The sequence below is a fragment of the Triticum urartu genome, chromosome 5, assembly GCF_003073215.2.
Source record: "Triticum urartu cultivar G1812 chromosome 5, Tu2.1, whole genome shotgun sequence".
In the NCBI taxonomy this organism is placed as follows: domain Eukaryota; kingdom Viridiplantae; phylum Streptophyta; class Magnoliopsida; order Poales; family Poaceae; genus Triticum; species Triticum urartu.
This window is the reverse complement of record NC_053026.1, coordinates 609272992-609345080: the sequence shown is the minus strand read 5'-3', so window position 1 is coordinate 609345080 and position 72089 is coordinate 609272992. Positions and strand designations below refer to the sequence as shown.

The window sequence follows — 72089 nt, the reverse complement described above, 5'->3', positions numbered from 1 at the left end:
CAAAGGTATGACATGCTACTATTTTAAGTGCTCCACACATAAAGAGAATAAACAAAGGCATACTTTGATAGGGAACATAATTGGGTGGCTGATTTCCGCATCAGTGTTCATAAAATTCGAATCAATCCGAACAAACACATTGTCTACTTACAAAGCATGTAAAATAAAATCTATGTACGTGTCGGACAATGAGGAATGTTCGGTCAACGCAATAGACATAGTCGGCACGTCCATAGAAGTTTGAGGGGTATAGATGCTCTAAGAGCAACTCTAGCAGACCCCGCATCCTCCCGACCCGCAAAACGTTTTTGCAGTTCGCAGAAAAACGTCATTGCGGGTCGGCACAGACGGCCGCAGTTGCAGACCCCGCATAATGGATCCGTAAAAAAGAATATTCCTAGAATATGCATTTTTAGGGGTTGGGGTTGCGGCGTCTGACCTGGCGTATCTCCTCCTGGCCCGCAAAACTTAAATTTGCAACTCAATTTGATCTAGCATATTGCATTGCTTTGACAACATTGGATACAAAAGGCATCACCAAATCTTTGCTAGAATATCAAGACCAAAGAAAACAAGAACTACAAGAATGCATTTTAGAAGATTTCTAATTTCCATAACTGCTCCCACTAGTTGGACTAATATCTTCTCCATGCATTCGTTGTTGATCTGTGGATTCTTGATTTTGCATTGTTCTTTCTTCATCTTTGGTTCGGAAGAAGTAGATGTTGCTTCCCCTCTAGTTGCACATGCAGCTGCATCATTGCCTTCGATTGTACCAAGGAGTGCACTAACATCTATTAAATTTCTTTCTATCAACAAATCAATGTATTGCCCTTCCCAAAACCAACATGAGCATCCTTCGTCCTACACAAAAGAATGAGCAACCTCGAAGTGAGCCATCGCAATTTAGCAAAAGAATGAACTGTGAAACGACCTACCGCAAGTGCACGTACCCCGTCGTTTTCGTATTTGAAGAACACCCATCCGGGGTGCTTTGGCGTGCTCGAAGTGAGCCGCAACACTTTCCGCGTGCAGTCGTCGCACTCTATGAGCGGCATCGGCAAGCCACAAAGACGTTGCGCGAGTGCCGAGCCTGGTGGACGGCCGAACGAGTCCATGCCCGCAAACCTTCGGCGATGGTGGGCGGACGAACTCGCACCTGCTTGCGGCGATGCGCCCTTGCCTGGGCTGCGGGAGAGGCTCCCCGACCACTCCATTGCTTGGCGCAGCAACCGGCGGCCGGAAAAAGCCAAATCCGGCGGCCCGTGATGAAGTGCCGCAGATCTGCAAATCCGGCGGCCCGCCGACGCAGGGGGGGAGGGGGAGGCCTCGTGCGTGTGGCGGCCTTCCGGCGTGCTCCTGCCGGTTGCGGTCGCCGGAATCTTGGGCGGCGGCCGGCGACTTGCGCGAGAGGGGAGAGGAGAGGTGGTTGGTGAGAGAAAGCGCGGGATGAAATGTTCCCCCACCAACCGCTTCCACTTATATGCAGGGCACCGCAACCACGAGGGGGAAACCCGCGTTTTTCTGGGTTGGGTTCGGGATTTTGCCGCGCCCCCTAAAAAATTTTGCGGGCCCGGGCGGGATGCGGGGTCTGATCGGGTAGGTTTTTTCGCCCCTGCCCACATTTTGGCGGTTATTTTACGGGTCGGGGCGGGATGCGCGGTCTACTAGAATTGCTTTAAGAGCATCATGTACAATAGTTGCATATAAATATGTACTACTTTATTAATACATGACTCATATTTCACTCCTACAAAGTGTTTAGTAGCGCGTGCTACAACTGACTGCTAATCAGTAGCCCGTTTCTCTTTTGTCTTCTCTATCTCATCAAAAAAATAATATTTAGGGCATGTTCGGCTGTCCACCAGCTCCGTGGAATTACAGAATCTGCGGAGCGCCTATCTTCCAACTCCACTATTTTAGCCTACAGCTCCGGCAGCTCAGCCTGTTTCTTTTTAACATCAATACAGACACAAGCGCTCATATACACATGCATACACTTATCCCTATGAATGCACACACGCACACCCTATCCCCATGTGCACCTCCGAAAGACTGAGCCGATATATCATATTAAAATTTACAAAGTCATCGTAGGCACCTCATCGTCAACGGGAATGTCTCCTCTCATTGAATGCGCACCGCCGAAAATCTTAAAATAAATCCAAGAATAAATGCGAGCACTAGAATTTAAACCCTATAGGGTAAGGATACCACAGTCTCTCTAACCATCCAAATACGGTGTTCTTGTTCTTCGTGACTATGGGCCGCGCCTGACACACAACCGCGCACATGCGGCCGCGTATCGAGATAGTGTACACGTACTCGCCCGGTCACCCACGTGTCGATGTGTGCGCGCGCATCGCATGGTCACTCACGGCACACGGGATGATACCGTACCCTCGGATCGCGCCACGAATATCCTCGCGGACATGCCTGATATTTTTACCTGCCGGTGGCAGTGGCGGACTAGCAGGTCAAGTAGCCGGTTTATTTTATTCCGGAAAAGTAAGAAAAGGCCGAGAGATAAGCCACGAACGAAACGTATCAGTCGCCGGAATACGTCCACGTCCCTTTCGCCTTTCAGCACCCCCGCGTCGCCGCGGTCCCATTCTGCGCCCACCGTCCGGTGATCTCCCGTGCGGCCCGGCCGAGTAGCCCCGCCCTGTCTGCGGCGATGCTGCCGGTTTAAATCATCCACGAAGCTCAGCTACGAGGCTATGCGTGTGGAGACGGCACAGGGGATCCTGGTGAGTCACGCTACAGCGATTCCACGTGGGCCATGTGGTGGTGGGTTTGTCGATCTTATCTCGTGACTCGGTTCACCATGGGAATGGACGCGACAGCTCCAAGTCTCCAACTCGTCCGTTATCTCTTTGGGGGACAATTTTGCTGATACCACCTCGTGTTATCCAAGCTCGTCTTTTTGGAAAACTGGACGATGTCCCGCGAGTTGCGGCAGGATTTTGTACGAATAAAAATTGCACCAAACTAATCATAGTAGCTATTGTCTTTACAGTTTCTCCTATAGTATGATGATTTGTTTATCAGTATTTTATAAATAAATACATATATCTATCTATAAGTTCAAAGTTGGAAGAAAACAAAATAAAATATGCATGACTCACTTTTCTTTCATATAGAGCACTCAGCATGAAGCTATGAGCTGCATGCATACATCATTTTTTTTTCTTGATTGAAACACTCATAAGCAGCAGTTACTGCATGCATGCATGCATCAGTTACTATGGGGGTGTTTGGTTCAGAAGTCCTAGAACTTTTTCTAGTTCTAGGGACTAATCAAAAAAGACTCTCTAGTAGAGTTTTTTTCTAGTCCCTGTAGAAAAAGTCCCTCCCGTTTGGTTCCTAGAGACTTTTTAGGGACTTTTTCTAATCTCTGGGACTAAAAAGTCCCTGAACCAAACACCTCCTATATATGGTGGGTACAACAACTCACCGTGTGGCTAAATTGTTTTGATCTAGTATATCTAAAGGCTAAATTATGGTGGGTACAACAATTCATGCACTCGGACAGATATTGCTGTTTGATCTAGTATATCTAAAGGCTAAATTTTTTTGGGTGATGTGGTTCAAGAATAATCGAGAGAATTTCATGTAATGAAGGCTAGCTATTTAGATATAGTAGATAATGTCAACAAACTCGCCTATGAAAAATACACCTATATCCTATAAAAATCTTATTGGAGATTTTTTTCCTTCACCATTGGAAAATAATGTTAACAAAGATAAACATCGTCTTTCTATTTACTAATATTATTTAGGTGTTGTACACATCGTCCAACACCAAAGCGAAACCACATCTTCATCGCAGAAAAGAACCATATGTTATGGGCTTTTAAAAGGCGAATTAGCGTCCGAGTGCCGTTTGTGGGTTTTTGGCATTTTATGATTGAGTATTTCTACCGTGCAATATGTCTGCATGGTTTCCCATTTCATGCCAGCTAAGACTATCTACATTTTGAATCACACTGCATTCAAACTAAAAAACAACAAATCGAACCAATCAATAATTAATCATCGCCCTCGGATGAACATGAAAATGGTGAGCAATAATGAAATCTATCCACACAACGCTCTTTTTTGTGTGCGACTACCAGTTGATGCTTGATTTTGCGGTGGAACATGACATGCATAGCCATGGGCGTCGAGGTCACCAAGATGGAGTTTGTTCACACGACCATGGACCGGATGAAGGGAGAACACCGTCATGTACTGCATCGTCATCAACATCGCCAACAACATCTATAATGCGGATGTTGAGGATCTAGACCACACACTTCATTTGGCTACAATGAAGCGGTTGTCGGCATATGCACTCAGACTACACAAGAGAAACAATTGAAAGAAACAAACTATACGTGGTACTCCCTCCGCCTAGAAGTACTTGTCGGGGAAATAGAGTTATCTAGACGTATTTTAATTCAAGATACATTCATTTTTACCCTTTTCTTCAACAAGTATTTCAGAACGGAGGTACTATTTCACAAGAAAATGGTTCACACCGTGTGCAAATTAACACACATTGTGACAAAACGATCTCGCACGCATAATCTATTAAGCTCGTGGCCCATTTTTGCTACATTTTCACAATCTATTAAGTTCGTGGCCGATTTTTGCCACATTTTCCCAAATTTGTGAGTATTCACATCCCTGGCAAGTTCATGGGTCAGCGGTGGGCTTTACATGGAGTCTTGGCTCCATGCTCTCTAAAAGAAAAAGGGAAATCTCTACTAAACGGCAAATGTTCTGTACTTATCTGCATTTTTTAGAAAAAGCACGGACTGCCCTGCAAAAGGAGAACACTTGTGATAAACCTGCAATCCTATCACCAGCACGACGCTCCCATCAACTCCAAAAGAAAAGAAAAAAAAAGAAAAAAACACGACGCTCCCATCAAAGTTTATCCAATCCTCTGCCCGTTGCCGGCGTCTCAGTGGGCATGCGCACGCAGGTTTGCTTCTCACTGTCCGGGCCCCGTCTCCTATAAGATGACCCGAGGCTTCTGTTTGCCGCGTACAGATACAAGATAGAGGCCATAGCCAGAGAGACCCAGCAAACAGAGCAAGTCTTCCACGCCCGCCAGTTCTTGCAAGAGAGGAAAGAAATCGAAGAGGCAGAGAAGCAGAGAGAGACAGAGATGGGAAGAAGGAGAAGCCCGGCGCTGCCGCTGCTGGTGATCTTTGGCGTCCTCGCCGTCGTCCTCGCAGCTCTTCCTCCGCTCGCCGAATCCAGCAGCAGCCACCACCACCACCACGGCCATGGCCATCACTCCCGCGTCCAAAGCAGAGGTACGAGCAAGATCTTTTTGTTCCTTCCTAGCAGGAGTGCACGGAATAGTCTGGGAAATGAGCTTGTGACTGATTGGGGATGAAATTATCTCTTGATTGCAGGGCACGGAGGAGAGGAAGAGCAGTCGGCGGCTGCGGCGGCGGCGGCGAAGGCGAGGGGGAGCGCGTGGCCGTGCTGCGACAGCTGCGGCGGGTGCACCAAGTCGGACACGCCGCAGTGCCGGTGCATGGACGCGGCGCCCGTCGGGTGCCACCCGGCGTGCCGGGACTGCGTCAGGTCCCCCCTCGCCGTGCACCCGGCCGTGTACCAGTGCATGGACCGCGTCCCCAACTTCTGCCAGCGGCGCTGCAGCGCCATCGCCGCCCACTGACCGTGACCGGCCGGGGCAACCGACCAGCTGACCAACCGCCCACCCCACCTACCGCCACCGGCGACGGACGAATCTTGATGGCATCACGGCCAGAGATGCCAGCCAGCCAGCCACCTTTTTTTGTTGTTAATTAGGCGCGGCTTGTCCTGTTGACTTGACTCTGTAACACGTATGGCTTCTTGTGTAAAGTGGAGTATAAACACGTATGGCTTCTTGTGTAAAGTGGAGTATAAACAAGCTGGGCTTGGGTTTGTTTGAGCGACTCCGAGTCTCGTCCTCCGCACCTTGTTTATCTCTCGAGACAGAGTTGTTGGTAATTATAAGTTCATTATTGGAGGGGTGACTGAATAACAAATACTCATACGCTCCTGCTGGTCTTGCATCTGACGCAGCACACCACCGGTCACCGGACCGGAGGATGAACCTGGACGCGCATATCCTAGGTGCAAGGCAATCCTAGGTGCCGGCAATCCAGCGAGCACCGGATCGACGGACTGCAAGGCAATCCTAGGTGCCGGCGAGCACCAGATTCTTTAGCGCACCGGCAAGACATCAGCAACGACGGTAAGCCCTTACTCTCTCTCTCTCTCTCTCTCTCTACTACATTTGATTCGCGGTAGATTGGATTTCCGAACATGATTCGAGCGTTGTGGAGGGGACTAAATACAAAGAGGGTTGGGGGATAAGATTTGCACACCCGATTCGTCATAGCGACGATAGATTCTTGGGTTCATAAAACCTTTTTTAGTACAAGGGGTTAGGGAAACATGTTCGTATGAATGGGGTAAATTTGCCTATCCTAGTCGCGGCGACCTTGGAGGCGCTTCGAGCGACGGGGGGCCGTAGCCTTCTTCTTGTCTTCCACCACCGCCTACACCGCATCATATGTAATCTCTGTTGGAAATATGCCCTAGAGGCAATAATAAATTAGTTATTATTATATCATATTTCATTGTTCATGATAATCGTTTATTATCCATGCTAGAATTGTATTGATAGGAAACTCAGATACATGTGTGGATAAATAGACAACACCATGTCCCTAGTAAGCCTCTAGTTGACTAGCTCGTTGATCAATAGATGGTTACGGTTTCCTGACCATGGACATTGGATGTCGTTGATAACGGGATCATATCATTAGGAGAATGATGTGATGGACAAGACCCAATCCTAAGCCTAGCACAAGATCGTGTAGTTCGTATGCTAAAGCTTTTCTAATGTCAAGTATCATTTCCTTAGACCATGAGATTGTACAACTCCCGGATACCGTAGGAGTGCTTTGGGTGTGCCAAACGTCACAACGTAACTGGGTGGCTATAAAGATACACTATGGGTATCTTCGAAAGTGTCTGTTAGGTTGGCACGAATCGAGACTGGGATTTGTCACTCCGTGTAAACGGAGAGGTATCTCTGGGCCCACTCGGTAGGATATCATCATAATGTGCACAATGTGATCAAGGAGTTGATCGCGGGATGATGTGTTACGGAACGAGTAAAGAGACTTGCCGGTAACGAGATTGAACAAGGTATCGGGATACCGACGATCGAATCTCGGGCAAGTACCGTACCGATAGACAAAGGGAATTGTATACGGGATTGATTGAATCCTTGACATCATGGTTCATCCGATGAGATCATCGTGGAGCATGTGGGAACCAACATGGGTATCCAGATCCCGCTGTTGGTTATTGACCGGAGAGTTGTCTCGGCCATGTCTGCATGACTCCCGAACCCGTAGGGTCTACACACTTAAGGTTCGATGACGCTAGGGTTATAGGGAAAGTATGTACGCGGTTACCGAATGTTGTTCGGAGTCCCGAATGAGATCCCGGACGTCACGAGGAGTTCCGGAATGGTCCGGAGGTAAAGATTTATATATAGGAAGTATGGTTTTGTGTAACGCCCTCGATGCGGCTATATCTCCCACGTGTCGAAGCACGACTTAGAGGCATAACCGCATTGAAAGCAATGTCGCCAGTGATGTAATCTTCACACAACCCATGTAATACATAAGGGACCGAGATACATAGTTGGCTTACAATCGCCACTTCACACAATTACATGAATAAAGCATTACAACATCCAAGTACAATCAGGGCCCGACTACGGAGCCAAAATAAAAGAAGAACCCCAAATGCGACAAAGGTCCCCAATCGACCCCAACTGGGCTCCGCTACTGATCAACTAGAACGAAACAACACAAAGGACAAGATCTTCATCGAGCTCCTCCTGAGCATGGTTGCGTCATCTGCACGGACTCATCGGCACCTGCAAGCTGGTTTTGGAAGTAACTGTGAGCCACAGGGACTCAGCAATCTCGCACCCTCGCGATCAAGACTATTTAAGCTTATGGGAAAGGTAAAGGTATGAGGTGGAGCTGCAGCAAGCGACTAGCATATATGATGGCTAAACATACGCAAATGAGAGCGAGAAGAGAAGGCAAAGCACGATCGATAAACTATGATCAAGAAGTGATCCTAGAACAACCTACGTCAATCATAAGTCCAACAACCGTGTTCACTTTCCGGACTCCGCCGAAAAGAGACCATCACGGTAACACATGCTGTTGGTTCATTTTAATTAAGGTCAACTTCAGGTTTTCTACAACCGGACATTAACAAATTTCCATCTGCCCATAACCGCGGGCACGGCTTTCGAAAGTTCAAAACCCTGCAGGGGTGTCCCAACTTAGCCCATAACAAGCTCTCACGGTCAACGAAGGAATAGACCTCCTCCCGAGACATTCCGATCAGACTCGGTATCCCGGTACAACAAGACACTTCGACAAGTTAAAACAAATCCAGCAACACCACCCAGATGTGCCGACAAATTCTGATAGGAGCTGCACATATCTCGTTCTCAGGGCACACCAGATGAGCAAGACGTCGGGTAGGCCAGCCCAGAGTTGCCCCTGATAGCCCCGGACATCGCTCGGTTGGACCAACACTCAGAGGAGCACTGGCCCGGGGGGGGGGGTAAAATAATGATGACCCTTGGGCGCGCAACCCCCAAGGGAAAAGAAAAGGCTAGGTGGCGAAAGGTAAGACCAATGTTGGGCATTGCTGGAAAAGCTTTAATCAAGGCGAACTATCAAGGGATTCACATTATTACCCAACCGCGTAAGGAACGCAAAATCCGGAAACATAACATCGATATGACGGAAACTAGGGCGGCAAGAGTGGAACAAAACACCAGGCATAAGGCCGAGCCTTCCACCCTTTACCAAGTATATAGATGCATTAATTAAATAAGATATATTGTGATATCCCAACAAGTAAACATGTTCCAACAAGGAACGAAACTTCAATCTTCACCTGCAACTAACAATGCTATAAGAGGGGCCGAGCAAAGCGGTAACATAGTCAATCAATGGTTTGCTAGGACAAGGTGGGTTAGAGGCTTGGTTCAACAATATAGGAGGCATGATAAGCAAGTGGTAGGCATCGCAGCATAAGCATAGCAAAAGAGCGAGCATCTAGCAAGCAAAGATAGAAGTGATTTCGAGGGTATGATCATCTTGCCTGAAATCCCGCAAGGAAGAAGAACGATTCCATGAAGAAGACAAATGGGCGTAGTCGAACGGTTCCTCACAAACGCGACGTTATCGGAACCAACCCGAAGAAGCAAACACCGAAAAGAAGCACACAACATAGTAAACAAACCACACATGGACATGGCATGATGCACAACCAAGTATGATGTATGTCCGATTTAATGATACATGTCATGGCATGGCAAGATGCACAAACAATCCTACAAATTAAGTGGAGCTCATTATGCAACGAAGTTGCATATTGAAGAAAACACCACATGACTTATTTAGTTCTCTCTCGTTTACGTACCCAACAAGATTAAATGTTTATTAACATGGCAAGAGGGTGAAGCACAATAAAACTACCTATCTAGGCAAGTTTAAATGAGGCCGGAACATCGAACAACAAATCCGGAAACTCCTCATGAGCATATTATAGATTTGGTACTGTTCTGCCCTAAACCATATTTTATAGTTGTTAAACATGCAAAGTGATGCCACCATGTTAAACTAGGCATTTTTCTATCCCATTTACATATAAAGTTTGTTTAAATCCGAGCTATGGTTATTTAGTTATGAATTAAAGCATTTTAACATGACATAGGAGCAAATTTAATCAAACAGCATTTTTAACATTTTAAACATGGATGAAAATGACATATTATGAAACTAGACAAAATTCTAAGCAAGTCTCATATTAAGTTTGTTTTAATCCGATGCACGGTTTGTGAGATAAAATATGCATGAACAACAGGGGGGTTTCTATAAAACTATAATTCGCTGGAATAAAAGGAAAATCGCCGCACTGGAAAAAAATACCAATGGGTCGAAACTGAAGCAAGTTGGTCAGCGGTAGGAAAAAAAAGGAGGGGCGCTGGGGCTCACCCATGGGCCAAGGCCCAACTGGAGGAGGAGGCCGGGCAGGTGCTGCGTCCAAAGGCGGCCCAGGCGCGACCCACGTGCGGTGCTCGTCCTCCTCTGCTCGAAGCAGAGGCAGGAGTATGGCTCGGCGGCTGCTGCCGGCTATGTGGAACGACGGCGCGGCAGGGAAGAGCTCTGGCGAGGTCAGGAATGGATGGATCCGGCGAAGGGGATCCCAGATCCGGTGACGGAGGTGGCCGGCGGCACTCGGGGACGCGGAAAACGGCGAAGTGGAGCTCGTCCATGGCGGCCTCCCTTGGGATGGCAGGTGCAAGATGAGAGAGACAGAGAGATTAGAGAGGAGAGGACCCTGAGATGTAGGAAGGAGAGTGGGGCGAAGCGACCTGGGGTTGGCGGCGGCGGATCCGGAGGACTGGTCGCCGGAGGCAGCGGCGGTGAGCGCGACCGGCTTCCGGGTCGAGCGGGAGCTCGGGGACGAGCGTCCTCAGGCATGAGGCGGCGGAGTTTCGGGACCCGATGGGCTTCCTAGGGCCCGATCTGGGTCCTGGAGGGTCCGCGCGGCTGGGAGCGGCTAGGGCGACGTGGCGAAGCCACATGGCAGCGCGAGACTGGCTGGCGGGCGCGCGGAGGCGGCGTGGAAGGCGGGGATTGGCAGGACGGTGGTTTCCGATGACGGCGCGGCCTGTGGCTCGCTGCCAAGTGGTGGAGGAGGGTTGGGGCTCGCCGGAAAACGAGGAGAAGAAGGTGGGAGGCGGTTGGGAGATGATTGGGGGCACGGAATTCGAGGAGGAGGTGGGGATTGCGGCTGGCTAGAGGTAGGGGGTAGGTTTAGGCTAGGTTTGTCCAAAAATGGGCTAGGGAAGGTGTATATATAGAGAGAAGGGGCTAGGGTTAGGGGGGTTTCGGAGCCCTCCGATCGTAATCGAACGATTTCGGTCGGAAGAGGGGTTTAGTGGGCTGGACTCGGGCTGTGTAGGAGGGTTGGACTGAGAGGAGAGAAAAGAACTGCAGCCCGACACGGGTTTCCGAAGACCGAAAACGTCCGACAAAAATACCGGCAACGGTGCCGCTATATATATAACGGTTGGGCTATCAAACGAGCTCCGAATGCGATGAAACTTGACAGGCGGTCTATCTACACTATAATAAGACCACACGTCAACTCTCATCCCATTCCGAGAACATTTTCCGGCCACTTATAAAATACTATTTCGGACATGCCGCGGGCGCGTGCAAGTGTGTCTGGGCTCAGAACGGACAACAGAGAGAACTGTGGGAACCCGGACGGATGCAAGTTTTGAAAACATGATGATGCAATGCACATGATGACATGACAAGATGCAACACGCAAGCGAATGACATGGCAACAATAGCGAATAACTGGACGACACCTGGCACATCGGTCTTGGGGCGTTACAACACTCCACCACTACGAGAGGATCTCGTCCCGAGATCTAGGATGGCACCTGAGGGAAGACGGAAGATAAAGAGAAGAGGTAAAACTAAGTTGCTTCTTTGTCCAATGAGTGAAACCAAAGAACCTTGCAAAGGTTAAGCCATTTTGAGAAAAGAATACAACGGAGATGACGAAGCTAAAAACACTCCGTTAGAAAAGAGGGACAAGGAAGAACAACTTCGAGCAGCACTTCGGTTGAGAAGTTATGCAAGACTTGATACGGTGAAAAGAACTTGAGCAGAGGACACGACACTCTGGTTAAACAAGATAGAGAAGGAATAAGACTGATATAATTTGGACAGGACTTCGACTGTAAATGGAAGAAATTGAACATAATCTTGACAAACCGAGATGAGGAGTGAAAGGAGCAACATTACTAGACCTTCGGGAGAAAGAATAGAATAAAGATAATTGAGACAAAAGAATGTAGAAGAAAATGCCAACTTCTGCTACAAAAGAGCTTGAAAAGGTATCCTTAGGAGAAGGGTCGAACGGAGTTGTTGGAGAAACCAACAACGAAAAGAATAAGCTTGATATGGTCTTATGGAATACATCTCAAATTATGAGGTGATAACCTGCCACTCACAGGAAAAAGAATTGGATTGGTATGAGCAAGGAGACAAGAAACTTATTTCACCGGATGGATGAAATAAGAACTTGGGTCATTTATGAGCACCATAGGTAGCAACAATCCTTAGGGAACGCTCTAGGTGAAATATAACCCAAGATAATTCCAACGAATAGGTTGATGGATTTAAAATACCTCATTCTTAACAATATGTGAATCATGAAACATGAGCTCAAATTATCAAAAATGACAAAATAGCACCTCCAATAATATGGTAGAAAGAATTGCACTCCGGATTGCACGAAAAAGAATACTTGTGCTCCTTAGAAAAGAATGTTGATGAACACTTCGAGAAGGAAATTAAATCATTGATGAAACCATCATGTAGAACCTTCATGAAGAACTCCGGTAACAAAAGGATAACGAGAAGAAAGAGAAGTTGAAAACACAAGGTGAATCCTTGCAATGATTAGATGGATCTTCGTGATGAAATAAATTGAGAGAGCTTGGAACTTCGGAAAAGAAAAGATGAAACAATTGAAACCAAGATTTTGATGAGGCTCCGGAATAAGGAATTAATCACTTGGATGAAACAAGAATAAGAATTACATTATGCTTATCCTTCACCAATTAAATTGATGACAAACAACGGATTTGACATATTACTTATTCTCGTAGAAAAGATTAAGAGAGATATAACATAAACTTGGGAAGGTCTTCGACGAACCATCGGTAGGATTTGGAAAACAACGAATGAGTTGATATGATAACCATGGAATAGAATCTTGAGCAAACCACCGTAAGAGTTGAAAATGAACGAAGAGAAGATAAAGAAACACCGGGAAGAATTAGCAAATGAATGAAGATGCTTGAGAGAATTTAGAGACAAGAGAACGAAGGGATCACGAACTGATTAGAGATTACTTGAACGAAGCACTGGTAAGATAGGAGAATGATAACTGACAGCTGAGAATGAATAAACCTGAATTGATGGACTCCGGATAACAAACTGAGAAGACTCTTGAATTGCTCCGGATAGGTGAAAAGATTTTTCACGATCAAAACAATTACGAGAGGATGGCAACAAGCTAGAATCACGATGTTGAAGAGAATGGAGCAAGATTAAAGAGAAACTCTTCTTCAGTCTTCAAAATCCGAGAATGACGACGAGAAACACCACCATGAATTATTTAGACACTCTGGAATGAAGAATGGAAAGGTTGAGCCAACGATGAAAAGAATTTAACCGATCTTGGAGAAAGACATTTGATTGATGACAATTCATTCTTACGTCAAACTTCGAAAAGAAATTTGAGAATAGCACCGGGAAAATAAGAAGAGTCAGGTAAGATCCTGGGAAAAGACCTGTGGGTTAGGGCCCACTCAAAAGAACACCGTTGAAAAGATTTCAAAGAGAGGTTGCACCGGTTGAACTAAAAGACTTGAAAGAGAGAACGTCCTCGAAGATATTGAATAACTGCAGAGTGGAAACACGAATCTTCGAGATATCTTGAGCACTCCGGAACAATTGAATAGCGAGAAGAGGAATGAATATGAGGTGCACCGGCATGAGAAAACATTTGAAATACGGAAAAGAATATGAACAACACCGAAAGCTTGAATTGGATCCACCGGAGAAGAAAAGGCAAATATTAGTATCTTCATGAGAATCACTGGATAAGAACATTGAAGGAGAAGAATGGAGAGACTTCACATCAATAAGATGGATACACGATAAAGAAATCCGAGTCCAAGAAAAAACGGGGGGGGGGGGGGGGGAAAACACTGTTGAGAATGAAACGAACACCGTTGAGAAGAAATGATAATTGATCTTGCTGATGTTGAAATGACCGGATCCACTTGAAGAGAAAACACGCCGGTGAAAAGGATTGACAAGACAATCTTGATGATCAAGAAGGATTGGTATCCACATCGGAGTATGAGAACACCATTTGGGGAAGGTATGGAATCAACACTTGACATTGAAGCAACTCGAATACCACAACTCAAAACAAGACAAAGGATTGGCTTGCAGAATAAGCCGGAACAAACATATGATAGAGATTTCGTCCGAAGTTTTCGTGGTGGGGCCTACACGGGCTCGATCGTACAGCACCATCATGTACAAGGCAATGCACATGACATACGAAGCGTCCCCGAGTCGGCATAGCCAAGGACTCTTTAATACACAACGATACCACTGTAAAACCGACCGTGAATAGGAGAACCACTAGACGTCGAACCCCAATTTCATATCATACATCTGTCGGAAAGATATCCTAAGAGCTACTTGAATTCCACTTATAAACTCCCGAAATTTTCCGGTTATGCAATCAGGTGTTGGGGATACAGGGGAAGCATAATATCTCACCCAAAACTAACAAATCCTACATCTAGCTGTATCCATCCTTCAACACATAACCAAGAAACCTTCGGAAATCCTCTACCTCAACCTTCGAAAAGCATCCGTTATACAAGTTATGGCAATACTCCCGAACTCCCGCCCCAGTACTGGGTGGCGTCGAGGTTATCTCACCAACGAACTCCATAAAAGAGATTTTCGATGTCGGCGTACTAAACTCAGGTATTCCAGAACTGCAACGATAAAATTATGACGACAACACCTTAGAGCTCAACTCCCCGAGACACTTCCACAAAACCCCTGACAGGAGGCACCAAGACAATGTTCTCATCATAAAACCATCGGAACAATTCCAAGATACCCGCGTGATCCTAAAAAAAAATTAGTGAAATTTGAGAAGAGAATAGTCAAAACTCTACGTCAGGATGCCTTACCAGAGCGATGAGGAGACTGGGAAGTAAAAAGAATTCCTAAACTCTCCGATATATAATTCCTAAATGACTCAAAACATTTTTCCAGACACAACTCGGCCGCTAATAACGATCAAGCAATGGGGCTCCTAAGGTCGGGGAAGGATCTGATTACCAACTTGTAACGCCCTCGATGCGGCTATATCTCCCACGTGTCGAAGCATGACTTAGAGGCATAACCGCATTGAAAGCAATGTCGCTAGTGAGGTAATCTTCACACAACCCATGTAATACATAAGGGACCGAGATACATAGTTGGCTTACAATCGCCACTTCACACAATTACATGAATAAAGCATTACAACATCCAAGTACAATCAAGGCCCAACTACGGAGCCAAAATAAAAGAAGAACCCCAAATGCGACAAAGGTCCCCGATCGACCCCAACTAGGCTCCACTACTAATCAACTAGAACGAAACAACACAAAGGACAAGATCTTCATCGAGCTCCTCCTGAGCTTGGTTGCGTCATCTGCACGGACTCATCGGCACCTGCAAGCTGGTTTTGGAAGTAACTGTGAGCCACAGGGACTCAGCAATCTCGCACCCTCACGATCAAGACTATTTAAGCTTATGGGAAAGGTAAAGGTATGAGGTGGAGCTGCAGCAAGCGACTAGCATATATGGTGGCTAAACATACGCAAATGAGAGCGAGAAGAGAAGGCAAAGCACGATCGATAAACTATGATCAAGAAGTGATCCTAGAACAACCTACATCAATCATAACTCCAACAACCGTGTTCACTTCCCGGACTCCGCCGGAAAGAGACCATCACGGTAACACACGCTGTTGGTTCATTTTAATTAAGGTCAACTTCAGGTTTTCTACAACCGGACATTAACAAATTCCCATCTGCCCATAACCACGGGCACGGCTTTCGAAAGTTCAAAACCCTGCAGGGGTGTCCCAACTTAGCCCATAACAAGCTCTCACGGTCAACGAAGGAATAGACCTCCTCCCGAGACATTCCGATCAGACTTGGTATCCCGGTACAACAAGACACTTCGACAAGTTAAAACAAATCCAGCAACACCACCCAGATGTGCCGACAAATTCCGATAGGAGCTGCACATATCTCGTTCTCAGGGCACACCGGATGAGCAAGACGTCGGGTAGGCCAGCCCAGAGTTGCCCCTGATAGCCCCGGACATCGCTCGGTTGGACCAACACTCAGAGGAGCACTGGCCCGGGGGGGTAAAATAATGATGACCCTTGGGCACGCGACCCCCAAGGGAAAAGAAAAGGCTAGGTGGCGAAAGGTAAGACCAATGTTGGGCATTGCTGGAAAAGCTTTAATCAAGGTGAACTATCAAGGGGTTCCCATTATTACCCAACCGCGTAAGGAACGCAAAATCCGGGAACATAACACCGATATGACGGAAACTAGGGCAGCAAGAGTGGAACAAAACACCAGGCATAAGGCCGAGCCTTCCACCCTTTACCAAGTATATAGATGCATTAATTAAATAAGATATATTGTGATATCCCAACAAGTAAACATGTTCCAACAAGGAACGAAACTTCAATCTTCACCTGCAACTAACAACGCTATAAGAGGGGCCGAGCAAAGCGGTAACATAGCCAATCAACGGTTTGCTAGGACAAGGTGGGTTAGAGGCTTGGTTCAACAATATAGGAGGCATGATAAGCAAGTGGTAGGCATCGTAGCATAGGCATAGCAAAAGAGCGAGCATCTAGCAAGCAAAGATAGAAGTGATTTCGAGGGTATGATCATCTTGCCTGAAATCCCGCAAGGAAGAATAACGAGTCCATGAAGAAGACAAATGGGCGTAGTCGAACGGTTCCTCACAAACGCGACGTTATCGGAACCAACCCGAAGAAGCAAACACCGGAAAGAAGCACACAACATAGTAAACAAACCACACATGGACATGGCATGATGCACAGCCAAGTATGGTGTATGTCCGATTTAATGATACATGGCATGGCATGGCAAAATGCACAAACAATCCTACAAATTAAGTGGAGCTCATTATGCAACGAAGTTGCATATTGAAGAAAACACCACATGACTTATTTAGTTCTCTCTCGTTTGCGTACCCAACAAGATTAAATGTTTATTAACATGGCAAGAGGGTGAAGCACAATAAAACTACCTATCTAGGCAAGTTTAAATGAGGTCGGAACATCGAACAGCAAATCTGGAAACTCCTCATGAGCATATTATAGATTTGGTACTGTTCTGCCCTAAACCATATTTTATAGTTGTTAAACATGCAAAGTGATGCCACCATGTTAAACTAGGCATTTTTCTACCCCATTTACATATAAAGTTTGTTTAAATCCGAGCTACGGTTATTTAGTTATGAATTAAAGCATTTTAACATGACATAGGAGCAAATTTAATCAAACAGCATTTTTAACATTTTAAACATGGATGAAAATGACATATTATGAAACTAGACAAAATTCTAAGCAAGTCTCATATTAAGTTTGTTTTAATCCGATGCACGGTTTGTGAGATAAAATATGCATGAACAACAGGGGGGTTTCTATAAAACTATAATTCGCTGGAATAAAAGGAAAATCGCCGCACTGGAAAAAAATACCAATGGGTCGAAACTGAAGCAAGTTGGTCAGCGGTAGGAAAAAAAGGAGGGGCGCTGGGGCTCACCCATGGGCCAAGGCCCAACTGGAGGAGGAGGCCGGGCAGGTGCTGCGTCCAGAGGCGGCCCAGGCGCGACCCACGTGCGGCGCTCGTCCTCCTCTGCTCGAAGCAGAGGCAGGAGTATGGCTCGGCGGCTGCTGCCGGCTATGTGGAACGACGGCGCGGAGGGGAAGAGCTCCGGCGAGGTTAGGAATGGATGGATCCGGCGAAGGGGATCCCAGATCCGGTGACGGACGTGGCCGGCGGCACTTGGGGACGCGGAAAACGGCAAAGTGGAGCTCGTCCATGGCGGCCTCCCTTGGGATGGCAGGTGCAAGATGAGAGAGACAGAGAGATTAGAGAGGAGAGGACCCTGAGATGTAGGAAGGAGAGTGGGGCGGAGCGACCTGGGGTTGGCGGCGGCGGATCCGGAGGACTGGTCGCCGGAGGCAGCGGCGGTGAGCGCGGCCGGCTTCCGGGTCGAGCGGGAGCTCGGGGACGAGCGTCCTCAGGCACGAGGCGGCGGAGTTTCGGGACCCGATGGGCTTCCCAGGGCCCGATCTGGGTCCCGGAGGGTCCGCGCGGCTGGGAGCGGCTAGGGCGACGTGGCGAAGCCACATGGCAGCGCGGGACTGGCTGGCGGGCGCGCGGAGGCGACGTGGAAGGCGGGGATTGGCAGGACGGTGGTTTCCGGTGACGGCGCGGCCTGTGGCTCGCTGCCAAGTGGTGGAGGAGGGTTGGGGCTCGCCGGAAAACGAGGAGAAGAAGGTGGGAGGCGGTTGGGAGATGATTGGGGGCACGGAATTCAAGGAGGAGGTGGGGATTGCGGCTGGCTAGAGGTAGGGGGTAGGTTTAGGCTAGGTTTGTCCAAAAATGGGCTAGGGAAGGTGTATATATATAGAGAAGGGGCTAGGGTTAGGGGGGTTTCAGAGCCCTTCGATCGTAATCGAACGGTTCCGGTCGGAGGGGGGTTTAGTGGGCTGGACTCGGGCTGTGTAGGAGGGTTGGACTGAGAGGAGAGTAAAGAACTGCAGCCCGACACGGGTTTCCGAAGACCGAAAATGTCCGACGAAAATACCAGCAACAGTGCCGCTATATATATAACGGTTGGGCTATCAAACGAGCTCCGAATGCGATGAAACTTGACAGGCGGTCTATCTACACTATAATAAGACCACACGTCAACTCTCATCCCATTCCGAGAACATTTTCCGGCCACTTATAAAATACTATTTCGGACATGCCGCGGGCGCGTGCAAGTGTGTCTGGGCTCAGAACGGACAACGAAGAGAACTGTGGGAACCCGGACGGATGCAAGTTTTGAAAACATGATGATGCAATGCACATGATGACATGACAAGATGCAACACGCAAGCGAATGACATGGCAACAATAGCGAATAACTGGACGACACCTGGCACATCGGTCTTGGGGCGTTACACTTTGGCCACCGAAAGTGTTCCGGGCATCACCGGTAGTGTACCAGGACCACCGGAGGGTCCCAGGGGTCCACCGGGAGGGGCCACCAGCCCCGGAGGCCTACATGGGCCAATAGTGGGAAGGGACCAGCCCCTAGATGGGTTGGGGCGCCTCCCACCAAGGCCCAAGGCGCCTCCAAGAGGGGAAGGGGGCAAACCCTAGGGCAGATGGGCCTTAAGGCCCACCCCAGGTGCGCCTCCCCCTCTCCCCCTTGTGGCTGCCACCCTAGATGGGATCTAGGGTTGCCGCACCCCTTGGGGTGGGAACCCTAGGTGGGGGCGCAGCCCTCCCTCTCCCCCTATATATAGTGGAGGCAAAGGCGCAGCCCAACACACGATTCGATCTCCCTGTTGGTGCAGCCCTACCCCTCTCCCTCCTCGTCTCTCGTAGTGCTTGGCGTAGCCCTGCTGGAGTCCCACGCTCCTCCACCACCACCACGCCGTTGTGCTGCTGCTGGACGGAGTCTTCCCAACCTCTCCTTCTCCCCTTGCTGGATCAAGGCGTAGGAGACGTCACTGGGTTGCACGTGTGTTGAACGCGGAGGCGCCGTTGTTCAGCGCTTAGATCGAAATCAACCACGATCTGAATTGCTACGAGTACGACTCCTTCATCCGCGTTCTTGTAACGCTTCCGCTTAGCGATCTACAAGGGTATGTAGATGCACCCCCTTCCCCTCGTTGCTATATTACTCCATAGATTGATCTTGGTGATGCGTAGAAAATTTTAAATTCTGCTACGATCCCCAACAGTGACATCATGAGCTAGGTCTATGCATAGTTTCTATGCACAAGTAGAACACAAAGCAGTTGTGGGCGTCGATATTGTCAATTTACTTGCTGTTACTAGTCTTATCTTGATTCAGCGGCATCGTGGGATGAAGCGGCCCGGACCGACCTTACACATACGCTTACGTGAGACTGGTTCCACCGACTGACATGCACTAGTTTCATAAGGTGGCTAGCGGGTGTCTGTCTCTCCCACTTTAGTCGGATCGGATGAGATGAAAAGGGTCCTTATGAAGGGTAAATAGAAATTGGCATATCACGTTGTGGTTAAGATGTAGGTAAGAAACGTTCTTGCTAGAAACCTATAGCAGCCACGTAAAAACTTGCAACAACAATTAGAGGACGTCTAACTTGTTTTTGCAGCATATGCCTTGTGATGTGATATGGCCAAAAGGATGTGATGAATGATATATGTGATGTATGAGATTGATCATGTTATTGTAATAGGAATCACGACTTTCATGTCGATGAGTATGACAACCGGCAGGAGCCATAGGAGTTGTCTTAATTTATTTATGACCTGCGTGTCAACATAAACGTCATGTAATTATTTTACTTTATTGCTAAAGCGTTAGCCATAGTAGCAGAAGTAATAGATGACGAGACAACTTCAAGAAGACACGGTGATGGAGATCATGATGATGGAGATCATGGTGTCATGCCGGTGACAACGATGATCATGGAGCCCTGAAGATGGAGATCAAAAGGAGCAAAATGATATTGGCCATATCATGTCATTATTTGATTGCATGTGATGTTTATCATGTTTTACATCTTATTTGCTTAGAACGATGGTAGCTTAAATAAGATGATCCCTCACTAAAATTTCAAGAAAAGTGTTCCCCCTAACTGTGCACCGTTGCGAAGGTTCGTTGTTTCGAAGCACCACATGATGATCGGGTGTGATAGATTCTAACGTTCGAATACAACGGGTGTTGACGAGCCTAGCATGTACAGACATGGCCTCAGAACACATGCGAAACACTTAGGTTGACTTGACGATCCTAGCATGTACAGACATGGCCTCGGAATACGGAATACCGAAAGGTCGAACATGAGTCGTATAGAAGATACGATCAACATGAGATGTTCACCGTTGATGACTAGTCCGTCTCATGTGATGATCGGACACGGCCTAGTCGATTCGGATCATGCATCACTTAGATTACTAGAGGGATGTCTATCTAAGTGGGAGTTCATTGAATAATTTGATTAGATGAACCTAATTATCATGAACATAGTCTAAATTGTCTTTGCAAATATGTTGTAGATAAATAGCTCACGTTGTAGCTCCCTGTTTCAATACGTTCCTAGAGAAAGATTAAGTTGAAAGATATTGTAAGCAATGATGCGGACTAGGTCCGTAGTCCGAGGAGTTTCCTCACTGCTACACAGAAGGCTTACGTCTTTGATGCACCGCTCGATGTGCAAACCCCTAGAACGTCGTCTGTGGATGTTGTGAACACCTGACGGACACATCCTGATGACTACTTGATAGTTTAGTGCACCATACTTTACGGCTTAGAATCGGGATTCCAATGACGTTTTGAACGCCATAAGACATATGAGATGTTCCAAGAGCTGAAATTGGGATTTCAGGCTCATGCCCATGTTGAGAGGTATGAGACCTCTGACAAGTTCTTTTGCCAACAAGATGGAGGAGAATAGCTCAGCTAGTGAGCATGTGCTCAGAATGTCTGGGTGCTACAATCACTTAAATCAAGTGGGAGTTAAACTTCCAGATAAGATAGTGATTGATAGAGTTCTCTAGCCACTATCACTAAGCTACTAGATCTTCGTGATGAACTATGACATGCAAGGGATGAAGTTGATCCCGGAGCTGTTCGCGGTGCTTAAGACCGCAAAAGATAGAAACCAAGAAGGAGCATCAAGTGTTGATGGTTTAACAAGACCACTGGTTTCAAGAAGGGCAAGGGCTAGAAGGGAGACTTCATGAATGGCAAACCAGTTGCCGCTCCAGTGAAGGAACCCAAGGTTGAACCCAAACCCGAGACTAAGTGCTTCTATTGTAAGGGGAACGGTCACTGGTAGCGGAACTACCCCAAATACATGGTAGATAAGAAGGCTGGCAACTTCAACAAAGTATATACGTGTTATTAATGTGTACCTCACTAGTACTCCTGGTAGCACCTGGGTATTGGATACCGGTTCAGTTACTATTATTGGTGACTTGAAGCAAAAGCTACAGACTGAACGGAGACTGTCTAAGGGCGAGGTGACGATGTGTGTTGGAAGTGTTTCCAAAGTTGATGAGATCACCATCGCACGCTCTGTCGGTTTCAAAACCGGCGGATCTCGGGTAGGGGGTCCCGAACTGTGCGTCTAGGCCGGATGGTAACAGGAGGCAAGGGACACGAAGTTTTACCCAGGTTCGGGCCCTCTCGATGGAGGTAAAACCCTACATCATGCTTGATTAATATTGATGATATGGGTAGTACAAGAGTAGATCTACCACGAGATCGAAGAGGCTAAACCCTAGAAGCTAGCCTATGGTATGATGGTTGATGTGTATGTTGTCCTACGGACTAAAACCCTCCGGTTTATATAGACACCAGATAGGGTTAGGGTTACATAGAGTCGGTTACAATGGTAGGAGATCTACATATCCGTATCGCCAAGCTTGCCTTCCACACCAAGGAAAGTCCCTCCCGGACACGGGACAAAGTCTTCAATCTTGTATCTTCATAGTCCAGGAGTCCGGCTGAAGGTATAGTCCGGCTATCCGAACACCCCCTAATCCAGGACTCCCTCAGTAGCCCCTGAACCAGGCTTTAATGACGAAGAGTCCGGCGCGCAGATTGTCTTCGGCATTGCAAGGCGGGTTCCTCCTCCAAGTACTTCGTAGAAGATTTTGAACACAAAGATAGCGTCCGGCTCTGCAAAATAAGTTTCCACATATTGCCACAGAGAGAATAATATTTACACCAATCTAATCTACTAACGTATTCTGTAGCGTGACACACCACGGCCAAGCCTTTATCCGAGTCGTTTCATTATCCCACCTCAGCGCGTTATGCGAGGCAGTTTCCTTGGCACGTCTTGTTAAAGCAGAGATCGTGTCCCCTTATCCCGGGATTCTCATCAATACGGGCGTGGGTAACCCAACCGCGCCATTGATTACGGCGCTTGGAGATAAGCGAGTTTTATCAGGCTGGTGGGGACATGAAGTTGCGTCCACCCATATAAGGGGATAAGGATCCACCTTTTCACCTACGCCTTCTTCCTCCTTCGCCTATCCATTCTTGCGCACTCAAGCTCCAGCGCCCAAGTCCGCACTCCCCACCTCAACCTTCTCCAGCCATGTCCGGAGCGGGAGGCAAGTGGATGGTTTCCTCCGTCATGGAGGGACATATCAAAAAGCTGAGGAAGGCCGGATACCTGTCTAACGACATCGCGTACCGGCTCCCCGAAAAGGGGCAGCTCATCCCCACCCCTAGGCCCCATGAGAGGGTGGTGTTACTCCCTCATTTCCTCCGTGGACTGGGCTTCCCTCTCCACCCATTTGTCCGAGGGCTCATGTTCTACTACGGCCTGGATTTCCACGATCTGGCCCCGAACTTCGTCCTCAACATCTCGGCGTTTATCGTCGTGTGCGAGGCCTTCCTCCGCATCCGCCCCCATTTCGGCCTATGGCTCAAGACTTTCAACGTCAAGCCGAAGGTGGTGCGCGGCAACCAGGCGAAGTGCGGAGGCGCCATGGTGGGCAAGATGGCCAACGTCCTATGGCTCGAGGGCTCCTTTGTGGAGACCCTGAAGGGGTGGCAATCGGGGTGGTTTTACATCACCGAGCCGCGCGACGCCGAATGGGTCGCACCCCCTGTGTTTCGATCCGGACCCCCTACGCGGCTCACCTCCTGGAAGGAGACGGGCCTGTCATGGGGCAAGAAGGGAGAGCTGACCGGACTCCAAACATGCGTCCAAACCCTGGTGGACAAGAAGCTGAAACTTGTCAACGTAGTCCAGGTTATGCTCATCCGCTTGATCCTCCCGTGTCAACAACGGGCTTTCAACCTGTGGGAGTTCGACCCGGCACGACACCAAACTCTGAGCAGGCTCTTCGACACGACGTACGAAGATGCCTGGAAGGTGCTTTTCAAGGGCGCCGAGGCTCCCGCATCCGCTACCGAGGATCGCGGATTCAGTGCGCAGCGTCACGCTCTCACGGTAAGCTGTTTTTTTTCTTTTACAGGGTATCGGTTTTTCATAGTTTGACTCCATGCGGGATCTAAACTCCCTTACCTTCGACAGGATTGGCAGGTGACATCCGGACAGATCAACTGTCCGGCTCCTTTGCCCGAAGGCCCAGCGGATGCTCGCTTGGCGAAGCTGCTGGTTCCGGCACCCTATGTGGTGCCGGAGAAGAAGGCCGCAAAAAAGGCCGCAGGGACTCGAAAGAGTGCCCGGCGCCAGGAGGTGTCGGATCCATCATCCGATGGTTCCCAGGCGCATTCCTCCCGTGAAGACGGGGAGGAAGAAGAAGAGACCTCTCCCCCTCCAGCGGGAGGAGAGAAGAAAAGGAAGGCCGCCCTCTCTGGGGAGGCCGGAGGGTCCAAGAAGTGGAAAACCCTTCCTACGGACTACTCCACCGACGCCGACGACGGCGGAGAGGAGTGGCAGCCCAGGGCCAAGCCCCTGGCAAAATCGTAAGTATCCGGATACCAGAGTAATTCATAGTATTCGTTTATTGCACAGCTTTCCCTTACGTCGAATATGTTTATGCAGCCCACCCAAAGACCAGCTCGACGCATCGTCGAGCGGCTCACTGGACTCGTCGGATGTAAACTCGCTTCCGACGGCTTCCTCCCCCCGCCCTACGGACGACACCGAAGTGTTGTCCCAACAGGTTCCAAGCCGGGAGGAGGTGGTCCTGGAGGCGCCGCAAGGCGACCTCCCGGACTCCAGGAGTAAAGGGGATGAAACCCCCCAGGGATCCAAGTCTGGCTCTAGGCCGGACACCGCTCCGGAACCTTCAAAGGTTCCAGAGTCCGGCGGGGGACCTCCTTCCAAGAGGAGTAAGTCCACCGTGCCGGTGGCCCCCGTCCAACCGGAGGCGTCGGACAATATGTTGGAGGCGCTCCAAGGCGCCTCCATCGATGAGGAGCACCGCACTATTATGAGTGAGGTGGTCTAGAAGGTTCAGTCCGCCAAGAGCAGACTGACTGAAGCTTGTACTAGCCTTTTGACAGGCTTTGAGGTAAGTAAAGAATGTGTAAACAATAGTACCGCATAGACAGTAGCCCCTGATGCTCTGTTTGGCGTTCAGGAAGAAAAGCCGAATAAAGGATCAAATAGAATTCGCAGGAGTCTAACAAAAATGAGTCAATATGCATATGCAGGCTTCCCTGCTTGCGTCCGCCACACTGGCTGCGGAAGTGGACACGCTAAAGCAGAGCCTCAAGCGGTCCGAGCAAGAGCTCGGGCGTGCCAAGAAGCAGCTCGAGGACAATGAAGGTAAGAAATACCTTGTTTTTTTAAATATATAAAAAAGGTGCAATTGCAAAGAATGACATGATTATCGTGGCTATTGTAGGGGCCACGTCTGAAGTGGCGACCCTTAAGCAAGCGCTGGTCGAGGCCGAGAGGAGGGCGGCCTCGGAGCGCACCGAGCGGGAGAAGTATGAGGCTGAGGTTGGCAAGGTGCGGCAAGAGCTCCAGGCTCTCATGGAGAAACATGAGAGTTTGGAGCTTGACTAAAAGACGCGAGCGTCCGAGCTCGCGGTGGCTATTGAAAATGCCAAGTCTACCAAGGTCGAATCCCAGAAGACCCTCCAGGAGTTGGATGAGGTGAAGAAGATAGCGGCGGGTAAGGCATTCTTTATCCAAAGCAAACACATAAACATGAGTTACTTGTTACTTACCCGAATCCGGAGCTCTCCAGGAGCGTTAGCAAATCTTCCGCGGAGTGGGTCCGATGCCACCGCATTCTATCGAGCCGAGGAGGGCAACTCGACAGAGAAGGCGTTCTGGTCTCAGTATGCTGAGGCCGGACACCCCGTGCCCCTGAGCGACCAACTGAAGCAACTGGTCGAGCTCCACAAGGCGGCCGAACAGGCCATGAAGGGCCTCATTGTTCGGCTGTGGCCTGGAGGGGCTCTGCCTGGGAGCTATTTCGGGCTGGTGCAGCGGCTGGTGGAGGCCTGTCCAAGGCTCGAAGTCATCAAGCGCTCCGTCTGCATTGAAGGTGCCCGTAGGGCCCTTGCCCGTTCTAAGGTGCACTGGGGCAAGCTGGATGCTGAGAAGCTTGTGAAGGACGGGCCACCGCCGGGGAAAGAGCATCGCAAGCCCGAGAATTACTATAAGGATGTTCTAAAGGGTGCCCGCCTTGTGGCGGATGAATGTTCTAGGGATGTAATTTTTGAGTGAAACTTGCTCGTTTTGTCCTGTGCGCTGAAAACTTGTTCATATGCGCTAAGCAATTCTATTGGAATTTAAAATATTATCTTCTGTGCGGCTGTTTATCAATTCTGAGAGATGGCGAGTCGCCGGCTTCTGCCTCCGTGCCACTAGTGTTGGGGTGCTCGGGGATAAACTTGAGCGCTCTTTTTCCCATGTTTGGGTCCTTCGAGGGAGGCGCTCAACCCAACGAACAAGGCAATCGGACTATAATGCGTGAACACTCTCACTTAGCCATATAATTCTATAATTTTAAATTTCGGCGAAGCCCCCGGTATTCAGAAGACCGAGTTTGGGGCGCTATCCACGCCTTGGCCGGACAGAGCCGGCTCCTCGCCCTAAGCGGCATAAGTCTTTAGGGACTCGAAAAACCTCTCGAACAGCGACCAGCTCTCGCTTCATCATGACAGTCAGTTTTAGCTTTCTCCACTGAGGTGCTCGACCCAGCTCAACTGGGGCACAATCGCAGTGGTTCTCCTAGTGCTACCTTAGCCGATATAGCAGAACGTAAGGCACCAAAACATAGGAGCCGGGCAAACCCAACTATTGACCCAAGACATGATTCGGAGCCGATGCATATAATGCTATAAGTTCGGGGTGCCGCACTTGTTAAAGTGTTCGGACTTCTCACACCATATTGAGGGGTACTAAAGCCCCTGGCGTATTTTGGCCGTACCAACGTGTACGGGTGCAACATGTCGTTAAGGAACATATATAAAGAAAAAAAGGTAATGCAAAAATAGACGAAAGCTATGCATTTTTTATTAAAAAGGGATGCGATCAAAGCAGAACGATACAAATAATGTGATAAGTGGAAGGTTGGACTAGTTAACATGTCCGTTCCAGGGGCAAGCTGCGGAATAGTATGCGGAGCAGGTATACTGCTCGTGATAGAGACCACCTGGGAGTTCCGTACTGCGGCGTGGCTTGTCTGCTTCCCTGGTTCTTGCATCGTTTGTGCGGCAATTGAACTGCCGAACAGGCCTTCCAAAGGATGGAGTCTTGAAAGTAAGAGAAAATATAAAAAATCGGCAGCCCCTGGTACGGTTTAAGCCGTATTTTTGGGCGTGCCGTGATGGTGCCCCTCCCCCTGTACCCATGGTATCTCTAGAGCATAGTTATGTACGCGAAGTACTGGCGTCGCCTTTTTGCGAGGGTTGGGGTCGCGTTGCTACGCCTGCTCGGATCGTGCCAGGCGGTCTTGTTGTAGGTTACTCCATGCACGCTTGACGGTGTCCGGTCGTTTAGTGGCCGGACTGGAGAACTGCCTGGAGAGGCTGCTTTGTACTTCCGCTGCAAGGGCCGCCGTGTGCTCCTCTGTTCGGAGGGAGCGTTCGGTGTTTCCATTGACCGTAATTACTCCTCGAGGGCCTGGCATCTTGAGCTTAAGGTATGCGTAGTGCGGTACCGCATTTGAACTTAGCAAATGCGGTTCGCCCGAGCAGTGCGTGGTAACCACTGCGAAACGGGACTATGTCAAAGATTAACTCCTCGCTTCGGAAATTATCCGAAGATCCGAAGACCACTTCAAGTGTGACTGAGCCTATACAGTTGGCCTCTACACTTGGTATTACGCCTTTAAAGGTCGTTTTGGTGGGCTTAATCCTCGAGGGATCTATGCCCATTTTCCGCACTATATCCTGGTAAAGTAGGTTCAGGCTGCTGCCGCCGTCCATAAGGACTCTAGTGAGATGAAATCCGTCAATAATGGGTCTAGGACCAATGCGGCGAATCCGCCATGACGGATGCTAGTGGGATGGTCCCTTCGATCAAAGGTGATCGGGCAGGAGAACCATGGGTTGAACTTTGGGGCGACTGGCTCTACCGCGTATACGTCCCTTAACGCGCGCTTCCGCTCCCTTTTGGGGACGTGGGTTGCGTATATCATGTTCACTGTCCGCACTTGTGGGGGAAAACCCTTCTGTACATTGTTGTTCGGCGGCCGGGGCTCCTCGTCGTCATCACTATGCAGCCCCTTGTCTTCATTTTCGGTGTTTAACTTGCCTGCCTGCTTGAACACCCAACAATCCCTGTTGGTGTGATTGGCCGGTTTTTCGGGGGTGCCATGTATCTGGCACAAGCGGTCGAGTATTCGGTCCAAACTGGACGGGCCCCTAGGACTCCTTTTGAATGGCTTTTTCCACTGACCGGATTTAGAGCCTCTGAATCCGGCATTAACTGCCGTATCCTTAGCATTGTCACCGTTAATGCGGCGCTTCTGCTTGTTGCGACGCGACCTGCCACTACTGTCCCTGGTGTCCGAATTACCAGGGTTCTTGGTCATATTGTTGCTATGAGCAAGCCAGTTGTCTTCTCCCGCACAAAAGCGGGTCATGAGTGTCGTGAGTGCTGCCATAGATTTCGGCTTTTCCTGTCCAAGGTGCCGGGCCAGCCACTCGTCACGGATATTGTGCTTGAAGGCTGCTAGGGCCTCAGCGTCCGGACAGTCGACTATTTGATTTTGCTTTGTTAGGAACCGTGTCCAGAATTGCCTGGCCGATTCCTCTGGCTGCTGAATTACGTGACTTAGGTCGTCGGCATCTGGGGGTCGCACATAAGTGCCCTGGAAATTGTCGAGGAATGCGGCTTCCAGGTCCTCCCAACAACTGATTGATCCTGTTGGCAAGCTGTTAAGCCAATGCCGAGCTGGTCCTTTAAGCTTGAGTGGGAGGTATTTGATGGCGTGGAAATCGTCGTCGCGGGCCATGTGGATATGAAGGAGATAATCCTCGATCATACTGCAGGATCTGTTGTGCCATCATATGATTCGATGTTCACGGGTTTGAAACCCTCGGGGATTTGATGATCCATTATTTCGTCTGTAAAGCATAGTGGGTGTGTGGCGCCTCTGTACTGGGCGATATCATGACGTAGCTCCAATGAGCTTTGTCTACTGTGTTCGGCCCTGCCGAATTTGTGGCCGGCGTGACGGTTACCGTCTCGAGCCATGGGGCGCCCACGCGATCCGTAGATCGATCGTGTTTGCCTTGCCTTGTCCTCCAACATGTCTCGTAAGTCCGGCGCATATTCCCGTGCCTTGGTACGGGGTGCGGCTTGAGTGGAGGGCCGGGAGGCCTCTTTGTCGCGGCCACGAGGTGGCCGGTCGGCCGCATCAAGTGCCTCCTCCTCTAATTGGGGTAGCAACCTGCGCTTTGGGTAGCTCTTGGAGGGGCGTTCGAGTTTATGCTCTTCGGCCGCAAGGACTTTAGTCCATCTGTCGACCAGCAAATCTTGATCAGCTCTAAGCTGTTGTTGTTTTTTCTTGAGGCTTCTTGCCGTGGCCATAAGCCTGCATTGAAAACGCTCTTGCTCGACGGGATCCTCTGGCACGACGAATTCGTCGTCGTCGAGGCTTGCCTCATCTTCGGAGGGAGGCATATAATTATCGTCCTCGACCTCTTTGTCTGCCGCTCTCTCATGAGGGCTGGTTTCTCCATCCTCCTGTGCTAAGTCTTGCTGGAGGGGGTTTTCTTTGGCACTTTCCGGAGTACTATTATCTCCCGTGCTGGAATCACCGTATTTGTTTTGGCGGGATTTTGAGTGGCGCCGCTGACGCCGGCGCTTAGGCTGTTTCTTGGAGGGGTCATCCTCCGCTGTTCTATCGCCATCTCCCTCTTTTGGGGTGTCCACCATGTATATGTCATATGACGAGGTGGCTTTCTAGGGCCTAGTAGGCACTGGTTCTTTATCATCTCCTTCATCGGCGTCCATACCGTCGATGTCTTCGGAGTCGAAGTCGAGCATGTCGGTTAAGTCGTCAAAAGTGGCTACAAAGTGGGTGGTGGGTGGTCTTTGAATTTCTTCATCGTCCGTACCCCAACCTTGCTGACCATAGTCCGGCCAGGGCTCTCCTGATAAAGAGAGAGAGTTTAGTGACTTCAGGATATCGCCGAAAGACGAGTGCTGAAAGATGTCTGCGGCAGTGAACTCCATGATCGGTGCCCAATCGGATTCGATCGGCAGGGGCGCGGAGGGTTCGGAGTCCGGAGAAGAGTCTGGCTCCTTGGAGTCATGAGTCTGGCCGAGTACGGGGCTGGTGTTCGGCTCAATCGCCGTTGGGGTCGCAGCCCCCGAGGTGGCGTCCAACCGCCCATCCTCGATCGGCGCAGTTGGCCCCGAATTGAGGGTCGGAGCCGATGCGGGTGCGGCCTCCAGGGCACTGTTCGGCGGCAGAGCTAGATCATGCTCGTCGTGACAGTGCGGCGCGCTCGGCAGTGGCTCGAATCCGTCTAAGATCAAGTCCCCGCGGATGTCGGCCGTGTAGTTTAAACTTCCAAATCTGACCTGACGGCCAGGGGCGTAGCTTTCGATCTGCTCCAGACGGCCGAGCGAATCGGCCCATAGTGCGAAGCCGCCGAAGACGAAGATCTGTCCAGGGAGGAAGGTCTCACCCTGGACTGCATCGCTATTGATGATCGTAGGAGCCATCGAGCCTGACGGCGACGACACAGAGGGACTCTCAATGAAATCACCAATGTCGGTGTCAAAACCGGCGGATCTCGGGTAGGGGGTCCCGAACTGTGCGTCTAGGCCGGATGGTAACAGGAGGCAAGGGACACGAAGTTTTACCCAGGTTCGGGCACTCTCGATGGAGGTAAAACCCTACGTCTTGCTTGATTAATATTGATGATATGGGTAGTACAAGAGTAGATCTACCACGAGATCGAAGAGGCTAAACCCTAGAAGCTAGCCTATGGTATGATTGTTGATGTGTATGTTGTCCTACGGACTAAAACCCTCTGGTTTATATAGACACCGGATAGGGTTAGGGTTACATAGAGTCGGTTACAATGGTAGGAGATCTACATATCCGTATCGCCAAGCTTGCCTTCCACGCCAAGGAAAGTCCCTCCCGGACACGGGACAAAGTCTTCAATCTTGTATCTTCATAGTCCAGGAGTCCGGCTGAAGGTATAGTCCGGCTATCCGAACACCCCCTAATCCAGGACTCCCTCACGCTCCATCTGCCTTCGGGATTAGTATTGAACCTAGATAAATGTTATCAGGTGTCTACGTTGAGCATGAATATGATTAGATCATGTTATTGCAATACGGTTATTCATTTAAGTTAGAGAATAATGGTTATTCTGTTTACATGAATAATACCTTTCATGGTCATGCACCCTATGTGAATGGTTCATTGAATCTCGTTCGTGGTAATACACATGTTCATGCAAAAAGATGTAGAGTTAATAATGATAGTACCACTTTCTTGTGGCACTGCCGCTTAGGTCATATTGGCGTAAGATGCATGAAGAAACTCCATGTCGATGGATGTTTGGAGTCACTTGATTTTGAATCACTTGACACATGCGAGCCATGCCTCATGGGCAGGATGACTAAGACCCCGTTTTCAGGTACAATGGAACGGGCAAGTGACTTGTTGGAAATCATACATGCTGATGCGTGTGATCCAATGAGAATTTAAGCGTGTGGTGGATATTGCTATTTTCTCATCTTCACTAGCGATTTGAGTAGATATAGGTATATTTACTTAATGAAGCACAAGTCTGAAACGTTTGAAAAGTTCAAGCGATTTCAGAGTGAAGTTAAGAACCATCATAACAAGAAGATCAAATTCCTATGATCTGATCGATGAGAATTTCTGAGTTATGAGTTTGGCAATCACTTAAGACATTGTGGAATTGTTTCACAGTTGAAGCCACCTGGAACACCACAGGGTAATGGTGTGTCCGGACGTCGTAATCGAACCCTATGAGATATGGTGCGATCTATGATGTCTCTTACCGATCTACCGTTTTAATTTTGAGGTTATGCGTTAGAGACAGCTGCATTCACTTTAGATAGGACACCATCTAAAGTCCGTTGAGACGACGTCATATGAACATTGGTTTGGCAAGAAACCAAAGTTGTCGTTTCTTAATGTTTGGGGCTGCGATGCTTAAGGCTTCAGCCGAAGAAGCTCGAACCCAAAAGCGGACAAACACATCTTCATAGGATACCCAAAGGTGAAAGTTGGGTATACCTTCTATCTCAGATCCGAGGGCAAATTGTTTGTCGCTAAGAACGGGTCCTTTCTCGAGAAGGAGTTTCTCTCGAAAGAATTGAGTGGGAGGAAGATAGAACTTGATGAGGTTGTCGAACCTTTATTTCAACCAGAGAGTGATGCAACACAGAAAGATGTTTTCTGTGGCGCCTACGTCTGTTGAAGAGGAAGTTAATGATATTGATCATGAAGCTTCGGATCAAGTTGCTATCCAACCTCATAGGTCGACAAGGATATGTACTACTCGTGAGTGGTACGGTAATCCTGTCTTAGATATCATGTTGTTAGACAACAATGAACCTACGAGCTATGGAGAAGCGATGGTGGGCCTGTATTCCGACAAATGGTTAGAAGCCATGAAATCCGAGATAGGATCCATATATCAGAACAAAGTATGGACTTTGGTGGACTTGCCCGTTGATCGGCAAGCCATTAAGATAAATGGATCTTTAAGAAGAAGACGGACGTGGGCAGTAATGTTACCGTCTATGAAGCTCGACTTGTGGGAAAGAGTCTTTTCACAAGTTCAAGGAGTTGACTACGATGAGAATTTCTCACCCGTAGAGATGCTTAAGTCCGTCGGAATCATGTTAGCATTAGCTGTATTTTTCGATTATGAAATCTTACAGATGGATGTCAAAACAAGTTTTCTTACCAGTTTTCGTAAGAAAAGTTGTATGTGATACAATAAAAGGTTTTGTCGATCCTAAGGATGCTAAAAGGTATGCTGGCTCCAGCAATCCTTCTATGGACTAGAGCAAGCATCTCGGAATCAGAATATATGTTTTGATGGAGTGATCAAAGCTTTTAGGTTTATACAACGTTTGCTAGAAACTTGTATTTACAAGAAAGTGAGTGGGAGCACTACAACATTTCTGATAAGTATATGTGGATGACATATTGTTGATTCGAAATGATGTAGAATTTCTGGAAAGCATAAACGGTTGTTTGAAGAGTGTTTTTCAAAGGAAGACCTAGATAAAGCTGCTTACATATTGGGCATCAAGATCTATAGAGATAGATCAAAACGCCTGATGGTACTTTCAAAGAACGCACACCTTGACATGTTTTTGAAGGAGTTCAAAATAGATTAGTCAAAGAAGGGGTTCTTACCTGAGTTGTAAGGTGTGAAGTTGAGTAAGACTCGAAGATTGACCACGGCAGAAGAAAGAGGAAGGACGAAGGTCGTCCCCTATGCTTTTGTCATAGGATCTATACGGTATGCCATGCTGAAGTACCGCACCTGATGTGTGCCTTGCCACATGTCTGGCAAAAGGGTACAAAGGTGATCTAGGAGTGGATCACTAGATAGCGGTCGAAATTATCCTTAGAGGAATAAGGAAATGTTTCTCGGTTATGGAGATGATAAAGAGTTCGACGTAAAGAGTTACGTCGATGCAAGCTTAACACCTATCCGGATAGCTCTAAGTAGAGATACCGGATACATATAATGGAGCAACAATTTGGAATAGCTCCAAGTGGAACGTGGTAGAAGCATCTACGATATGACATAAAGTTTTGCGAAATACATAGGGATCTGAATATGGCAAGACCCGTTGACTACAACCTCTCTCACAAGCATAACATGATCAAACCCAGAACTCATTGAGTGTTAATCACATAGTGATGTGAACTAGATTATTGAGTCTAGTAAACTCTTTGGATGTTGGTCACATGGCGATGTGACCTGTGAGTGTTAATCACATGGCGATGTGAACTAGATTATTGACTCTAGTGCAAGTGGGAGACTGTTGGAAATATGCCCTAGAGGCAATAATAAATTAGTTATTATTATATCATATTTCATTGTTCATGATAATTGTTTATTATCCATGCTAGAATTGTATTGATAGGAAACTCAGATACATGTGTGGATAAATAGACAACACCATGTCCCTAGTAAGCCTCTAGTTGACTAGCTCGTTGATCAATAGATGGTTACGGTTTCCTGACCATGGACATTGGATGTCGTTGATAACGGGATCACATCATTAGGAGAATGATGTGATGGACAAGACCCAATCCTAAGCCTAGCACAAGATCGTGTAGTTTGTATGCTAAAGCTTTTCTAATGTCAAGTATCATTTCCTTAGACCATGAGATTGTGCAACTCCCGGATACCGTAGGAGTGCTTTGGGTGTGCCAAACGTCACAACGTAACGGGTGGCTATAAAGGTACACTACGGGTATCTCCGAAAGTGTTTGTTGGGTTGGCACGAATCAAGACTGGGATTTGTCACTCCGTGTAAACGGAGAGGTATCTCTGGGCCCACTCGGTAGGACATCATCATAATGTGCACAATGTGATCAAGGAGTTGATCACGGGATGATGTGTTACAGAATGAGTAAAGAGACTTGCCGGTAACGAGATTGAACAAGGTATCGGGATACCGACGATCGAATCTCGGGCAAGTACCGTACCGATAGACAAAGGGAATTGTATACGGGATTGATTGAATCCTTGACATCGTGGTTCATCCGATGAGATCATCATGGAGCATGTGGGAACCAACATGGGTATCCAGATCCCGCTGTTGGTTATTGACCGGAGAGTTGTCTCGGCCATGTCTGCATGACTCCCGAACCCGTAGGGTCTACACACTTAAGGTTCGATGACGCTAGGGTTATAGGGAAAGTATGTACGCGGTTACCGAATGTTGTTCGGAGTCCCAGATGAGTTCCCGGACGTCACGAGGAGTTCCGGAATGGTCCGGAGGTAAATATTTATATATAGGAAGTATGGTTTTGGCCACCGGAAGTGTTCTGGGCATCACCGATAGTGTACCGGGACCACCGGAGGGTCCCGGGGGTCCACCGGGAGGGGCCACCAGCCCCGGAGGCCTACATGGGCCAATAGTGGGAAGGGACCAGCCCCTAGGTCGGTTGGGGCGCCTCCCACCAAGGCCCAAGGCGCCTCCAAGAGGGGAAGGGGGCAAACCCTAGGGCAGATGGGCCCTAAGGCCCACCCCACGTGCGCCTCCCCCTCTCCCCCTTGTGGCCGCCACCCTAGATGGGATCTAGGGCTGCTGCACCCCTTGGGGTGGGAACCCTAGGTGGGGGCGCAGCCCTCCCTCTCCCCCTATATATAGTGGAGGCAAAGGCGCAGCCCAACACACGATTCGATCTCCCTGTTGGCGCACCCCTACCCCTCTCCCTCCTCGTCTCTCGTAGTGCTTGGCGTAGCCCTGCTGGAGTCCCGCGCTCCTCCACCACAACCACGCCGTTGTGCTGCTGCTGGACGGAGTCTTCCCAACCTCTCCTTCTCCCCTTGCTGGATCAAGGCGTAGGAGACGTCACCGGGCTGCACGTGTGTTGAACGCGGAGGCACCGTTGTTCGGCGCTTAGATCGGAATCAACCGCGATCTGAATCGCTACGAGTACGACTCTTTCATCCGCGTTCTTGTAACGCTTCCACTTAGCGATCTACAAGGGTATGTAGATGCACTCCCCTTCCCCTCGTTGCCAGATTACTCCATAGATTGATCTTAGTGATGCGTAGAAAATTTTAAATTTCTGCTACGATCCCCAACAATCTCTCCTCATCGTTTTCGTCCAAAATGATGGGTCTTGCATGGTCGCATACCGCCGGTCCCTTGACCACCGTCTGCACTACATCATGGTCATCCTCCTGCGCTACTAACGTCCTAGTCCAGAACGTTATGGCACACTGGTTTTGAGGAGCAATGTACGTACCCCTGTATTTGGCCCATCTTGCTATCTGACCAGCATCGCGGGAGTCGTCCTGATTCATGACCCAACGCAAGATGTCGACTGACATGGCACCCTTCACTGGATCAGGAATCAACATTTTCAACTCCTCCACTGTCACCTTCTTTACCACAGCGTCAGCCTCCTTGTGCGTGTCCTAGATGCCAGTGAAGTTCGAGCACACTTCCATGGTGTTTTCAAACTTGGTGCAGTCACCCATAGAGCACCCGAGGAAGAAAGCCCTCCATCCAATGCCCCGGTGGAATGAGTTGGGGATGTGGTTCATGGCGATGGAGAGGTGTTGAAAAAGAGAGGTGGAAGATGAGTGACAGAGAGAGAGACAGGGTTTGAGTGTGGTGGTGTGGTAAATAGGTGAAGGAAATATGCCCTAGAGGAAATAATAAAGTTATTATTTATTTCCTTATATCATGATAAATGTTTATTATGCATGCTAGAATTGTATTAACCGGAAACATAATACATGTGTGAATACATAGACAAACAGAGTGTCACTAGTATGCCTCTACTTGACTAGCTCGTTGATCAAAGATGGTTATGTTTCCTAAACCATAGACATGAGTTGTTATTTGATTAACGGGATCACATCATTAGGAGAATGATGTGATTGACTTGACCCATTCCGTTAGCTTAGCACTTGATCGTTTAGTTTGTTGCTATTGCTTTCTTCATGACTTATACATGTTCCTATGACTATGAGATTATGCAACTCCCGTTTACCGGAGGAACACTTTGTGTGCTACCAAACGTCACAACGTAACTGGGTGATTATAAAGGTGCTCTACAGGTGTCTCCGAAGGTACTTGTTGGGTTAGCGTATTTCGAGGTATCTCTGGGCCCTCTCGGTAATGCACATCACTTAAGCCTTGCAAGCATTGCAACTAATGAGTTAGTTGCGGGATGATATATTACGAAACGAGTAAAGAGACTTGCCGGTAACGAGATTGAACTAGGTATTGAGATACCGACGATCGAATCTCGGGCAAGTAACATACCGATGACAAAGGGAACAACGTATATTGTTATGCGGTTTGACCAATAAAGATCTTCGTAGAATATGTGGGAGCCAATATGAGCATCCAGGTTCCGCTATTGGTTATTGACCAGAGACGTGCCTCGGTCATGTCTACATAGTTCTCGAACCCATAGGGTCCGCACGCTTAACGTTTCGATGACAGTTATATTATGAGTTTATATGTTCTGATGTACCGAAGGTTGTTTGGAGTCCCAGATGAGATCACGGACATGACGAGGAGTCTCGAAATGTTCGAGACATGAAGATTGATATATTGGAAACCTATGTTTGGATATCGGAGGTGTTCCGGGTGAAATCGGCATTTTACCGGAGTACCGGGAGGTTACCGGAACCCCCCGGGAGCTTAATGGGCCATAGTGGGCCTTGTGGAGAAGAGGAGAGGCGGCCAGGGCAGGGCCGCGCGCCCCTCCCCCTAGTCCGAATAGGACAAGGAGAGGGCCCCCCCTTTCCTTCCTCTCTCCCTCCGGTAGGAGTAGGACTCCTCCTGGCGCGCCCCCTCTAGGCCGGCCGCACCTCCCCCCTTGCTCCTTTATATACAGGGGCAGGGGGGCACCCTAGAGACACAACAATTGATCGTTTGATCTTTTAGCCGTGTGCGGTGCCCCCTCCACCATAGTCCACCTCGATAATACTGTAGCGGTGCTTAGGCAAAGCCCTGCGTCGGTAGAACATCATCATCGTCACCACACCGTCGTGCTGACGAAACTCTCCCTCAACACTTGTCTGGATCGGAGTTCGAGGGACGTCATCGGGCTGAACGTGTGCTGAACTCGGAGGTGCCGTGCGTTCGGTACTTGATCGGTCGGATCGTGAAGACGTACGACTACATCAACCGCGTTGTGCTAACGCTTCCGTTCTCGGTCTACGAAGGTACGTGGACACACTCTTCCCTCTCGTTGCTATGCATCACCATGATCTTGTGTGTGCGTAGGAAATCTTGAAATTACTACGTTCCCCAACAGTGGCATCCGAGCCAGGTTTTATGCGTAGATGTCATATGCACGAGTAGAACACAAGTGAGTTGTGGGCGATATAAGTCATACTGCTTACCAGCATGTCATACTTTGGTTCGGCGGTATTGTTGGATGAAGCGACCCGGACCGACATTACGCGTACGCTTACGCGAGACTGGTTCTACCGACGTGCTTTGCACACAGGTGGCTGGCGGGTGTCAGTTTCTCCAACTTTAGTTGAACCGAGTGTGGCTACGCCCGGTCCTTGCGAAGGTTAAAACAACACCAACTTGACAAACTATCATTGTGGTTTTGATGCGTAGGTAAGAACGGTTCTTGCTAAAGCCTGTAGCAGCCACGTAAAATTTGCAACAACAAAGTAGAGGACGTCTAACTTGTTTTTGCAGGGCATGTTGTGATGTGATATGGTCAAGACATGATGCTAAATTTTACTATATGAGATGATCATGTTTTGTAACCGAGTTATCGGCAACTGGCAGGAGCCATATGGTTGTCGCTTTATTGTATGCAATGCAATCGCCCTGTAATGCTTTACTTTATCACTAAGCGGTAGCGATAGTCGTAGAAGCATAAGATTGGCGAGACGACAACGATGCTACGATGGAGATCAAGGTGTCGCGCCGGTGACGATGGTGATCATGATGGTGCTTTGGAGATGGAGATCACAAGCACAAGATGACGATGGCCATATCATATCACTTATATTGATTGCATCTGATGTTTATATTTTATGCATCTTATCTTGCTTTGATTGACGGTAGCATTATAAGATGATCCCTCACTAAATTATCAAAGTATAAGTGTTCTCCCTGAGTATGCACCATTGCGAAAGTTCTTCGTGCTGAGACACCACGTGATGATCGGGTGTGATAGGCTCTACGTTCAAATACAACGGGTGCAAAACAGTTGCACACGCGGAATACTCAGGTTAAACTTGACGAGCCTAGCATATAACAGATATGGCCTCGGAACACGTAGACCGAAAGGTCGAGCGTGAATCATATAGTAGATATGATCAACATAGTGATGTTCACCGTTGAAACTACTCCATCTCACGTGATGATCGGGCATGGTTTAGTTGATATGGATCACGTGATCACTTAGAGGATTAGAGGAATGTCTATCTAAGTGGGAGTTCTTAAGTAATATGATTAATTGAACTTAAATTTATCATGAACTTAGTCCTGGTAGTATTAGCATATCTATGTTGTAGATCAATAGCTCGCGTTTAGCTCCCCTGTTTTATTTTTGATATGTTCCTAGATAAAACTAAGTTGAAAGATGTTAGTAGCAATGATGCGGATTGGATCCGTGATCTGAGGTTTATCCTCATTGCTGCACAGAAGAATTATGTCCTTGATGCACCGCTAGGTGACAAACCTATTGCAGGAGCAGATGCAGATGTTATGAACGTTTGGCTAGCTCAATATGATGACTACTTGATAGTTTAGTGCACCATGCTTAAACGGCTCAGAATCGGGACTTCAAAGACGTTTTGAACGTCATGGACCATATGAGATGTTCCAGGAGCTGAAGTTAATATTTCAAGCAAATACCCGAGTTGAGAGATATGAAGTCTCCAACAAGTTCTATAGCTAAAAGATGGAGGAGAATAGCTCAAGCAGTGAGCATGTGCTCAGATTGTCTGGGTACTACGCTTGAATCAAGTGGGAGTTAATCTTCCAGATAAAATAGTGATTGATAGAATTCTCTAGTCACCATCACCAAGTTAGTAGAACTTCGTGATAAACTATAATATGCAAGGGATAACGGAAACGATTCCCAAGCTCTTCGTGATGCTGAAATTGACGAAGGTAGAAATCAAGAAAAGCATCAAGTGTTGATGGTAAACAAAACCACTAGTTTCAAGTAAAGGGACAAAGGGAAGAAAGGGGAACTTCAAGAAGAACAGCAAGCAAGTTACTGCTCAAGTGAAAAAACCCAAGTCTGGACCTAAGCCTAAAACTGAGTGCTTCTACTGCAAAGGGACTGGTCACTGGAAGCGGAACTACCCCAAGTAATTGGCGGATAAGAAGGATGGCAAAGTGAACATAGGTATATTTGATATACATGTTATTGATGTGTACTTTACTAGTGTTTATAGCAACCCCTCAGTATTTGATACTAGTTCAGTTGCTAAGAATAGTAACTCGAAACGGGAGTTGCAGAATGAACAGAGACTAGTTAAGGGTGAAGTGACGGTATGTATTGGAAATGGTTCCAAGATTGATATGATCATCATCGCACACTCCCTATACTTTCGGGATTAGTGTTAAACCTAAAATAAATGTTATTTAGTGTTTGCGTTGAGCATGAATATGATTGGATCATGTTTATTGCAATACGGTTATTCATGTAAGTTAGAGAATAATTGTTCTTCTGTTTACATGAATAAAACCTTCTATGGTTATACACCCAATGAAAATGGTTTGTTGGATCTCGATCGTGGTGATACACACTTTCATTGAAGCCAAAAGATGCAAAGTTTATAATGATAGTGCAACTTATTTGTGGCACTGCCGTTTAGGTCATATTGGTGTAAAGCGCATGAAGAAAATCCATGCTGATGGGCTTTTGGAATCACTTGGTTATGAATCAGTTGATGCTTGCGAACCATGCCTCATGGGCAAGATGACTAAGACTCTGTTCTCCGAAACAATGGAGTGAGCAACAGATTTGTTGGAAATCATACATACTGATGTATGTGGTCCGATGAATATTGAGGCTCGCGAAAGGTATCATTATTTTCTGATCTTCACATATGATTTGAGCAGATATGAGTATATCTACTTGATGAAACACAAGTCTGAAACATTTGAAAAGTTCAAAGAATTTCAGAGTGAAGTGGAGAATCATCGTAACAAAAATAAAAGTTTCTACGATATGATCGCAGAAGTAAAATATTTGAGTTACGAGTTTGGCCTTCAGTTAAAACAATGTGAAATAGTTTCACTACTCACGCCACCTAGAACACCACAGTGTAATGGTGTGTCCGAATGTCATAACCGTACTTTATTAGATATGGTGCAATGTATGATGTCTCTTACTGATTTACCACTATCATTTTGGGGTTATGCATTAGAGACAACTACATTCACGTTAAATAGGGCACCATCTAAATCCGTTGAGAAGACACCGTATGAACTATGGTTTGGCAAGAAACCTAAGCTGTCATTTCTTAAAGTTTGAGGTTGCAATGCTTATGTGAAAAAGTTTCAACCTGATAAGCTCAAACCCAAATCGGAGAAGTGCGTCTTCATAGGATACCCAAAAAGAAAATGTTGGGTATACCTTCTATCACAGATCCGAAGGCAAGATATTCATTGCTAGGAATGGATCCTTTCTAGAGAAGGAGTTTCTCTCGAAAGAAGTGAGTGGGAGGAAAGTAGAACTTGATGAGGTAACTGTACCTGCTCCCTTATTGGAAAGTAGTTCATCACAGAAATCTGTTCCTGTGACTACTACACCAATTAGTGAGGAAGCTAATGATGATGATCATGTAACTTCAGATCAAGTTACTACCGAACCTCATAGGTAAACCAGAGTGAGGTCCGCACCAGAGTGGTACAGTAATCCTGTTCTGGAGGTCATGTTACTTGACCATGATGAACCTACGAACTATGAGGAAGCGATGATGAGCCCAGATTCCGCGAAAATGGCTTGAGACCATGAAATCTGAGATGAGATCCATGTATGAGAACAAAGTATGGACTTTGATTGACTTGCCCAATGATCGGCGAGCCATTGAGATTAAATGGATCTTCAAGAGGAAGACGAACGCTGATAGTAGTGTTACTATCTACAAAGCTAGAATTGTCGCAAAAGGTTTTTGACAAGTTCAAGGTATTGACTACGATGAGAGTTTCTCACTCGTATCTATGCTTAAGTCTGTCCGAATCATGTTAGCAATTGCCGCATTTTATGAAATCTGGCAAATGGATAAACAAAACTTCATTCCTTAATGGATTTATTAAAGAAGAGTTGTATATGATTGAAAGATCGTGGATGTCGCCTAGAGGGGGGTGAATAGGCGTTTTAAAATAATTACGGTTTAGGCTTGAACAAATGCGGAATAAACCTAGCAGTTAATTTGTCAAGCACAAAACCTAAAACAACTAGGCTCACCTATGTGCACCAACAACTTATGCTAAGCAAGATAAGCAACTATGTGATAGCAAGATATATGACAAGAAACAATATGGCTATCACAAAGTAAAGTGCATAAGTAAAGGGCTCGGGTAAGAGATAACCGAGGCACGCGGATACGATGATGTATCCCGAAGTTCACACCCTTGCGGATACTAATCTCCATTTGGAGCGGTGTGGAGGCACAATGCTCCCCAAGAAGCCACTAGGGCCACCGTAATCTCCTCACGCCCTCGCACAATGCAAGATGCCGTGATTCCACTAAGGGACCCTTTAGGGCGGTCACTGAACCCATACAAATGGCAACCCTTGGGGGCGGTCACCGAACCCGTACACTTTGGCAACCCTTGGGGGCGGTCACCGGAACCCGTCAAATTGCTCGGGGCAATCTCCACAACCTAATTGGAGACCCTGACGCTTGCCCGGAGCTTTAGACCACAATCATTGAGCTCCGAACACCACCAACCATCTAGGGCACCCAAGCACCCAAGAGGAACAAGCTCAAGGGTACCAAGCACCCAAGAGTAATAAGCTTCTCAACTTGTAACTTCCACGTATCACCATGGAGAACTCAAACCGATGCACCAAATGCAATGGCAAGGGCACACGGAGTGCCCAAGTCCTTCTCTCTCAAATCCCACCGAAGCAACTAATGCTAGGGAGGAAAATGAGAGGAAGAACAAGAAAGAGAACACAAAGAACTCCAAGATCTAGATCCAAGGGGTTCCCCTCACATAGAGGAGAAAGTGATTGGTGGAAATGTGGATCTAGATCTCCTCTCTCTTGTCCCTCAAAAACTAGCAAGAATCCATGGAGGGATTGAGAGTTAGCAAGCTCAAAGAAGGTCAACAATGGGGGAAGAACACGAGCTCCAAGGATAAGGTTCATTGGGGAAGAAGACCCCCTTTATAGGAGGGGGAAAATCCAACCGTTATGTGCTCAGCCCGCACACGAGCGGTACTACCGCTTCACGAGCGGTACTACCGCTCAGGCAGAAGAAACAGAGAAAAGGAGCAACAAAACATGAACCTTGGGGCGGTAGTACCGCAGGAGACAGCGGTGCTACTGCTGGGTTAAGCGGTACTACCGCTCCCTTCGGCGGTACTGCCGCGCAGAACGAAGGGGAAAGGGAAAGAGGGAATCGGGCGGTACTACCGCGGAGGAAGGGCGGCACTGCCGCTAAGGAGCGGTACTGCCGCACTATTGCCGCAGCGAGGTACCGCACAATCCGACACAGAAAAAGACCCCTCGAATCAACGCGGTAGGGACCTGGTAAGCCAGTGGTAGTACCGCTGCGGAGTCACCGCCGGTACTACCGCTGCGGAGCGATACTGCCGCTTGTGACCCCTCAGCGGTACTACCGCTGGGTACCACGGTACTACCGCTGGGACCCTGACAAAAATCACACTCAAGAAAACAAGAACTGCCATAACTTCTGCATATGAGCTCCGAATTGAGCAAACTCAAGCTTGTTGGAAACAAGACGACGAGTAGCATCAAAACAGCGACTGGTTATAGTAAGAAGAGGCAGGGGAGGTATGCCTAACAAAAAGAGGAGTGGAACCTCCAACCGAGAAGAATCGGCAAAACCTCCAACATCGAAAACATCATAGAAGAAGCATGCGAACTCCGTTTTCGATGAACTCAAGCTTGTCATCAAGATGACCGTAAGCTCTAAGACTCACAAAGAGAACCAAACAAGAACCAAGAAAGATGATGCAAGGATGCAATGGTTTGAGCTCTCAATGAACGATACGATCAAGCTACTCATTGAGAGCCCCCCTTGATAGTATGGCAATCGATCCTATAACCCGGTCTCCCAACTACTAACATGAGACCGGTAAAATAGAAAACCTATCAAGCGCAAACCTTTGCCTTGCACATGGTCCACTTGAGCTAGATGAAGACGATCTTGACTTCCTCAAGTTGGACCACCTTTCTTGATTGTGTTGGCTCGATGAAGACTAGTTGATTGCTCCCCCATACTCCACTATGGGTGAGCCTTTCTTCCGCACATCTTCACAAGTCCATTGTCACCACAATGGACGGCAAGCTTCAAGCATTTGATCTCTTCGTGATGCTCCACTTGAACTTGCACACCGCAACCTTTCTTGATTGTGTTGAGTCGATGAAGACTAGTTGATTGCTCCCCCATACTCTACTATGGGTGAGCTACTCTTCCGCACATCTTCACAGGTCCATTGTCACCACAAAGGACAACAAGCTTCAAGCATTTGATCTCTTCGTGATGCTCCACTTGAACTTTGCACACCGCAACCTAACCCCACAAAGAACCCTCACGAAGACCATGGGTTAGTACACAAAGCGTAATTGACAATGCTTACCATACCATGGGATCACTTGATCCCTCTCGGTACATCTTCTATGCTTTGTGGGTTGATCAACTTGTTTCACTCTTTGGCTTAGTCTTGATCAACCTCTCACAAGACCAATCTTTAGGTAATTCCTTGAATAGCACCTTGGTAGACACAAACTCTCCTTGAAACCAACACATGTACTCCAAGAAAAGCCTATGGACAAAACCTTCAAATATAACTCAAGGCAACCATTAGTCCATAGAGATTGTCATCAATTACCAAAACCAAACATGGGGGCACCGCATGTTCTTACAATGATGCAACAAGAAAGTTTTGTCAATCCTAAAGGTGCTAACAAAATATGCAAGCTCCAGCGATCCATCTATGGACTGGTGCAAGCATCTCGGAGTTGGAATATACGCTTTGATAAGTTGATCAAAGCATATAGTTTTATACAGACTTGCGGTGAAGCCTGAATTTACAAGAAAGTGAGTGGGAACACTACAACATTTCTGATAAGTATATGTGAATGACATATTGTTGATCGGAGATAATGTAGAATTATTCTGCAAATCATAAAGGAGTGTTTGAAAGGAGTTTTTCAAAGAAAGACCTCAATGAAGCTGCTTACATATTAAACATCAAGATCTACAGAGATAGATCAAGACGCTTGATAAGTTTTTCAGTGAGTACATACCTTGACAAGATTTTGAAGTAGTTCAAAATGGAACAGTCAAAGAAAGAGTTCTTGCCTGTGTTACAAGGTGTGAAACTGAGCAAGACTCAAAGCCCGACCACGGCAGAAGATAGAAAGAGAATGAAAGTCATTCCCTATGCCTTGGCCATAGGTTCTATAAAATATGCCATGCTGTGTACCAGATCTATTGTATACCCTACACTGATTTTGGCAAGGGAGTACAATAGTGATCTAGGAGTAGATCACTGGACATCGGTCAAAATTATCCTTAGTGGAATAAGGATATGTTTCTCGATTATGGAGGTGACAAAAAGGTTTGTCGTAAAGGGTTACGTCGATGCAAATTTTGACACTGATCCAGATGACTCTAAATCTCAATCTGGATACATATTGGAAGTGGGAGAAATTAGCTAGAGTAGCTCCGTGCAGAGCATTGTTGACATAGAAATTTGCAAAATACTTACGGATCTGAATGTGGCAGATCCGTTGACTAAACTTCTCTCTCAAGCAAAACATAATCACACCTTAGTACTCTTTGGGTGTTAATCACATAGAGATGTGAACTAGATTATTGACTCTAGTAAACCCTTTTGGTGTTGGTCACATGTCGATGTGAACTATGGTTGTGTTAATCACATGGTGATGTGAACTATTGGTATTAAATCACATGGCGATGTGAACTAGATTATTGACTCTAGTGCAAGTGGGAGACTGAAGGAAATATGCCCTAGAGGCAATAATAAAGTTATTATTTATTTCCTTATATCATGATAAATGTTTATTATTCATGCTAGAATTGTATTAACCGGAAACATAATACATGTGTGAATACATAGACAAATGGAGTGTCACTAGTATGCCTCTACTTGACTAGCTCGTTGATCAAAGATGGTTATGTTTCCTAAACCATAGACATGAGTTGTCATTTGATTAACGGGATCACATCATTAGAAGAATGATGTGATTGACTTGACCCATTCCGTTAGCTTAGCACTTGATCGTTTAGTTTGTTGATATTGCTTTCTTCATGACTTATACATGTTCCTATGACTATGAGATTATGCAACTCCCGTTTACCGGAGGAACACTTTGTGTGCTACCAAATGTCACAATGTAACTGGGTGATTATAAAGGTGCTCTACAGGTGTCTCCGAAGGTACTTGTTGGGTTGGCGTATTTCGAGATTAGGATTTGTCACTCCGATTGTCGGAGAGGTATCTCTGGGCCCTCTCAGTAATGCACATCACTTAAGCATTGCAACTAATGAGTTAGTTGCGGGATGATGTATTACGGAACGAGTAAAGAGACTTGCCAGTAACGAGATTGAACTAGGTATTGAGATACCGACGATCGAATCTCGGGCAAGTAACACACCAATGACAAAGGGAACAACGTATGTTGTTATGCGGTCTGACCGATAAAGATCTTCATAGAATATGTGGGAGCCAATATGAGCATCCAGGTTCCGCTATTGGTTATTGACCAGAGACGTGTCTTGGCCATGTCTACATAGTTCTCGGACCCGTAGGGTCCGCACGCTTAAGGTTTCGATGACAGTTATATTATGAGTTTATATGTTTTGATGTACCGAAGGTTGCTCGGGGTCCCGGATGAGATCACGGACATGACGAGGAGTCCCGAAATGGTCGAGACATGAAGATTGATATACTGGAAGCCTATGTTTGGATATAAGAAGTGTTCCGGGTGAAATCGGGATTTTACCGGAGTACCGGGAGGTTACCGGAACCCCCCGGGAGCTTAATGGGCCATAGTGGGCCTTGTGGAGAAGAGGAGAGGCGGCCAGGGCAGGGCCGCGCGCCCCTCCCCCCTAGTCCGAATAGGACAAGGAGAGGGGGGCGGCGCCCCCCCTTTCCTTCCTCTCTCCCTCCTCTTTCCCCCTCCACTCCTAGTCCAACAAGGAAAAGGGAGGGTGTCCTACTCCCGGTAGGAGTAGGACTCCTCCTGGCGCGCCCCCTCTAGGCCGGCCGCACCTCCCCCCTTGCTCCTTTATATACAGGGGCAGGGGGGCACCCTAGAGACACAACAATTGATCGTTTGATCTTTTAGCCGTGTGCGGTGCCCCCTCCACCATAGTCCACCTCGATAATACTGTAGCGGTGCTTAGGCAAAGCCCTGCGTCGGTAGAACATCATCATCGTCACCACACCGTCGTGCTGACGAAACTCTCCCTCAACACTTGTCTGGATCGGAGTTCGAGGGACGTCATCGGGCTGAACGTGTGCTGAACTCGGAGGTGCCGTGCGTTCGGTACTTGATCGGTCGGATCGTGAAGACGTACGACTACATCAACCGAGTTGTGCTAACGCTTCCGTTTTCGGTCTACGAGGGTACGTGGACACACTCTTCCCTCTCGTTGCTATGCATCACCATGATCTTGCGTGTGCGTAGGAAAATTTGAAATTACTACGTTCCCCAACAGTAGGGTGTGTAAATATAGGAGCTCTGGACGATAGGCATGAATGCTGATCTCTAAACTTCATGATGTTCATAATGCAATTCAACATGGAGGTGGTGGCGCCTAGAGAGAAGGGCAAGGAGGTGGTGTCACCCTTGGACAGGGGCAAGGATGTTGTGTTGCCCTTGGACCAGGGGCAAGGAGGTGGTGTCGCCCTTGGAGGACGACATGGTGTTGTAGGAGCACCCTAGCGGCAAGGGGGGGGGACTACGACCACTATCCCAATGAGGCAAGGCCAGCCCACTTTGTAAGGTGATCATTGCCCCGAAGTTGGAGTGCCTGTCTATACCCCTAGTGTCAGTGGTAAAAATGACAGACCTCGGAGCAGGCGGTCTCGAGCTATGGATCTTGGATCGATAGTAACCGGGATGAAGGAGACAATGTTTACCTATGTTCGGGCCCTCTCGAAGAGGTAATACTCTACGTCTTGCTTTGATTGTACTGATGATGATGATGATGATGTATTGGGTACAAGCTTGATCTACCTCGAGATCGTGATGAGAGACCTTACTCTAGGGCTAGATGGATGTGATTGCGATAAGGGTCCCCTCTACGGGCTAAACCATCTGGTTTATATACACGCTGGGTAGGACATCTAGGGTTACATGGTCGGTATCCAGGGGTACGCATGGAGGCGGCATGAGATATCTTGGAGTATACGCCAAGTCTTCGGTAGATGCGATCTTGATCACGTCCAGGCGTGTAGCTTCCAGAGTCCACCTGATGGAGAATGAAGGCCTACATGCCCACTCGAGGACTATGGGCCGACTAGGTTGGCACTCCCTAGTCCAGGATACCGTCATTTAGACTTCATGAAGCATGTCCCCGTCCCTCATGAGTTCTAGCTGAAAATGAACACTGGCTGCACGTGAAGGGTCACGGTCCGGGTTATTAATGGGAGGGTCACACTTGATGAGGGTTTGCCTCCCTTCACCGTTGTCCACCAAATTAGGATCGGCTACACGGCCACCTTCAAGCTGCTGACCCCCGACACACTGAAGGTGATCGTCTTCAGTGACGATGGCATGGAGGTGGTCACCAAGTGCAAGAAGCACGGTGACGTCTTCGCAGTGAGCGTCTAGAGAGGTCATTTTGCCTGGTTTGGTTTTAAGACTATTATGTGTTGTTGATTTGGTTTAAAATGGCTCGTATTATGTTAAACTTGTTCTTATGCTGGTTATGTGTGTCTCTGGTTTGTTCTACCTGCTCTAGTTTCATCTTATGCTATATACGTGTGTCTCTGGTAACCTCACCAACTCATCGAGGAGGTTACCAGACAATTGTGTTGCATGTAACCAAACAACCGGACTTGTGTTTCTTCCAAAGCAAGCCTGAGACCAAATAGCTTGCCTTCCATTCTGTCACATGCAGGCTAGAGGGGATGCAGGCAATCAATCAATATGTATATGTTGGTTATTTGCCTACATTAGCTCAATCATGCTGACCCGAGATGAATGTGCAAAGGGGCAAAAAATGGTGCAGACAACCAAACACGTCATATATGTACATTATCCCGAAATGAATCACTTTGAGCTAGCTATGAAAAAAATGCACCAACACGCACACCTAGACCGCCAAAAACCACCACTGGCAGCTAAAAAGGTAAACAAATCTTCCTCACAAAGGAGGGAGGGCAAAATCTTTCAAAGAGGTGGGGGAATAGGGAAATCGTTTTAGGTTGTATGGCGAAGCGGCGGCTCTGGGTCGTGTTATGGAGTGTCGTCTCTGGCTGCTTGGGCGGCGGAGTTGTCTACTCGCCCAGTACGCGCCTCGGGGCCGGTGTGTGTGCCGGAGCAACGACTCCGGATCATGTGGTGGAGTGTCGACTCTGGTTGCTTGTGCGGCAGAGTCACTGTCTCACATGGATTGCAGGCTCGAGGCCAGCGCAATTGGCTATGTATCGGTTTTTGACTAATTTTATAGATAAACTGGTCAATTATCTTCTTCTATATGAAAAGGTAGAGCTCGTGCCGTTTGCTCAATTTTTTTGACATGAATTCGACAAACCATCATAGGTAGTTTTATTGGCATCAAACCATAATTATATCATCCATGAGAGTTGCAGCATAAGGGCATCTTCAACACGGACTCCTAAAAAGGCCAATGTATCCGTCCGTGGAAAGTTATATGGGAGCTGGCCGTCCAACCATGTCTGCATATATTTCAAATAGAATATGAACAAATTGATCGGATGATTTTCATTTAAATTGAAACACACTCATTACATTTTCAACATAATCCATTAAACAAAAGCGTCCAGAAGTTAACCTAGTATAAATCTTCGGTGGCGGCTGTCCTTCAAGTCCTCGTTGTTTCCATGTCTGGTGTCCTCGATGACCATGAGCACCGAGAAGTGAAGTTGTGGGTTGCCGGCGAGGAAGAATAAGACATGGGACACAGACCGGCCCACATTGGACACAAGTATTTCATAGCTCAAGATATTCTTTTTTCTAGGAAAATATGGTTAAAATTAGGCCCAAGAAGATACTTTCTGAGTGATATTTCCTAACCTTTTTTAGGGCAACATTTTGTTCATTGTCGACTGAGAAACCAAATATAGCATCGAGTCTTCCCATGGAAGGGCATGCATCATGAAGATCATAGTCTAGCGAGCGCCAAGCAACCTCATTTGGTGTAATATAGCGACATTCTAGATTATTATCTATTTGACTGATTATTTCACTTTATGTATCATATGTTCCATCATTAGACTATATTCAAAATCTAGCACAATCACATCCTTTTTTCATATACTTGAAAATATTTTTGTACAAACCATATGATTGACCTTTGCTCTACTTGAGCTTGGTATTTAACCATCAAGTAGAGGTTGTGATGAACAATAGATCTTTTATCAATGATGCTGCATATTGTATGAAACCATTCTCCAAGACAATGGTGTAAATATTTAAGATTTAAAGATGACAACTTCCGTACCAATGTGAGTATAAAGAGACATATGAAGCAATGAAGCCAATCCGAGCAGCAAGAGACCTATGGAGCAAAATGCCGAGCACCATACGATCCGTAGCACAATCTGATAAATAAAAAACATAAGTTGAAGAATAGGAAAAATCAGAGATGGCTCAACACAGGGAGTGTGCAATATAGTACTCCCTCCGTTTCGAATTACTCCCTTCGTTCCGAATTACTTATCTTAGATTTGTCTAGATACGAAGGTATCTAGCACTAAAATGAGTCTAGATACATCCGTATCTAGACAAATCCAAGACAAGTAATTCAGAACGGAGGAAGTACTTGTCTTAGATTTGTCTAGATACGAAGGTATCCGTATCTAGACAAATTCAAAACAAGTAATTCGGAACGGAGGTAGTATAATGGAGAAACATAATGACATATTTTCTACTATGTCTATCTTGAATGAGAAGAATCAGATCAGTTTTGAACAGAGCAAGAGTGATTTGCTAATCTATATTGCAACATCTCGAGGAAAGGTGGCATCCAATTCATGATACTCTTCCAAAATGGGATTATCGATACATGTACATGTATGTTGCTGTGATTCCGTCTCTTCTTTCAGGGAATGAAAATTTTGCCATGGGTTCGAGTAGTACCTTTTCTTTCCTGAGTGCAGTTTGAGTGGTACCCCATTTTTTCTTGAAAAGCAGTGGACTTTTTTTTTCGAGAACAGGGATTTGAGTGAACAACCAGCACAAAGCTGCTGTACGGCTCTCAAAGCCCAAGTCCGTCTATCCTTTGCTGAGGCCCAGATACAGCAAACACCAGCCCACTGAACCACGCCTCCGCTGCCGCTGCGCTCTCAGTTTTTAGTACCACCTCGCCTAGCGAGGAGCGTCGGGCGCGAGAGCTCGTTATATAATGAGCGCGTGGTGCCACCTTGTTCCATACTTACCTGGACGGGGTCGACGAGCGATCAAGAAGGCTCGTGGCCTAGGTTAGTGGCCCACATTGCACGTGGTGGGTGCGCTGGCCTATCATCTCCCCAAGTGGGAGAGTGAACGTCATAATTTATGGTAGAGGGGGTACGCGTTCGCGCGGCCCCTGCCAATTCTTTAAAATTAAATTTTGGTCCCTCGCCTGCTTACGGTGTCCTGTGTTTAATTTTCGTTCTAATCCCTCACCTGTCCATTAAAATTCACAAGGGCTAAGAAAATATCAGCACTATTGTAAAATCTGTCATTTATTTTATATTTTATAATATATGCGCTAGGCTCAACGTGCCAAAGCTAAGCCTGGAAGCATGGCCATGGCGACGAGTGTCTGCCTCCCCCGGCCACTAGCAACCGGCGCGCGCGCCTCCATCTCTCTCCCCGCCCGCCCCCGCCGCCTACCTCGCCCACAGCGCAGACCCCACCGTCTCGGCGGCGCCGCCGTGGGGATGGATGCCCTCCACGTGTCCTCGCGGGACGCGGAGCCGCTCCTCCGCCCCGTGTCGGCCGCCGCCGCCGCCACTGCGCACCGTCGGCTCCGCGTACTGCGCACGACCCCAGTCCTCGCCGCCCCAAATATAGCGAATCCCCGCGCCTTCTATTCTTGGGCGGAATCCGGGCGCGGCGGTCTTTTGACGACATGGGCGGTGATGTGCAGGTGCGGACGCACGCGCAGGGCGCCGACGAGTCGGCGAAGGACGCCGGCGATGGCGCGGCGGCGGGAGCGGACTACTCGCTGGCGGCCGTCATCCTCCCGTGAGCTTATAACCCCTCGCCCCCCCATCCTTTAGTGGCATTTGGGGATAAATGCATTTCTAGCTCGAATCAAGCGTTCCAGATCGCGCAAATCAACCATCTGGGGAAGAATCGAACCTACTGCTTCTGTGCATCATGGATACATTGCTTAGTAGTTCTGCTTTGTCCGCCGTGTTGAATTTGGGCTGCAGCTTAGCGTGGAATTAGCAATGATGTAGTGCACTGTAAGAAATGTGCAACCTGATTTAACATCGTCTTATGCTATGTATGCTGCCTAGATACTCCGTACTAGACTGTCAGGAATTTTGTTCCAAACCGTGATCCTTGCGCAGTTGCGTTTAAAGCGGTCATACAAATGCGTCATATAGTTAAGGATATGTTAGATTTGCATACCAGATCGACTGCAGACAACTGTTGCATCTGGGTTTGGTCCAGTGTTACTTGTCGTTGCAATTCTGTTTGGTTTATCAATTGGAAGATACAACATATATAGGGTCGGCACGAAAGTATGTCGAGCTTTTTTAGTACTAATGAGCCAATGTTTGGAACCTAGGTTCGTGTTCCCTGCATTGGGTGGCCTCCTTTTCGGTTATGACATCGGCGCAACTTCTGGAGCGACCATATCTGTGCACGTAAGTCCCAATTTGATTGTTCCACTATTTCCTATAGTTGATGTTTGCCCTCACATGGTTTCTTCCTCATTCTTCAGTCTGCTGAGCTCAGTGGCACCACCTGGTTCAACCTCTCTTCTCTGCAGCTAGGGCTTGTGGTAAGCCTTTTGGGAGATCCCTGTGTTTTATAAGCTTACGCCCCACATTCCTAATCATTAATCAAGAACATTGTTTTTACCATGTAGTCAGGAAAAATGTTGTGCTTTAATGAGCTTTATTGTCATGTTATTTAGGCCAGTGGTTCACTTTATGGTGCTCTTGGTGGGTCCATTCTTGCATACCGCATTGCAGATTTTCTAGGTGATTTGAAACGACAGTGTGCTTCAGTATTCCTTATTATGTATTCTTTGAAGATGAAGCGAAATAACTGCTACTACCCATCTTGTTGCAGGAAGAAGAATAGAGTTGATGACAGCAGCTGCATTATATATTTCTGGTGCTTTGACCACTGGATTAGCTCCTAATTTTGTAGTCCTGATCATAGGTCGTCTCCTTTATGGCGTTGGCATTGGTTTGGTGAGTAGCTGCAAGCACAAGTATTTCTATCAAACACCCTTTTTACCACCCCAAAACTCCCAAAAAGGGGAAACTGGGAGGAACACGAGTCAAAGGAACATATTTGTGATCAACTAAAAGCTTGAATGGATAGAAGTGTCTGTTTGTGTTCTCTACCTTTCAGTCATGCCACTGAACTACCATGATGCTCTGTTCCAGGCAATGCATGGTGCTCCCCTTTATATTGCAGAGACTTGTCCTTCACAAATACGTGGGACATTGATATCTTTTAAGGAGCTGTTTATTGTAGGAGGAATACTGGTAACTATCTTGTCATATAGTATTTGCCTAAACACACTATATTCTCGTACAATAAAATGCATGATCTGATGCCGGCTGACCATTTATTATTTTAACAATTTACAGTTTGGATACCTCGTAGGGAGCTATGAAATCGATGTTGTAGGAGGATGGCGGTACATGTTTGGTTTTAGTGCTCCACTGGCTGCTATAATGGCTGTTGGTATGTGGAGTCTACCACCTTCACCTAGATGGCTACTTCTCAGGGCAGTGCAGGGAAAAGGCCCTGTGGAAGACAACAAAAAGAAGGCAATGAATGCCCTGAGAAGACTGAAGGGCCCTTCAGCAAGCGACAAGGTTTTGACAGATGAGATTGAAAATAATCTTTCCTCAATTAAGGCTGCTTACGCAGATCAAGCTGAAGGAAGCATTTTTCAAGTATTCGAGGGAGCAAGCTTGAAAGCCTTCACTATTGGAGGAGGACTGGTTCTCTTCCAGCAGGTTTTTATCCTCTTCAGTCCCACTAATACGCAGCTTAACTGAATTTAAAATCTTACCACCCTTTCCACCATCCTTTTAGATTTGAAATTCTCTGCCCGGTTAAGTTAAAATTCAAATGTCGTTTGCATGTACTCCCTCCGTAAAGAAATATAAGAGCGTTTAGATCTCCCTCTGTAAAGAAATATAAGAGCGTTTAGATCACTACTCTAAACGCTCTTATATTTCTTTACGGAGGGAGTACTTTCTATTCTAAACTATTTATATTATGTAGTACTCCCTCCGTCCGGAAATACTTGTCATCAAAATGAATAAAAGAGAATGTATCTAGATGTATTTTAGTTCTAGATACATCCATTTTTGTCCATTTTGATGACAGTATTTTCGGACGGAGGGAGTATTATTTTTGGCTTGGGAAGTTGAATCCATATTGAAAAATTTCCAGCACTATTTAGTAATTCATTTCATCCTAATTTGGACATTTTTTTAGTAGTTATCAAGTCAGCTAAAGTGCTAAACTTTTTTATTTGTCAGATAACAGGCCAGCCAAGTGTTCTATACTATGCAACCTCCATTCTGCAGGTACCTCAGTTTTGCTTTGAGCTGTTCAATTGGTTCGTTTGATTTAGAAATTAGAACAGATGGAAGTCAATACATCTTTTCATATTGCTGCTTACAATATAATTTGTTTATGTCCGTCTTCTGTAGACTGCTGGGTTTACAACTGCATCTGATGCTGCAAAAGTGTCAATTCTGATCGGGCTGTTCAAGGTAATACCGCGGAGCTAGATCACTACTGTACTCTGCTGGGCATAAAGTGTAATAGTTCAATCTTTTTGCAGTTTGTGATGACAGGTGTCGCGGTGCTTAAAGTCGACGATCTTGGAAGACGGCCGTTAATGATAGGAGGTGTTAGTGGAATTGTGAGTAACTTTACCCTTTCCTACAACTTATTTAAGTTATATGTTTGCTGCCGAAAGTGTGACCCTCATTCCTCGCCACCTATTTGAATTGATAGTCGTACCAGGCAACTAGGCATATATGCTAATGATGTAAGCGATAGTATTATAAAGGGAAATCTCTAATTATGATTAGAGGCTTAAAAAACCTTTGCATCTTTAGTAATTTTCATCAGGCATCTAAACAGCTGTACATGTTGTATTATATTGATATAATTAGGTTCTGAAAGAGTAATCCTTTTGTTTTCTTCTTCAACCTGGAAATGCAGACCGTTGCACTCTTCCTGCTAGCAGCTTATTACAAGGTTCTCAGTGGCTTCCCTTATGTTGCTGTCGGTGCTTTACTTCTTTATGTTGGATGTTACCAGGTTGGTGCTTTACTTGTGTATATGGGGTATTTATAATGAGTACCGAGTGGTACGAGAAATTAACATGCCTTGTGTTTCAGCTTTCATTTGGTCCGATAAGCTGGCTAATGGTCTCTGAGATCTTCCCACTCCGAACAAGGGGACGGGGAATCAGCCTCGCAGTACTCACAAATTTTGGATCAAATGCGCTGGTGACATTCGCATTCTCGCCCTTGCAGGTAATGGTACTAGAATTGTTATCTCCTTGTTTATGTATCCCTTGAAGTTCCAGCCTATTCGCCTGGACAACACGTCAGAACAACCGTTTGACAGATGTATGAACAAACTGAACAGTGGCGCCAACCAATTTAACCATATTGCTTTCTTCATGTCTACAGGGGTACCTCGGACCGGCCAACGTCTTCCTTCTTTTCGCAGCCATATCGCTGCTTGCCCTCTTGTTTGTCATCCTCAACGTCCCAGAGACCAAAGGGCTGAGCCTGGAGGAAATCGAATCCAAGATCCTGAAGAAGTGAATGGAAATGCCTGCTGATATTCATCCTCTAGCCTCTTCCCTGTCCGCTCCACGGATCGGATCGGAGCGTGCCACGACACCGTTAGCGCGTCTCCCTGTAAAGCTCCTCCTCCCGATTTTGCCTGTGTAGTTGATATAGCTGTACATGCATCGATCTGTAGTTGTACCGACACTCGTGACCACGCTTTCACTGCCTCTTTTCTGAATCAGCTGTCATTTTCTGTCGATGCCTGCAATTCTGATGTTACTGTTAACAGTGTATGTGTGTGTATCTATGGGAAAGCCCGGTTGCAAACTAGCTGCCACATTGGAAAGAACTTTCAGCTGAAGAGGAGCTGCCGTTTCTCGTCAGGGGAGTTTGACGCCGACGTCCGCATCGTGGCGGTGGTGAACCCTGACGTCGACGGGAACGACACTCCGACGAACCCGTCGAACGCCTCGCTGTGCTCGAACAGCGTCATGCTGTTTCCAAGATCCTCCGGCGAAGTCTCCGGCGCCGGTGCAGCGCCTTCCAGCATCTGCACCACCTGCCTCATGCTCGGCCTGCGCGGCGGGTCGGGGTGCGAGCAGAGCAGCCCGAGCTTGAGGACCAGCTCGAGATCGTCCTCGTCGCACTTGCCCATCCTCGGGTCCCTCGCCTCCGTGATCTTCCCGGCCTTCCAGTGCCCCAGGACGAGCTCCACGAGCCCCGGCGACGGCGGCGAGTCTTCGGAATCGTTGTTGCTGAATACCACGGGCCTCCGGCCGCACGCCACCTCGAGCAGGAAGGCTCCGAAGGCGAAGACGTCGGAGCTCGTGGTGGCCTTGCCGGTCTTGCTCATCTCCGGCGCGATGTACCCGAGCGTGCCCACGACGCGCGTCGTCTGCGGGTCGCCGCCGTGGTCGTAGAGCCGCGCGAGCCCGAAGTCGCTGAGCTTGCCGTTCATGTCGGCGTCGAGGAGCACGTTGCCGGACTTGATGTCCCGGTGCACCACCACCTGCTCCCACCCCTCGTGCAGGTACAGCAGCCCGGCCGCGACCCCCCGGACGATCTTGGCGCGCTGCTCCCAGCTCAGCTCCGACGATGGATGGCCGAACAGGTGTTGGTCCAGGCTGCCGTTGGGCATGTAGTCGTAGACGAGCAACAGCTCCCCGCGCCGCCGGCAGTAGTGAAGGAGCTGCACCAGGTTGCGGTGGCGCAGCCGGCTCATGCTCACGATCTCCGACACGAACTCCTGCAGCCCCTGGCGCGACCCGTGCGACACCACCTTGACGGCGACCTCGGCGCCGGACCTCGGGAGCACACCATGGTACACGCGGCCGAAGCCTCCGGCGCCGATGAGGTCGCGGAAACCATTCGTGGCGTCGTGCAGGTCTTTATAGCTGATCCTGTGAGGGCCGTATTCTACCTCCCAGTCTTCTTCCTCCTCGGCGAACTGCCGGCGCCGCCGCACCACGAGCGCCGCGACGGCCGCGGAGGCCAGGAGCAGGATCACGACGACCAGGACGAGCAGCGTCATCGGGAGTAGCAGTGGCGGCATCGTTCTCTTGGATGATGGCGATGATCCTGACGACGGGAGCCTCGGGAGTTTGGAGAGATCGAGGTCCTGCGCGCGGCCGCCACCCAGGCGAAAGCTCCAGCCGAGGACGTAGTGCGAGCTCGCAGCCGCGCCGTTGGCCGCCGAGAAGCCGACATAGGTGTCATCAGCCACGGCCCTCGAGAGGTTGACGTTGCATGACACGAGCGGAACGGCCGGCCTGGGCGCGCCGGCCGGGGACACCGTCACCTCGAGGCGCGAGCTTTCGCCATCGTACTCGATCCACACCTGCAGAGGAGCGTCGCCACCGCCAGTCAGGCTGATGTTGTCGAACTTCGTTCCACCGAATCCGTCGTCGTGCCAGTACCCGGCCGGGGTCGAGCTAACAGAGCGGAGGCCGTTGACGTCGATGCCGACGTGGTTTTCGTCGGCGTCGTCGAACTCAGCGTCCATGGCAGTATCCAGCTCGACGGCGACGATCAGGCTCGTGCCGTTGCCCAGGCTGTCCGACGTGTTGAACAGGCCGAGGTACTTGCCGGCGACGGCGCCAGGGACAACAATCGACGGCGCGAGCGCGAAGGCGATGCCGTGGCCGTGCGCGTCCGGGTACCGCGGCGCGATGGCGACCACGAAGGTGGTGGAGAAGGAGATGGGCGCGCCGGTGGCGGCGTCACGGAAGCGGAGGGGCGCCGGGTGGAAGCCGTGGCCGAACGCCTCCTTGGTGTCGTTGGTGAGCCGCAGGAGGCCGGAGGAGGCGAGCACGGCGGCCGCTCCGGTGGTCGCCACGCTGCCTACGGCGAAGCCGGCGTACACAAACTCGTTGGCGCCGGCGGCGTCCTGAGCCTGGAGGAGGAGGAGGAGGAGCGAGGTTAACGCGGCCAGCGCAATCATCCCGGCGACGACCGGCGCGAGCAATGGGAGCAATTGAGCGTGCGCGCTCCGTCGCGGTGGGGTATGGTGGGGAAGTAGTCGTCGGGGAAGTGGACGGCATTGGAGGGGAGCGCGAGGTCAAGGTTGCCTCCGCCGAGCTGACAAGGACGGGGAAGATGGAGATGGAGGCCCGCCGGAGGTGTTTTGGCAACGAAAGAACCAACGATCGAATTTTTTAAATGAATGAAGTGTAGAGTAGAGAAACGTTGAAATCAATCCAAGAGGTTGTGTCAAAATACCTTGTAACTAACAAAAGTTACTCCTATATACTCCCTCCGTTCCATATAGATTAAAAAAAAAGTTTGCAAACTTTGGCCAAGTTTGTATAGAAAATTGTTTATATCTAAAATACCAAATATAATAAATATAAAACTATATCTTATGATGAAACAAGTGATATATGTTTGACATTCTAGATGTAAATATTTTTCTGTACAAACTTGGTCAGAATTTGTGATGTTGGATTTTCGAAAAAATTATATACACTACATTATTAAACGGAGAGAGTATTTTTTCTCATTCGGTTCAAATTGGATTGGGTTCCTCCATAAAATTAAATCTCCCGCAAAATAGCCGCAATAGCTGCACTATAGTGCTTGGGAGCCTCGCCGCTACGCTATGGCTGCCACCACGAAATCCTTCACAAGTCCCTCTAAACAGCTCCAAAATCAGTAAAAATCTCTAGAAATCATCTCTACCATGTGAAAAGTTGCCGCTATTTGCTGCGATTGCCCGCTACGACGGCCGCTATAGATGTTGGGAGAGGCCGCCGCCAATTGTTCCTCCCATGATTTTAAACTTTGCATCCACTATCAGAAAATAACATGCAAAATGAAAAAAGAACCCTAAAAAGAAAAGGTTCAAAAATGTTGAAAGACAACGCCCAACAAGTTGCCGCATGTCGATCATGTGGGTCGAACAACCAACTTACAAAAATTAGTTAGTATTACTATCCTCAAATTTCCTATGATAATGCTTTGAATTGGTGTCACTCACACAGAGTTGGATCTAAAAGACAATAATGACCAAAGAGAGCTGTTAGAAGCGGATTCCAAATCTATAAAAATGGGAAGTATTAGAAAGCCAGGGGAAAGGCAGAAGATTGCTTGAAATGACCTATGCCCTATCCCATAAAAGCAAAGACACAAATCGCGTGTTATCCCCGAGAAGTATCCATCAGACACACCTTTTTCGCTTTCAAATTGGGTTGTATTTCCAAGAGCAGCGAACTCTTGGAGGCACACTCTCTTTCTCTCCCGGGATGAACATTAAATTCAGAAACTATGTCAAAATGTTTTTCTATAAAAAAAGTAAACATAAAAATATGACGAGTCATCTGGCTGCTATTACATCTCCAAACATAAAAAGTTCGGAAGTATTTGCCAAGGGAAGTGGACAACATTCAAGGTGAGGTTGCTCCGCAAGCTGACAAAGACGAGGGAGATGGAGATCAAGGTTGGAGGCGCTGCCAACGAACGAATCAACAATCTATTTTCTTTTGTGGAAGAATCTAATTTTGTTTTGACCGAGAAGAAAAGCATTTCAAGAGATCAATTCAAGAGGTTTTAATCAATGGGATTTTTCTTCGAGATAGCGAAAACCCTTGTAACTAAGAAAGGCCATGCTGAATTTATGTAATGACCTATGCACCAAACGACCAACATATGGACATTCTTTAACATTACATTCTCAAATTAAATTCTCATAAGTTACACATTCAATACTACATATAGGAGCACTACCCAATCTATTGCAAATGTAGATCTTTTTAGGATTTCTCTTAATCATGTATTTCTCTTAACCATGTATTTCATGACATTATTCGATGTAGTAAGTGATGGGGGATACACTTTTATGGTGTGACTATTTTTACTGGAGGAATATATTTCCATCAAAATTAGTTACTAACGATTTATCGTCCAAACTATTTTTTTACAGTCTCTAGATCATGGGAAGAGAGCGGAGAATCAGCAATTAACTATACGTGGTGGACACCCTACACAAACTACTATCTCTCTTCTGTCATCAATTTGGCCAACAAAATTTGAGTTATATGCTACTCCCTCCGTTCCAAATTTTGAGTAATAAATTTATACCATTGAATTTTTTATTCGATTATAGTTCTAATACACCAGTAGTATATTCTTATGATATATAATTGGCATTTTGTTGGTCAAATCGATGAGGTATACCATGCATTGCCTTTTTTTTGAAATGTTCAAACTAGTGTACTGGTTAGTGCACACCACTGTGTGGCCAAAAAAGTCCTTTTCTCTGGCAGTTAGCATTGTGGAATTACCCGCAAAAAAAAAAAGCATTGTGGAATCGTCGTGGATCTCCCAGGCCAGGTGCAATCAGCCCTGATACACCACAAGTACGCGGACGAAATACGGGCTAGGTACATCGGATGGATCGTCTCGACGGGAACAGGTACAAGCGCCAAATACTGGAACGACACACCTGCTTATTTTAAACGTTGATTGACGGCAATAATTGTGGCGCCTATGTATATGCATGTCTCGTTTTCACTTAGACGACTTCATTGACTTGTAACAGTATTATACAGTATATAGTGTATGTATGGAGTCATTTCAGTATATGTGTTATTGTCTAGGTCAAGTTAAGCAAGTCTAGGGCCAAACGCGTCCTGCTCCAGTTAGATCTTTGTCCATGGCTTCATTTTGACTGACAGATAGCAGCAAAACGGTTTTCTAAATGGATGAAGCTAGGATTTTTCTAGACCTTTAGATCTTTATCCAAGGGCCTGGATTTATATCTCTTCAATACAGATATGAATCGATCCCTCCCTGCTGTGCTGCCGCCGCTACCTCCTTCTTCTCGGGTAGTGGCAAGGTAGAGTTTAAGTCTTGTTCTTTTTTCCTTTCGGTTTGAGCTGGTACACCTCTCTTTTGTGGTCCACTTCATGTTTAGCTCCTCTTCATGTTCAGCTCTGATCAAACGGGCACTCTTTACTTTACTGATTTTCAGGTGTTCCTCTGCTTTGGTAGCTCGGTTGCTTTGACCAGATTCCTGCTGCAGGACGACCTCAACATGGCGCCCGGTTCAAGCAAAACACTAGTATGAGAGAGTCGTGATTTTTTTTTGAAGTGCCGGTGAGGATGATGTGAACTTAAAATATTGTGTTGCATGCTACCATTATTTTTCTACTGCATGTTCATCCCTGAATCCCCACAACAACAAGCAAATATTGAGGATCATGGATTTCACAATCATATGCAAAAGAGATTCTATAAGATTTACGTTTTTTCCCATGATGTATTAAAACATTATTTATAATATAAATTACATTTTTTGGTATTTGTCTTTATAGTTACTTTGATATGCATTATATACCGGTATAAGTACTTCTCTGAGACTTTGACTCTAATTAGCTCCATGTACCTAGTTCACACTAGGGCCTACACCTACGAAATGCCAAGGTCGGCCTTGGGCTCGGCACCTTTGTGAATGAAGAAGTCCTCGCCAATATCGGCAAACGTGTCACCCATGCCCTGCAACACAAGCTATGAAACTAGAAAGCACATAATTGACTTGAAGTCGGCATCCTCATTCATGTGACACTTCTTCTCTATGAGCGCGGCGACATCCATTAAGAGGATGTTGAGAGCGAGTCCAATGCCCCTGCGTTGAGCGAGGAAAGGCCACACGAGTTCTTCTTGATAAGCCCGACCAGCGACACAACAATGTACTTGTACATGAAACTGACGTGAACTATCGAGACATGGCAAAACTGGGTATGTAAAAAGAGTGCATCTCAAAGATGGAGTTGACATCCAAGTTCGAGTAGCCTATCGGCAGGATGACAAAAGTGGTTTTTTGGCCATACGTCCAAAAAGCAGCCAGAAGGGCAAGAGCCTCACCAGAAGTTTTGCTCCTTCCACCTCCATGACAATCGATGCAAATGCAGGGGTGTCAACCACAATGCTGGCTTTGTCGAGCCATCGGCACACATTAGTAAGGCTTGTAAGAACATGATAACTCTGCGCGGGTTGGGGGGGGGGCACTGGCCCCCTCCCCCCCACGTCCCACCACACTATATTTATTAATTATTATTTTTGTGTTGGAGAGCATCCATGTTATAATCATCATTTGTATCATGTAATCACATATAAATGATGTATTATGACATAATTTTATAATTAAAATTACATTTGGGATGTTTATGCCTTTATAATGACTTTTGTGATATGTAATATATACCAGTGTACGTACTTCCTTGACTATAGTTAGGTCCACCCAATTAGTACTAGGGCCTCCAAATGGCGGGTCCAGTCTTGCGTTCGACAGATTGTGAATGAAGAACTCCAACTTGCCTGTGTAGGCAAATGTGTCGTCTGCACTCTGCAATGCACCACAAGCTGTGGAACTAGCAAAACACAGTTGGCTTGAGTTCGGTATCCTCGTTCACGCGGGAGTCCCACGATTACGGTGACAACTATTGAGAGAATGTTGAGGATGAGTCCAATTCCCATGCGTTGGAGCGAGAAGAGGCCATATTCTCATGCTCACGTTAAAGGTCTGTGAATTCTCACGCACATCCATACAATTCAGTTTTGACCCATACCATCACGCTGTTGGGGAACGTAGTAATTTCAAAAATTTTCCTACGCACACGCAAGATCATGGTGATGCATAGCAACGAGAGGGGAGAGTGTGATCTACGTACCCTTGTAGATCGACTGCGGAAGCGTTAGCACAACGCGGTTGATGTAGTCGTACGTCTTCACGATCCGACCGACCCAAGCACCGTTACTCCGGCACCTCCGAGTTCTTGGCACACGTTCAGCTCGATGACGTTCCCCGGGCTCCGATCCAGCAAAGCTTCGGGGAGGAGTTCCGTCAGCACGACGGCGTGGTGACGATCTTGATGTTCTACCATCGCAGGGCTTCACCTAAGCACCGCAACGATATGATCGAGGTGGAATATGGTGGAGGGGGGCACCGCACACGGCTAAGGAACGATCACAAAGATCAACTTGTGTGTCTTGGGGTGCCCCCCTGCCCCCATATATAAAGGATCCAAGGGGGGGGGTGCGGCCGGCCCTAGAGGAGGCGCACAGGAGGAGTCCTACTCCTACCGGGAGTAGGACTCCCCTCCCTTTCCTTGTCCAAGTAGGAGAGGTGGAAGGAGAGAAGGAAAGGGGGGGCGCCGCCCCTCCCTCCTTGTCCAATTCGGACTAGGGGGAGAGGGGGCGCGCGGCCTGCCCTGGCAGCCCTTCCTCTTCTCCACTTTAGGCCCATGAGGCCCATTAACCCCCCGGGGGGTTCCGGTAACCCCCCGGTGCTCCGGTTTTATCCGAAACTTTCCCGGAACACTTCCGGTGTCTGAATATAGTCGTCCAATATATCAATCTTTATGTCTCGACCATTTTGAGACTCCTCGTCATGTCCGTGATCACGTCCGGGACTCCGAACAACCTTTGGTACATCAAAATACATAAACTCATAATGAAACTGTCATCGTAACTTTAAGCGTGCGGACCCTACGGTTCGAGAACAATGTAGACATGACCGAGACACATCTCCGGTCAATAACCAATAGCGGGACCTGGATGCCCATATTGGCTCCTACATATTCTACGAAGATCTTTATCGGTCAGACCGCATAACAACATACGTTGTTCCCTTTGTCATCGGTATGTTACTTTCCCGAGATTCGATCGTCGGTATCCAATACCTAGTTCAATCTCGTTACCGGCAAGTCTCTTTACTCGTTCTGTAATACATCATCCCGCAACTTAACTCATTAGTTGCAATGCTTGCAAGGCTTAAGTGATGTGTATTACCGAGAGGGCCCAGAGATACCTCTCCGACGATCGGAGTGACAAATCCTAATCTCGAAATACGTCAACCCAACATGTACCTTTGGAGACACCTGTAGAGCACCTTTATAATCACCCATTTACGTTGTGACGTTTGGTAGCACACAAAGTGTTCCTCCGACACACGGGAGTTACATAATCTCATAGTCATAGGAACATGTATAAGTCATGAAGAAAGCAATAGCAACATACTAAACGATCGGGTGCTAAGCTAATGTAATGGGTCATGTCAATCAGATCATTCAACTAATGATGTGATCCCGTTAATCAAATAACAACTCTTTTGTTCATGGTCAGGAAACATAACCATCTTTGATTAACGAGCTAGTCAAGTAGAGGCATACTAGTGACACTCTGTTTGTCTATGTATTCACACATGTATTATGTTTCCGGTTAATACAATTCTAGCATGAATAATAAACATTTATCATGATATAAGGAAATAAATAATAACTTTATTATTGCCTCTAGGGCATATTTCCTTCAGTCTCCCACTTGCACTAGAGTCAATAATCTAGATTACACAGTAATGATCCTAACACCCATGGAGCTTTGGTGCTGATCATGTTTTGCTCATGGAAGAGGCTCAGTCAACGGGTCTACAACATTCAGATCCGTATGTATCTTGCAAATCTCTATGTCTCCCACCTGGACTAGATCCCGGATGGAATTGAAGCGTCTCTTGATGTGCTTGGTTCTCTTGTGAAATCTGGATTCCTTTGCCAAGGCAATTGCACCAGTATTGTCACAAAAGATTTTCATTGGACCCGATGCACTAGGTATGACACCTAGATCGGATATGAACTCCTTCATCCAGACTCCTTCATTTGCTGCTTCCGAAGCAGCTATGTACTCCGCTTCACATGTAGATCCCGCCATGACACTTTGTTTAGAACTGCACCAACTGACAACTCCACCATTTAATGTAAATACGTATCCGGTTTGCGATTTAGAATCGTCCGGATCAGTGTCAAAGCTTGCATCAACGTAACCGTTTACGATGAGCTCTTTGTCACCTCCATATACGAGAAACATATCCTTAGTCCTCTTTAGGTACTTCAGGATGTTCTTGACCGCTGTCCAGTGATCCACTCCTGGATTACTTTGGTACCTCCCTGCTAAACTTATAGCAAGGCACACATCAGGTCTGGTACACAGCATTGCATACATGATAGATCCTATAGCTGAAGCATAGGGAACATCTTTCATTTTCTCTCTATCTTCCGCAGTGGTCGGGCATTGAGTCTGACTCAACTTCACACCTTATAACACATGCAAGAACCCTTTCTTTGCTTGATCCATTTTGAACTTCTTCAAAATCTTGTCAAGGTATGTGCTTTATGAAAGTCCAATTAAGCGTCTTGATCTATCTCTATAGATCTTTATGCCTAATATGTAAGCAGCTTCACCGAGGTCTTTCATTGAAAAACTCTTATTCAAGTATCCCTTTATGCTATCCAGAAATTCTATCTCATTTCCAATCAGTAATATGTCATCCACATATAATATCAGAAATGCTACAGAGCTCCCACTCACTTTCTTGTAAATACATGCTTCTCCGAAAGTCTGTATAAAACCAAATGCTTTGATCACACTATCAAAGCGTTTATTCCAACTCCGAGAGGCTTGCACCAGTCCATAAATGGATCGCTGGAGCTTGCACACTTTGTTAGCTCCCTTTGGATCAAAAAAACCTTCCGGTTGCATCATATACAACTCTTCTTCCAGAAATCCATTCAGGAATGCAGTTTTGACATCCATCTGCCAAATTTCATAATCATAAAATGCGGCAATTGCTAACATGATTCGGACAGACTTAAGCATCGCTACGGGTGAGAAGGTCTCATCGTAGTCAACCCCTTGAACTTGTCGAAAACCTTTTGCGACAAGTCAAGCTTTGTAGACAGTAACATTACCGTCAGCGTCAGTCTTCTTCTTGAAGATCCATTTATTCTCAATTGCTTGCCGATCATCGGGCAAGTCAACCAAAGTCCATACTTTGTTCTCATACATGGATCCCATCTCAGATTTCATGGCTTCAAGACATTTTGCGGAATCTGGGCTCACCATCGCTTCTTCATAGTTCGTAGGTTCATCATGATCTAGTAGCATGACTTCCAGAACAGGATTACCGTACCACTCTGGCGCGGATCTCACTCTGGTTGATCTACGAGGTTCAGTGGTATCTTGTTCTGAAGTTTCATGATCATCATCATTAGCTTCCTCACTAATTGGTGTAGGTGTCGCAGAAACAGGTTTCTGTGATGTACTACTTTCCAATAAGGGAGCAGGTACAGTTACCTCGTCAAGTTCCACTTTCCTCCCACTCACTTCTTTCGAAAGAAACTCCTTCTCTAGAAAGGATCCATTCTTAGCAACGAATGTCTTGCCTTCGGATTTGTGATAGAAGGTGTACCCAACAGTCTCCTTTGGGTATCCTATGAAGACACATTTCTCCGATTTGGGTTCGAGCTTATCAGGTTGAAGCTTTTTCACATAAGCATCGCAGCCCCAAATTTTAAGAAACGACAACTTTGGTTTCTTGCCAAACCATAGTTCATAAGGCGTCGTCTCAACTGATTTTGATGGTGCCCTATTTAACGTGAATGCGGCCGTCTCTAAAGCATAACCCCAAAACGATAGCGGTAAATCAGTAAGGGACATCATAGATCACACCATATCTAGTAAAGTACGATTACGACGTTCGGACACACCATTACGCTGTGGTGTTCCGGGTGGCATGAGTTGCGAAACTATTCCGCATTGTTTCAAATGTACACCAAACTCATAACTCAAATATTCTCCTCCACGATCAGATCGTAGAAACTTTATTTTCTTATTACGATGATTTTCAACTTCACTCTGAAATTCTTTGAACTTTTCAAATGTTTCAGACTTGTGTTTCATTAAGTAGATATACCCATATCTGCTTAAGTCATCTGTGAAGGTGAGAAAATAACGATATCCGCCACGAGCCTCAATATTCATCGGACCACATACATCTGTATGTATGATTTCCAACAAATCTGTTGCTCTCCATAGTTCCGGAGAACGGTGTTTTAGTCATCTTGCCCATGAGGCACGGTTCGCAAGTACCAAGTGATTCATAATCAAGTGGTTCCAAAAGTCCATCAATATGGAGTTTCTTCATGCGCTTTATACCGATATGACCTAAACGGCAGTGCCACAAATAAGTTGCACTATCATTATCAACTCTGTATCTTTTGGCTTCAACATTATGAATATGTGTGTCACTACTATCGAGATTCATCAAAAATAGACCACTCTTCAAAGGTGCATGACCATAAAAGATATTACTCATATAAATAGAACAACCATTATTCTCTGATTTAAATGAATAACCGTCTCGCATTAAACAAGATCCAGATATAATGTTCATGCTCAACGCTGGCACCAAATAACAATTATTTAGGTCTAATGCTAATCCCGAAGGTAGATGTAGAGGTAGCGTGCCGACCGCGATCACATCAACTTTGGAACCATTTCCTACGCGCATCGTCACCTCGTCCTTTGCCAGTGTTCGCTTAATCCGTAGTCCCTGCTTCGAGTTGCAAATATTAGCAACAGAACCAGTATCAAATACCCAGGTGCTACTGCGAGCTCTAGTAAGGTACACATCAATAACATGTATATCACATATACCTTTGTTCACCTTGCCATCCTTCTTATCCGCCAAATACTTGGGGCAGTTCCGCTTCCAGTGACCAGTCTGCTTGCAGTAGAAGCACTCAGTTTCAGGCTTAGGTCCAGACTTGGGTTTCTTCTCTTGAGCAGCAACTTGCTTGCTGTTCTTCTTGAAGTTCCCCTTCTTCTTCCCTTCGCCCCTTTTCTTGAAACTAGTGGTCTTGTTGACCATCAACACTTGATGCTCCTTTTTGATTTCTACCTCTGCAGCTTTCAGCATTGCGAAGAGCTCGGGAATAGTCTTATTCATCCCTTGCATATTATAGTTCATCACGAAGCTCTTGTAGCTTGGTGGCAGTGATTGGAGAATTCTGTCAATGACGCAATCATCTGGAAGATTAACTCCCATTTGAATCAAGTGATTATTATACCCAGACATTTTGAGTATATGCTCACTGACAGAACTATTCTCCTCCATCTTGCAGCTATAGAATTTATTGGAGACTTTATATCTCTCATCCGGGCATTTGCTTGAAATATTAACTTCAACTCCTGGAACATCTCATATGCTCCATGACGTTCAAAACGTCGTTGAAGTCCCGATTCTAAGCCGTAAAGCATGGCACACTGAACTATCGATTAGTCATCAGCTTTGCTCTGCGAGACGTTCATAACATCTGGTGTTGCTCCAGCAGCAGGCCTGGCACCTAGCGGTGCTTCCAGGACGTAATTCTTCTGTGCAGCAATGAGGATAATCCTCAAGTTACGGACCCAGTCCGTGTAATTGCTACCATCATCTTTCAACTTTGCTTTCTCAAGGAACGCATTAAAATTCAACGGAACAATAGCACGGGCCATCTATCTACAATAAAACATACATAAGCAAGATACTATCAGGTACTAAGTTCATGATAAATTTAAGTTCAATTAATCATATTACTTAAGAACTCCCACTTAGGCAGACATCCCTCTAATCCTCTAAGTGATCACGTGATCCAAATCAACTAAACCATAACCGATCATCACGTGAAATGGATTAGTTTTCAATGGTGAACATCATTATGTTGATCATATCTACTATATGATTCACGCTCGACCTTTCGGTCTCCGTGTTCCGAGGCCATATCTGCATATGCTAGGCTCGTCAAGTTTAACCTGAGTATTCTGCGTGTGCAAAAACTGGCTTGCACCCGTTGTAGATGGACGTAGAGCTTATCACACCCGATCATCACGTGGTGTCTGGGCACGACGAACTTTGGCAACGGTGCATACTCAGGGAGAACACTTCTTGATAATTTAGTGAGAGATCATCTTATAATGCTACCGTCAATCAAAGCAAGATAACATGCATAAAATATAAACATCACATGCAATCAATATAAGTGATGTGATATGGCCATCATCATCTTGTGCCTGTGATATCCATCTTCGAAGCACCGTCATGATCACCATCGTCACCGGCGCGACACCTTGATCTCCATCGTAGCATCGTTGTCGTCTCGCCAATCTTATGCTTCTACGACTATCGCTACCGCTTAGTGATAAAGTAAAGCATTACAGGGCGATTGCATTGCATACAATAAAGCGACAACCATATGGCTCCTGCCAGTTGCCGATAACTCAGTTACAAAACATGATCATCTCATACAATAAAATTTAGCATCATGTCTTGACCATATCACATCACAACATGCCCTGCAAAAACAAGTTAGACGTCCTCTACTTTGTTGTTGCAAGTTTTACGTGGCTGCTATGGGCTTAAGCAAGAACCAATCTTACCTACGCATCCAAACCACAACGATAGTTTGTCAAGTTGGTGCTATTTTAACCTTCGCAAGGACCGGGCGTAGCCACACTCGGTTCAACTAAAGTTGGAGAAACTGTCACCCGCAAGCCACCTCTGTGCAAAGCACGTCGGGAGAACCGGTCTCGCGTAAGCGTACGCGTAATGTCGGTCTGGGACGCTTTGTCCAACAATACCGCCGAACCAAAGTATGACATGCTGGTAAGCAGTATGACTTATATCGCCCACAACTCACTTGTGTTCTACTCGTGCATATGACATCTACGCATAAAACCTGGCTCGGATGCCACTGTTGGGGAACGTAGTAATTTCAAAAATTTTCCTACGCACACGCAAGATCATGGTGATGCATAGCAATGAGAGGGGAGAGTGTGATCTACGTACCCTTGTAGATCGACTGCGGAAGCGTTAGCACAACGCGGTTGATGTAGTCGTACGTCTTCACGATCCGACCGATCCAAGCACCGTTACTCCGGCACCTCCGAGTTCTTGGCACACGTTCAGCTCGATGACGTTCCCCGGGCTCCGATCCAGCAAAGCTTCGGGGAGGAGTTCCGTCAGCACGACGGCGTGGTGACGATCTTGATGTTCTACCGTCGCAGGGCTTCGCCTAATCACCGCAACGATATGACCGAGGTGGAATATGGTGGAGGGGGGCACCGCACACGGCTAAGGAACGATCACGAAGATCAACTTGTGTGTCTTGGGGTGCCCCCTTGCCCCCATATATAAAGGATCCAAGGGGGGGGGTGCGGCCGGCCCTAGAGGAGGCGCGCAGGAGGAGTCCTACTCCTACCGGGAGTAGGACTCCCCTCCCTTTCCTTGTCCAAGTAGGAGAGGTGGAAGGAGAGAAGGAAAGGGGGGGCGCCGCCCCTCCCTCCTTGTCCAATTCGGACTAGGGGGAGAGGGGGCGCGCGGCCTGCCCTGGCAGCCCCTTCCTCTTCTCCACTTTAGGCCCATGAGGCCCATTAACCCCCCGGGGGGTTCCGGTAACCCCCCGGCCGGTGCTCCGGTTTTATCCGAAACTTCCCCGGAACACTTCCGGTGTCCGAATATAGTCGTCCAATATATCAATCTTTATGTCTCGACCATTTCGAGACTCCTCGTCATGTCCGTGATCACATCCGGGACTCCGAACAACTTCGGTACATCAAAATGTCATAAACTCATAATAACTGTCATCGTAACATTAAGCGTGCGGACCCTACGGTTCGAGAACAATGTAGACATGAGAGACACGTCTCCGGTCAATAACCAATAGCGGGACCTGGATGCCCATATTGGCTCCTACATATTCTACGAAGATCTTTATCGGTCAGACCGCATAACAACATACGTTGTTCCTCCCTTTGTCATCGGTATGTTACTTTCCCGAGATTCGATCGTCGGTATCCAATACCTAGTTCAATCTCGTTACCGGCAAGTCTCTTTACTCGTTCTGTAATACATCATCCCGCAACTTAACTCATTAGTTGCAATGCTTGCAAGGCTTAAGTGATGTGTATTACCGAGAGGGCCCAGAGATACCTCTCCGACGATCGGAGTGACAAATCCTAATCTCGAAATACATCAACCCAACATGTACCTTTGGAGACACCTGTAGAGCACCTTTATAATCACCCATTTACGTTGTGACGTTTGGTAGCACACAAAGTGTTCCTCCGGCACACGGGAGTTACATAATCTCATAGTCATAGGAACATGTATAAGTCATGAAGAAAGCAATAGCAACATACTAAACGATCGGGTGCTAAGCTAATGTAATGGGTCATGTCAATCAGATCATTCAACTAATGATGTGATCCCGTTAATCAAATAACAACTCTTTTGTTCATGGTCAGGAAACATAACCATCTTTGATTAACGAGCTAGTCAAGTAGAGGCATACTAGTGACACTCTGTTTGTCTATGTATTCACATATGTATTATGTTTCCGGTTAATACAATTCTAGCATGAATAATAAACATTTATCATGATATAAGGAAATAAATAATAACTTTATTATTGCCTCTAGGGCATATTTCCTTCACACGCATGGCCCTTTAGTATGTAAATTGTTAAAGGTTAAAATAAGTTGGTGTACCCGACACAATGTACGACACACCTGGATCCGGAACACTATCGTCCAAATCCCCCTTACCACATTGTCCCGCGCCTAGGATAACCTTTGAACCTGCCACCTTCTTCTTCTTTTTTTGAACCCACATATTTTATTAAGGAAAAACTAACGCTCACATGCGTGGCATCTTGCACATCGCC

At 47.2% G+C, this 72089-nt stretch overlaps 3 protein-coding genes and 1 non-coding gene across 4 annotated transcripts; 3 read left to right on the top strand and 1 right to left on the bottom strand.

The window, feature by feature from the left end:
* Nucleotides 1-5019: 5019 nt before the first annotated feature.
* LOC125511196 (Bowman-Birk type proteinase inhibitor PVI-3(2)-like) lies at nucleotides 5020-5938 on the top strand. Its single transcript, XM_048676498.1, has 2 exons — nucleotides 5020-5309; nucleotides 5412-5938. Exons 1-2 carry the CDS (start codon nucleotides 5159-5161, stop codon nucleotides 5678-5680), a joined length of 420 nt encoding a protein of 139 aa, XP_048532455.1. The 5' UTR covers nucleotides 5020-5158; the 3' UTR covers nucleotides 5681-5938.
* A 45546-nt stretch (nucleotides 5939-51484) lies between these two features.
* Nucleotides 51485-51645, top strand: LOC125511929. The gene has a single exon (XR_007285197.1). It is a non-coding gene; the product is annotated as a U1 spliceosomal RNA (small nuclear RNA).
* LOC125511194 (D-xylose-proton symporter-like 3, chloroplastic) lies at nucleotides 51493-56317 on the top strand. Its single transcript, XM_048676497.1, has 14 exons — nucleotides 51493-52071; nucleotides 52188-52285; nucleotides 52839-52917; nucleotides 52995-53054; nucleotides 53190-53256; nucleotides 53348-53472; nucleotides 53671-53772; nucleotides 53878-54252; nucleotides 54784-54831; nucleotides 54958-55020; nucleotides 55092-55172; nucleotides 55478-55576; nucleotides 55657-55794; nucleotides 55954-56317. The coding sequence occupies exons 1-14, from the start codon at nucleotides 51841-51843 to the stop codon at nucleotides 56089-56091; spliced, it is 1704 nt and encodes a 567-aa protein (XP_048532454.1). The 5' UTR covers nucleotides 51493-51840; the 3' UTR covers nucleotides 56092-56317.
* A 41-nt stretch (nucleotides 56318-56358) lies between these two features.
* Nucleotides 56359-58734, bottom strand: LOC125511193 (L-type lectin-domain containing receptor kinase SIT2-like). Its single transcript, XM_048676496.1, has one exon. It carries the CDS (start codon nucleotides 58496-58498, stop codon nucleotides 56411-56413), a length of 2088 nt encoding a protein of 695 aa, XP_048532453.1. The 5' UTR covers nucleotides 58499-58734; the 3' UTR covers nucleotides 56359-56410.
* Between the last annotated feature and the right edge of the window lie 13355 nt (nucleotides 58735-72089).

What these genes read in the sequence shown, in the direction of transcription:
- LOC125511196 (XM_048676498.1), top strand. Translation starts at nt 5,159, where the DNA reads ATGGGAAGAAGGAGAAGCCCGGCGCTGCCGCTGCTGGTGATCTTTGGC. An exon ending in CTCCCGCGTCCAAAGCAGAG is followed by an intron (nt 5,310 to 5,411) that starts GTACGAGCAAGA and finishes TCTTGATTGCAG; the next exon opens with GGCACGGAGGAGAGGAAGAG.
- LOC125511194 (XM_048676497.1), top strand. Translation starts at nt 51,841, where the DNA reads ATGGCCATGGCGACGAGTGTCTGCCTCCCCCGGCCACTAGCAACCGGC. An exon ending in CTCTGCAGCTAGGGCTTGTG is followed by an intron (nt 53,055 to 53,189) that starts GTAAGCCTTTTG and finishes CATGTTATTTAG; the next exon opens with GCCAGTGGTTCACTTTATGG. An exon ending in TTATTGTAGGAGGAATACTG is followed by an intron (nt 53,773 to 53,877) that starts GTAACTATCTTG and finishes AACAATTTACAG; the next exon opens with TTTGGATACCTCGTAGGGAG.
- LOC125511193 (XM_048676496.1), bottom strand. Translation starts at nt 58,498, where the DNA reads ATGATTGCGCTGGCCGCGTTAACCTCGCTCCTCCTCCTCCTCCTCCAG.